Source organism: Microtus pennsylvanicus, chromosome 7 (assembly GCF_037038515.1).
Source record: "Microtus pennsylvanicus isolate mMicPen1 chromosome 7, mMicPen1.hap1, whole genome shotgun sequence".
Classification (NCBI taxonomy): Eukaryota; Metazoa; Chordata; class Mammalia; order Rodentia; family Cricetidae; genus Microtus; species Microtus pennsylvanicus.
Window position 1 is genome coordinate 92,209,759 of NC_134585.1, and position 72,089 is coordinate 92,281,847.

Sequence of the window (72,089 nt, forward strand, 5' to 3'; positions counted from 1 at the left end):
ATTTAATCTTAAGCCTTGCCTAAGATAGCAGAAACATCAGCAATAACAAAACCAAAGGAATTCCAAAATGAAAATTATGGAGGAAATAGTCAAATATGTTGAATTAAAGTTTAGCAACTTTAAAAAATAAAAACATTTAGTTTGTCCTATGATGAAGGCATAAAATTAAGAATGAAATAAAAAAGATAGAAAAAAGTAATCTTAGAGATGACTTGTTTGTTCTTTTGTTACAAAGAACACCAGTCTCTTAAAGCTTTGGTTTCAGTGCTAGCATTCAAGTATGCTCTGCATATTTTGTATTTGCCACTTAAAATCCCAACGTCTGAAATCCTCTAAAATCTGGAATTTGAAAATGTTGAATTGACACCAAAGTGTGATAGATCAATATACAAATATTTGATTATATATATAATTATTCAATTAGTATATATAGTTACTTTACAGCCATATAAGATATATATGAAATAAATTAATTTCATGTTTCTACTTGAATTCCATCCACAAGACATCTAACTATTTTATCCAAATATTTCTAAATCTGATAAAAACCTAAATTTTGAAACACTTCTGATCTTAGGTATTTTAGATGAGAGATGCTTAGTTTATGGTCTAAAACAAACTTATGATCTTCAAACTTGCAAATATATTTGCCTTTCCTGTCAATGGCAATATGCCATTTCCCAGCACCTACCTACTGTGCCCACTCCCTGTGGAGCCTGTGCTTGTTCTTCTTTTATTTAGTACATCTTGAGTCTATATACTTTTCTGTCTTCCTAGTGTTACTCTCTGCTTTCAATGATTAAGTAAATATTCTGAAGACTTCTTCTCTTGCTTATGCTCCTGTTGCATTATAATTAATCTACTCTCTGCATAATAGGTATAGCAATTATTCTGAAACAAAACTCTGCTGTCATAAATTTAATTATTTTGGATTGTACTGAGAACAAAATAATAAACAAATCCTTTAAGCCCTCCCATTTCTGGCCTCTTCCATCATATGTGGAACTATTTCTCTTCTTCCATTGATCCAGCCTTAAATTTAAATGATTCTGCTCTCTCAGAGCTCTTCTTGAAATAGCTCCTCTGCCTCAATCAATTTTTCATATTCTCTTTTCAACTTTTTGTGTTATATCTCAGATCGGTTATCACTGCCTCCTAGAAGCATCATTTAAACTTTCTGATGCAGTGACATTCCACTGTGCTCTAATGCCCATAAGACAGTCTGTCATCACATTCTTATTTTTGTAATTAGCACCTCTTTCCTTCCATGATAAACCACTAGTGTCACAGGAGCAAGGATTTAGAAACCATTTTATACCACGCCATCTCAGAATCTGACACTAAATTTGAGATCTAGAAACATCTTCTAGACTGAATACAGGACTCAAGGCTGTTTGAACTCTGCAACACTTTTACCTTTTCCTCACTTGCTGACTAAACACTTTAAGCCTTAATTAAGATGGAAGGAGCATAGGGACTCTAATTTCAGATTTTAGAAACTATAATGACATTGACCATTTCCTATGAGGAACTATTTGCTACTGGGGAGACGTAGTCATTTATCTTCAGTGGTCTAGTCACCGATAAGTTGCCCACACTAATAACCCCCAACTCATGTTCAAGCAAACAACTAATTAAATTTAGTGGGTCATAAAAAGGACAGTAAAGTAGGAAGGGAACTTACTGAGAAGTAGATGGCATTTACGTAGAGAGGGAGGGGAGTGATAGTAAAGGGTGTGGATATGATAAAAATATACTATATACATATAAAATTAAAGATATTAAAAAGGTAAATGAATGATATTGAAAATGAAAAGTGAGGCCAATTGAATTTGTATGAGTCTCAGAACCAAACCATATAAAGGAAACAGAACTAATCACTGGGAAAATGAAGGAACTGATGAGATCAACAGATACTAAGGGTTTGTATGTGTTCTCTACTAGTCCAGGGAAGACATCAGGTTAGGCAAAGACCGAAGTCACAAAAACCAGCTTTTACATCACTACTTCGGGAGGCATGGGGGAAAAAATGGTCAAAATGGTGGCTTCTTATTAAGTTCTAAGACATAACTCAGAAACTTGTCACTTTGCTTTCACTAGTCCTGAAGCTATACAATAGTTCCTCTTATTCACTCTGATCTTAGCACTTTTTACCAAAAAAGGTTAGCTTAACGTAAGAGTAGAGAATGTCAATACCTGACACATTATCAGAGTCAGATGTTGGCTGCAAAGTAATTTCCTGTGATTCATACTAAGATTCTTTTAAATATGCTAAACTCTTGGCCATTGCTCTTACATATCATGATTTTTTTGAGACAATAAAAAGACCTTCCTTGAAAATGATAAGTGTACAGAATTCTGTTCTCCCCTATGGAAGAAACAAATAAGAAAGGCTGCCAATGTGACATAGAAGCATTTGGAAAGAATAAGCCCAATGCCTGCTTGCCCCACAGAGCTGGGAAGGGGTGTGCTGTGTTAACTTCTGGGGGAGGACTGCTCTTTCAGTTCCTACTAGTAGACTTGCTTAGATTACAGCTGATTGTGAAAGGTCTTATTAGGGACAGCCATACTAACAAGTCATTGCTGTCACATAATTTCTTAAACTAGAAACAACATTCTAAGTAAAAATCAGAAATTTGAAAGAGAATTTTCCTCTGTTCATACATTGTATAAAAAATTGCATGTGACATTTGTCCAGCAAGTTTGAGCAATATTTGGTAAAATAAAAGTCAGTAACAATTGTAGTAAGTTATTCATACAGTTTTTAAATTAATATAAAAGTGAGGATCAATTCAGTATTTCACAAGTTGCTGTGAAGATTTAGAGATTACTTAATGTATTTATACTACATACATCTACCTATCATCTATACCCGAAATACTTATATGTCTTGTATTACTACTACTGAGCAATTAGATAAAATTATAAGGAAAACTAGAGAATGGTGCTGTTAAAAAGAATTTAAGCACATAAAAATGAACAGAAACTCACTCTTCAAGTTCCTCTTCGGTTTTGTTGAGGTACCTATGCCTAGCTTTCAAAGGTCCACTTGGTTTTCAATTATTTTAGTTGATTGTGTCATCTGTAGGAGCTCTTTGACTAATGTATTAGGGAACCAAGCCTTGAATTCTCTGCCCTTACCTCCTCAATACCAATTAGTGTGGAAGAGTCTGCATCCTGTCTTTGAGAAAAGATTGCTGGAGCCACAAGTATTATACAGTAAATGTATAGCTGGCCGATTGTTAGACAGAACCATTAAACCTCTCATGGTTCAGAAAGATTCACAGGCAAAAATCTTACAAATAGCATGTGAGGGTAAAAATGAAATAATTTAAATAGCATATGTTGCCTCTTCATGTTCTTTATTCTTTGGGTGAAGAAGCAGAGAAAAGAAGGGGTGATCTCCACCAAGTTCTTAGTTTTTGCAAACATTGTTTAAAAAATTCCATAGTCAAAAACAATGATATCAACATGTATTTCAGAATCATGGAAAAAAAAGAGAGAGAGAGAACTTGACAAAGCAAAGCTGCAGGAAAAGATGACACCACCCAGGAAGGGCCAGCATCCAAGGGGAAATACCTGACATTCCAACCCATTAGATAAAATTACTAAATGTCCCTGAATCCTAGATTCACCCATTCCTCTCACCCCAATCTCCACTGTGATAATCAGTTTTAGAGACATCTAGACCTGTATGTCAGTAAGGGCACTGTCTTCCTATCTTTTTGAAATTCCTACATGGTCTGTTAGCAAAGGTAATTTTGGGGGATTGACTTTATGTAGATTTGACTGTGAAAAAAAAAAGTGAATGTTATCTGTCTAAGGCCACATGGAAGGCCATTCTATTGCCTATACAGGAGGAAGTGACAATGCTGAGGAATTTTGGGAATAAATCCCATTTTGAAGGGAACAAATCCATAATTTCACAAGATTTTTTACAGAATTGACAGCAATAATCCAAAAGAGAAGTGTTCCTGAAGTTCTACAATCAGGTTCCCCATAAGTAGTATCCCATAAGTTGTGTACTTGTGGGTCTGTCTAACAATCTGTCAAGAGTGTATTTGCTGTATAATACTTGTGACTCCAACAAAAGACAGCAGATAGGATGTAATATGTGTGATTTTTATAATGGGGAAATGTCTATGGTGTTTGTAATGGTCTTCTCTGTTCTTTTAGAGACAAACCAAGCCCACCCCTTCCCCCTCTACTTAGTCTGCCGAGGCAAGCTTATCTTCAGCTTCCAGCCTGAGTTCTTCCTCCCTCACCTCTAAGAAACAGCTTCGGTCTCTTCCTTCTCCCCACTTCTCCCCGCCCCCTGTGCCTCTCTCTCTCTTTCTCTCTGCTCTTTTCCCCTTATCCTCTTTACCCTTCATAACCCACTAAATAAATATCCAACTCCACTCTTCATGGTGTACCTATTGATATCTCTGTCTCTCACCTGCTGTGTGGCACCCTGCCCTGGACCAGTCATTTTTGGAGACCTGCAGCATGGCCTTATGGTCATGTCTATCCATCTGTCTCTCCTCATGGGACTGGCTGCCCCCTTGAGGTCTCTCACCCACCCTGTGGCTCCCCGCCTGGGACTCGTGGCCTGCTGCAGTCACTTGGGGAATTGTGCTATCCCTGCCTGGAACTGGCTGCTCCCAGGACCTGAAGCCTGATGCCTGCCACTACTCTGGGACCTGCAGGATTTTACTTTTACCATTAAAGTGTTGAGAAATAAAAATGTAAAGCAAACAAGAACTTGACTCTACTGGTTTGTAAAGGAACCTTAAGCAAAGCACTGAATACAAGTTCAGAATGAATAAAATATATGACAAACTGCCAAAAGACTTTTATCTTGTTAACTTTTCTAAAGACAAATGTAAGATTTATAAAATTTATTTACTAAGTTATGCAGAATCCTCTAACATGGCATAGACTCCAAATAAAACAAGAGAACCATGTTGCTTGCCTTTCTAAGACTTAAATTGGTTATGAAATTAGCCTGTTTTTTGCTAACAAGATTCATATTTGATAGCTTCCTTGTGTAGCATTAAACCTTGGAACCTTCCCTTTAACCTATTCTTGGAATTAACAAAAGAAAAAAAATCTGAAAATGGGTCATAATTTAGAAAATATTAGTTTCTTTTTAATAACACCTTGCTTAATTGAAGTCATCCTGGTATAGTGTTTTACAGATGATAAACACAATTGGCTGGATGAATAAATCAGGGAAACAGAAGTTCACACAGGGAAAATGTCATTTTCAATGAGCATTTTTAAAAGTTAGGCCCATTTTTCTAGTTTCTTGTCTGCCTGGCCCTCTGGGTTCAATGATATGAATGTATCTTGGTTCATTTCCTGCTACTTACAACTCTTTCCTGGCATAAAGCTAGCATAGATTGCCCTCCCAGAGGTAGTCAGTCTTCTTTCTATTCCTTGGACTGATTCCAGAATCTGCTGTGATCAAACAGCAGATTTATTCCTTGACAAACCATCACATTAATCTCTTTTATACCTTATATAAAAATCTACTCAGATGTAACATTAATTTGTGTGTGTGTGTATGTTTCACTTTAAGGGTAAATTTTTAAAGTATTTCATTGACTTACAGGGAAACCACAATTGATGGCACTGGCTAAGAGGATTCTAACAATGTGTGAGCATTATAGAAACATTAATTTCAGCATCATAAACAAATCTACAGTACTACAGTCTGGGCTTTCTCTTTATACATGCCAGTAAACCCTTAATTAGTTCAAAGGATATCCTTATTATATCTCATTTATAACTGTTGTATACCTATGGGAAAGAATATGGTCACTACCATCTTTAGCAAAATATATATAGAAACGCTTAACTTTTGTGTTTTAAGTCCATCTGACTTAAGATTTACTCAGTGACCTAAAATCTTTAGGAATTGTGATGGTATATTTGACATGAAACACGTAAACAACAACATAATTTATAGTTTTTTTTTTTTACCGTGTGTTTTGTCTACATGTATATATGTTTACCGTGTAAATACCTAGTGCCAACAGAAGTCAGAAGCATGTGTTGAATCCCCTGGGAACTGGAGTTATGGGTGGTTGTTAAATGTTACATAGATACTAGGAACTGAATCCAGATCCTTTACAAGACCAGCAAGAGGTCTTAACCTCTCGAGTTAGCTCTCTAACCCCAAATTTTAATTATTCTACCCATCTTAGTTTTATTTTAAAAAATGAACACTTGATTTGATACTATAAAGCAGTGAGGAAGCATAAGAAAGAAATGATGTCTTTGAATCATGGTTCTAGTTGCAATACAGTGATAAAATATCTTCTCATATCATGAAAATACTTGCTTGACTTTCATTAGAAAATGTTATACAGACTATTTAGTTGAAAATCTGATCTCTTTGTACCAACAATGGAATTGTGTAGATTTCTTTTCCTTACCAATCATTACCAAAGAGCAGCGGGTACAGGTCTGTTCCTTTCTTTCATGCCAGCATGCAGGTGCTCATAGACCATGAACTCATGGACATAGTTTTGGTCCTTAAGCCTGAGGAAAAAATTCTTTCTCCTACTCCTTGTAGACTTAAAATGAATGAACTATTGAATTTACACAGTTGGACTCTAATTTGAAGTCTGGGGAAAATGATGGAGTTGGCAAAATATTGAGGACAACAAGTCCTTTACTTCATTTTTCATATAAATGGCATGTGGAGTGCCCTGAGCACATTGCAGTGCATGGATCTATAGACTGTGTCACTAATTTTAACAATTTCGGCTTGATTTCAAGAGTGGGATACTTCATGATAGAGAAATGGGTGATTATCAAAGCTGGTTCAATTATAACATAGTTCTGGTGGCTTTTATATTTTTCAGAATCTCTCTGGTAATTAAAAAAAATGGTCTTTGCAATAGATAAAGTATACACCTGAACTCAGAAAGAGCAATGTTTAATTTTGTTGTTTTATTTTTTCTCATTACTAGTCAGGAAAATTGTATCTGATTTATAGAGCACTGTGGATTTTTCAAACACAAAACACTAATAAAAACTGTCACTCAAGGAGCACTTTAAAACTCAATTAATTTGGTGTAATCATCACATATCAAAACACATAATATATAGAACCTTTTTATTTGTAATTTATCCTGTGATAGTTGGAGAGAAAATAAAGAGAAAATCAGTAAACAGATTATAAGTCTATAATGTAAGATGAACAACTTCATCCTAGAGAGACTTGCCAGCTAGGACTATAGAAGAATTGAGAGGCTGAAGGTTATGAAATAAAGCAATAGTGCACGAGGAAGTGAATGGCAACTGAAAGCAAGGGGATCCATGCATAGTGGGCAGCATGGATAATGAGGTCAGAAAGATGGAGAGAGAATCAAGCTGGCAAATAATGTTGAAGAATAGATTAGAGAGAAAACACACCAAGATCTCATTGAGAACATTCCAGCTCTGGATCAGGAATCAAAGTAGAGCCTGGAAAACAGGCTTGATCTTGAGGTGATACCTGCAGAAAAGTATCAGCACCTGTGGATGTGCAGGACACTGAGAACTAAATTACTCTTGTTCTGATACTGCTGGAAGTAGGGCACAAACAGGCAGTGGGTTTGCGTGAATGTGGAACAGATTGAGTCCATGTCATGATGGCAGAAGCAATGACGGCTCTTTACACTTGGGTTTTATTCTGTGGATAAAAAGTGTTCCATAGAAATTCTTGTTCAAACCGGGCAGTGGTGGCGCACGCCTTTAATCCCAGCACTTGGGAGGCAGAGGCAGAGGCAGGCGGATCTCTGTGAGTCAGAGACCAACCTGGTCTACAAGAACTAGTTCCAGGAAAGGCACCAAAACCACAGAGAAACCCTGTCTCGAAAACAACAACAAAAAAAAAAAAAAGAAAAGAAATTCTTGTTCAAGTTTATGAAGAATATAGGGCAATACTTTTTATCATGTGATTAAAATATAATAGCATATTTCTTCTAACTTATAAAGAAGATGTTCCTCCTAACTGAAAACTGAAGGCTAGGTGGGGTTTGGAGAGAGAATGGAAAATTCTTCCTGTGTCCCTGTGATTGGTAGGAAAGGATGACAGGGTCATATCTTCAAGAAAATTATAAGCATATTATTTGCTTTATGTTGTTGAGTATTGAGTTTTGAATGTGTAGCAGTATCATTTATATAAGATTTATTCTTTATTCAAATATTGTTTACTCAAAATGTTTAGCAAAGCCATGCAAATGTCATGTCAAATGGGAAAAAATGAAGCTTTGAAACTAAAATCAGGAAAAGACAAATTGTCCACTCTCTCAACCATGTTCAACACAGTGTTTGAAGTCTTCCCTGGACTTCCTGAAGCAAAGGAGGTAGAAGAGATAAAATATGAAAGGAAGAAGTCTAAGTATCTTTATTTGAAGATGATATGATTCTATACATAAGTATGTTAAATTCCCACCAGAAATCTAAACCTAATAAATATAATCAGTAATGTAGAAGGTAAAAAACTAACATATAAAAGTCAGTAGTCTTTTATATACACGTGACAAACATACCAAGGAAGAAATCTGGAAATGAAACAATTTAAAATAGGATAAAAATTCTCAGAATTCCTCTGATTAGAAAGAGGAAGAGTTGTACAATGAAAATATTATGACACAAAAGAAAGTAATGAAAGGAGACAGCAGCTGAAATTTTCCATGCCCAGAGTTTGGTAGGGTTAGTACTGTGAAAATAGTTATTTTGCCATTCAATGAAGTCACCCCCAAATTGTAATACAATTATTCACAGAAATTGAGAGTTTAATTTTAAAATTTGTAAGAAAGCATAAAAGACTCTGACTCTGGATAATCAAAATATATATAAATAAATAAAATAGCAAAACAAAATCCTCAAACACTAAAAGTCTGCCAGGAGCATGACCAAACCTGATTTAAAGTCCTACTACAGAGCCATATAGTAAAGAGAACATGGGCCTGGCACAAAACCAGACATCTTGGTCAATGGAATGGAATCAAAGATCCATGTATAACTCCACATACCAACGGCCACCTGAATTTTAACAAAGATGCCAAAAATAGACATTGGAGAAAAGACAGCACCTTTAATAAATGCTGTTATTTATTCCTGTCCATGGGGATGTCCCCAGCTTGGTCCTTGGGCAGCAGAGTAGAGGGTGCCTGAACTGGCCTTGCCCCACTATCACACTGATGATTATCTTGAATATCACCATAGAATCTTCGTCCGGCTACGGATGGAGATAGAGACAAATTCCCTCATCAGAGCAATGGGCTGAGCCCCCAAGGTCCAGTTGAAGAGCAAAAGGAAGGAGAAGATGAGCAAGGAGTCAGGACCGCGAGGGGTTGGTCTACCAACTGAGATAGTGTGCCTGTTCTAATGGGAGTTCACCAAATCCAGCTGGAATTGGTCTGAATGAGCATGCAATCAAAGATGACTCTCTGAATGTGGCTGAAAATGGGGGCTGACTGAGAAGCCATTGATAAAGGCACTGGGACTTGTTTCTACTGCATGTACTGGCTTTTTGGGACCCTAGTCTATTTGGATGCAAAGCTTCTTAGGCCTGGATGTAGGGGGAAGGGCCTTGGACTTCCCACAGGGTAGGGTTCCCTGCCCTCTCTTAAGGAGAGAGGGGGAAAGAGGATTTCTAACTAGTCTCTTGGGCTAGTATTGCATTTGTCATATTGTCTAAAGCCTATCAGAAATTCTTGAAGACACAGCTTCCCTTCATCTGAAATTTAGTCCTAGACCTCTTCTTAGTAAAAGTTTATCACAATTGTTCCTTTCACCCCAAAGACCACATTGTTGTCTTCATTCATTTATACTAGCTTCACTAAACTCTTGTTAACTTTGTGAGTAAAGCTGCCTTGCCTGTGCCAGCTGGGAGAAACCATGAGAATGTGTTACCAATAGATTAGTTGCACAATATTAAGGAATTTCCTGCATTTTCCTGTGTTCTGAACAATAGAAAAAATTATAAGTCAGTATGTATGCTTTTTGAGTTAAGAATAACCTTCTCAAAGTTCACGTTTGCATACTGGGTTCAGTGCCAACCCTGTACTCAGTACATTGTAGGAAAAGAACATCCAACATTTCATAGACTTGCCAATAAAACTGCTACAAATAAATTGGCTTGCTGAGTACTTTTTAGAATAAAGAAAATATGTGTTATAAGTGTAATAAGACCTAGCCAGTATATAGCTCTTCTACTTTTCCTTTCAACCAGCAATTTAACTGTTCAGAATCAATTGGTTTTGAACAGCCTTGTGCCACAAGGAGCCTGACAGCTGACAGTACTTAAGGGGAGCAAAAACCCCAGCAAGCCGGAGGAAGCATATAATGAAAGCCCATGGGGACCTCATGCCCAGGATGCAGGGTCTGCTCAGAAAGTCTCCAACATCTCAATATCCCCTTTCTTCTAAGCACACAAAAAATGAAGAGATAATTGATTGGATGAAAAAGTCACAAATGTCCTAATTATCACATTTGAAACTAATTTTCTTTTTGAAGTACCATGTGCCTTAATGTAGTATTGTTATATAGTATTATATGATCATGAAAGGAAATGTTAATGCTAATACCTCCTCAATGTCACTCATTTGGAAAACTATAATACGTTATAGATAGCATCCATATAGATTAGTAAGAGGGATTAACAAAAATATCCTATTAGGTGGTATTGAAAGGAACAATAAAATCGTTTCACAGATTTTAAATTTGAAAAAGCTGTAATCAAATGAGGAAACAGACCCAAGCATCTCAGATATAGAGTATTGTGAAATATTATTCTTACCCAGAATAATTAAACACAAATGAAAATTACAGAAACTGGAGTATGTCATTTTAGTCATAGCTTTCAATATGTTTCCCTAACATTTTTTTATTGCATCTAAATACTTTTACATAGGAACGAAATAATTCTTAGGCCTATGCCTAAGCAGTATTTAGGAAAGCCTGGGTATTCCAGCCGCTGAATTGTTTATAAAATAGAGAAAAATGAAATAAGAGAAAGGATAAGCAGAAATAAAGACATCTGTGTGGTCTAATAAAATAATGTGATGGAGTTGAAGGGAGATTATTACAGACTCAAGGAACTGCAGAAACTCCTGAGAAGAGCCCAGTCTAAATAAAACAAAGACTTTCCCCCAGTGGATTTAGTTGTTTTTTTTTAAACTTAATTGAATGGCTTATGATATATTCAAATATCTGGTTCATGTTAGAAAGAAAAATAGCTTTGAAACATCTGTAGCTATGAAGTTGCTGCCATGGAAACCACACTCCACTTCCCTTCTAAATACTAGGATTGCTTTGGTCTTTGCTTAGTGAAGCCCTTTCAGCCATTTCCTAGATGGGAAAGAAAACCCTGAAGTCCAAAGCCAGATGGATGAAGTCTTGTGATGAACACATGCTCGGTTCCCCTACGAGCAAAACTTTGAATCCTTGTGAACACATAATGGAAGCCTGGAAACTGAAAATTAAAAGTATTTTGGACCTAAAACTGATGTTGATCTGCATGATGATGGCTGCTCTGCCTGGCTGAAAGGAGCAAGCTTCTTGCTGGAAGTTAAGACTGTTCTAGCTCCTGCTGCAGAAAGTGCATGCCTATGTAACAACTGTGATAAGAACGTAATGTCAGGAAGATATTCTACTCTCCCTGGTTCTTAGAAAAATTCAATGAGGTTACAAGGAATTCTTGTGGAGTCAAAGTGCCAGATGTAGGGAAAACAATGAATTAGGGGAAATATCCTCATTGACTAAGCTATTTCAATACCATGTAATAGGTGATGGGCGATGGCCTTATTATGACCAACCTGGTGTATAGTCCGGTGCTGCCAAGTGCCTGCTTTTTAATTCTACTGTGTGATTTCAGGAGCCCTTGGCCATGCTGTTGTCTCAGCTCAGGGAAAGTATTGTCCAAGACCTTGATTGTCTTCATTTCTCACCAGTACATCTTCCATTTTATTGACTGGGCCAGGTTTAGGAAGTGGGCAGCCAGAAAAGAAAGTTCAGGCTTTTAGCAGAGAACTTTGCCTTTCCATGTCAAGGAAAATTCAGAAACATAGGCAGGGAGGACAGGGAGGAAGAAGGAGTTTCTGTACCAGAGGTAGAAGCTGCCATAGGGCCATCATAGAATCTGTCAATCAATGGAATAGTAACCTGGATCTATAGTTAGACTATCTTCCAAAGAAACCCGTGAGTGGTAAGCTTGAGTCTATCTCTTCTACTTTGAGAGAGCTGAGAAGTATCTTATTGTCTGGAAAAGATAACCTAGATTTACAAAATGTTGATGATATTAGAGGAAGATCAGTCAAACTGACTTTCTGACACCACAGTTGTGTGCTGTGTATAACTTTTAATATAATCTGAAAAAAGGAGGAGGAGGAGGAAGAACAGGTGGGGAAGGAAGAAGAAGAAGAGCTGGAGGGGACATAAAAAACTTGTGAATTTCAAACCAAATTTCCTCTTGAAACTTTTTGCTTTGTTGGCTCTCATTAGTTAAATTTATTCAGTGACAATTTCACACATGTGGATACTGCACTGTAATTACTCGCCCACCCTTCCCTGTTTCCTTCCCATCTCATCACCCAGGCTTCCACACAAGTCCATTTTCAAGTTTTAACAAACACACCAAGAGTTTTTGCAGCCACATCATTTACAGTGACTGTTGGGGTGATATAAAAGCATTTCTCTGTCACAGACATTAACTTCAGCCCGTGCTGAAAGAAGCAAGTGGAGCAATATCATCCTGGGGGTCTTCTGGATTTTCTCCACCTAAGGGGGGACGTCCAAAACATTTTCTAAAGTAGCACCCAATCTACATGAAGTTCATCTCTGTTTTAAACCATTTTGATACTATGCCACACTAATTTTCATAACTGGAGATTTAGCACAACTAGCAAGGTCATGGCTTGCTTATCACTGAAATTCTGGCCAGCACAATGTCTGTATATATAATAGTTCCCACTACATATTTGTGAAACACAGATGAATAAGTGACTAAAAAGAGATCACTTCAGAAAGATTTCTAATGAAAAGATAATGACAAATTAGGACAGACTTCAATTTTGGGTCAAAGTTTAGCCAAAGCAACCATTTGGGTTAGTTGCTTTCCAAGTTAAGATTATAATATGCTGAATTTCATAGCATTCTATATGGACTTAGATTCTTTTACATTTTATCCAGAGAGTAAAATTTCTTGTTTCCTGTTATTTTTCCTTGCCTTGAGCCAATTTCCTATCCTTGACGCATGCTCCCCTAACCCATAATCATGTTACTAGGATTTACTTCAGTTTTTGATGTGAATCATTCTAGTGGTGTTTGGAAATTTAAATAGCTTAGACGGGCAGATTCTGTTTATTCTTTTAAACCATGAATATTTTCCTACTCAATGAGAGTTTTATTTAAATGATTGATAATTCCACTTTTAATTTATCCCTGGACTTTAAAGCAAAAAAAAATTGGAAGATGTTCATGAAAGATTTTATAGCTATCAATCCTTTCCAGAAAAAAAATGTTGTGCTTTCTAACTTTTTATTTAAATATAATTTTAATAAACATATGTAGGACCTGAATAAAGAGAGCAATAATGGTCTTCTTTCCACATCAAAAAACATAAAATTACCAGCAGGACAAAGGCCTGATAACCCGAAGGAGTGCTCAATTTCTGTCCTGTTCTTCTGTCAGTACAGTGTGATTTGATTTGAAATTCATATAATACAATAAAATAAATGTGTTTTTATGTCCCTAGATTCTTTCTTATGACCTAAAAATTTATACATGTCATGAGTAGCAATTTTTCACTCTCTCTCTCTGCTACAGTTTTTGTTGCTCTGGAGAGTTTGCAGTTTATCTATCCATTTTACTATTGGTGGGAGTTGGGCTTGCTTTCAGTCTTGGACTCATGCATAATGCTGCTATAAAAATCCTTCTGTATGTTCCTTGAGATATCTATGCAAGGATCTCCAATGGGAATTACCTTCATAGCAGAATTGCAATGTTATAAGGCATATACATATTGAGAATTATGGAGTACTACCTGTTAAATTTCCAAATTCATTATAGTTGTTTAATTGTTAACCAACAGTTTATAAGAGTTCCAGTTACTGCAGACCCTTGGTTTTTTGGGGGGGGTACTGAAAGTTTTTTTTAATTTTAGCACTTTAGTGGGTACACAGTGGTATCTTGCTGAAGTCGTTACCTGATTTTCTTGATGCCTAACATTTTTATGTACCTTATCATGTTTCTTGGCTGTGATAGCCAGTCGATACTATTAATCTGAATGGATTTGAGTCCCATTGGATACATATATCTGGCTTATGTCTGTGACACTGTTTTCTGAGATGTTTCACTGATCAGGGAATGCTTGCTCTGTTTCGGGTAGCACCATGTTATGGGCTGGCATCTCAGGCTGATGAGAAAGTGAGCTGAATAACATCAATTCTCTCTCTCTCTCTCTCTCTCTCTCTCTCTCTCTCTCTCTCTCTCCTCTCTCTCCTTCGTAACTATGCGCTATGGAAGCAGTGTCAGCAACTCCTTCAAAAGTTCCTCACAGGACATATTCTATGCCATGGTGGACAATCACTTCTCAAAGCATAAGCCAAAATAATGCCTGCTTGCTTGCCTTCCTTCCTTCCATTGCTTTTGTCAGGTATTTTATAATTTTTCTTTTTCTTTTTTCAATGTCCTTTCTTTGTCTTCTTTGTCCATCCAGGATTTTGTTTATCCTATGATACAGCAAGTCTCTTTTCTGGTCTTGTCTATGTGTGTTGTTTTTTTCCTTATATTATTTTGCTCAAAATATTTTCTGTGCCTTTCACTTGTTTTCTTCTTGTTCTTCTATACCTATTTCATAGATTTGTTCTTTTATAGTGTATCACAATTCCTGCATGCTCTGCTCCTGGTTTTTAAATTTAACATTTTCTTTAACAGATTCATTTCATCTACCTTGTCCTTAAGACCGGATATTCTCTCTTCTACTTGATTCAATCTATTGATGAGGTTTGCCTTTGAGGTTTTTTTTTTTTTTCCTGAGTTTTTTTACTTCAAGTTTTGTTTTGTTTTGGCTTTTCTTCAGATAGTCTAACTCTTCAAAGGATTCCATTTGTATATCCGGAGTTCTTTTTATTATTTTATTACATATATATTTGTTTATAGTATTCACTGGGGCATTAATTAATATATTCACTGAGTTTCTTGAACACATCCATAATTGATGCTGTGAAATCCTTGTCTTATACATCAGCTAATGTCTTTTCTCAGAGAATAATATAGATGGCATGGAAATTTCTTGAGGTGATATATTGTCCTGATTATTTATGTTGTTCTTGTCTTTAGTGGGACCCAGAAATACGAAGTTAGGATGCTGGTAGTATTTCTTTATATGGGTATATGATACCCTTCCTTGTTGAGTAGATGTTATGTCTTTGTTGTTACTCTAATTCATCAGGTAGTGAACTAGCAAAATGGTGTTTAGTGTGTAGGCCTTGATTCTGACTTTCAGAAGTCTGGGTCGGGGAGTTCCAGGTTCTACTGGTGGTCCTTGTTTGGCAAGGAGTAGGATCATAGTGAGAGAAGGCAGTGTTCCATATGGGTAGAGGACCGGGTGTCACGTTATCCTTGAGTGGAGATGAGTAGGGTGGAGATGAGGCTAGATATCCTTATGCTGGGAACTGAACCTGGATCTTTTGTAACATAAACAACCACTCTTAGCCCTGAACCAATTATATAGTACCCCCTCCCTTTATCTTTTAAGATAGTGTCACTCTCTGTCCTGGATCTCACCTCATAGGTTAGTCCAGCTGCTACTAATCCACAGGCACTGGCTTGTGTCTGCCTTCCCAGTGCTGGGATTACAAGCCCTTGCCAGCATTCCTGACATTTTTTACATGAATTCTGGTGATCAAATCTAGTTTTTCATTCTTTCAAGGGAGGTCCACCGTAGACTGAACCATTTCTTAGGTCTTATTGTATAAAATTTGATGTGATTCTCTATCTCAGGATATTTTGTTCTTTAAGAAAATAGGAAGTTCTGCTCGATAATACATGTTAAGAACCAGAGTGGAAGAAGCCAGCTGGCAAAAATGTTGTATGAGAAAGATATTTGGTTGGAAGCTTATACGTTACACAGAAATATTTATACAAGAAGTGTTCAATTTTTGCATTCATGGTGGCAGGCAATTGATTTCTTGGCTAATGTCAAATTCATGTTTTAGAATTGGAAGCTAAACATTTGGCATTTGAAAAGGATGGTAAAAACGCAGCGTATAGATGAACCTATTTAAACAGAACTGAGGACACTGTGTGAACGACTAAGACATCTGTGCTAGAGTACCCCACAGCTGGGCTCTGGCGTCAGTGTTTGCCCACCACTAGTGCGCTTCTGTAGAAGACTAATTTAAAGGAAAGCATTGAAGAGTCATTACTGTGTGGAGGGCATTATATTAAGTGATTTCTTAAACTGCTTTCCCAAATGTATTTGTGTGTGTGTGTGTGGGGGGGGTGTATGCATATGGGTGCATGTCAATGAGCACACCTATATGCATGTGGATGCCAGAGAAGTTCATGTGTCATGTGCTTAGCCATCTACACAGCCTGATTTCTACAACTTAATACTTTTAAGTCTCAACAACAAAAATGTTTGTTGAAGAAAGATTAAGTAATGGAAAAAATTCATCTTGTGGCCTGGGACTATTCTGGGCTTTTTGATTATTATTACCCAGTATCTTCTACCTCTGATATTTCTTTAAATCATTTGCTTGCTTATTACATACATTACATCAGGCTAAGTTCTTTAATTTAATTAAATTATTTACACTCTGGGATATACTTTTATATTTACATATCAGAAGGAGCTGGTATCAATTAGGTAACTGCAATGTGTGTCTTGATTGTTTTTTAATCTTTTTCTCCAATTTTATACTTTTGGGTGGTATTTAGAAATAATGTACTAAAATCCCATATCATCTACCTAGACTCTCCATGTAATTACTTATTAACTGGAAAAATCTGTAAATAATAAATTGGCTTGAATTCCAAATATTTAAAGAAATTAAAGTAGTATTTCTTTAATTTTATCCTTTGAACAGAGATTCCATCCCTCTGACTTAGCCTGACGCACACTGCATTCTAAAGAATGCAGAGAATGTGCCATTCCAGAAGAAAATACCAAAGACCACAAGACTCCCCATGGTTTGTGATTTTTATGTCAGAGTTTAACAATAAAATGAAAACTTAAAGGCAGCATCTTAAATCTCAGAGCATTCATTTCTTCTCACATTGCTTGGGAACAGAATAAAAAAAAAGAATAAGAAAAATACTATGAGAAACATCTGGATAAATTTTGCTAGCCCCTTGTGTTTTCAGCTCTTTTGTTTTCCTTATTTGAATGGATAATATTTAGTGGGATAATTGTTACCGTTCATAACTCTGATCTTTAAAAAGAGAACATTGCCTTGTTTTTGGAACCTTCCTGATGTGGGGAATGCCTCTTTGTCTTTAATTAGCTTGCTCATTTTTGGTGAACATTGCTTACCCCAGGAGAAGTGGTGTGTTTCACAGACAGATTTTTCTCTTTTTGGCTTTCAATGACTCAAACTCAACTTACTCATGCTAGCATGATGTGTCTGTTGACTATAGAACGCTTGTGACAGTGACAGACTCCTTCGACCTTCAACAAAGGATTTTGAACAGAGATGAAAGAATTGTTAAAAAACCAATAAACAAGCACACATATACAGCAAAACCCCTCAGGTTTTGGTTGTATCAGTGTGTGCTTCCTCTTGCAGGAATTACATTACACTTTAGTGATATTAAGATATACCTTTATGTGGAAGGGGATTTGCATGTTTTCTTTCATTACACAAAGTTTACATCATAAAATGTGGTGCAGAAAAATTAAATTTTGTCTATTAACAGTTCTTACATATCTGCCTTCCATCTCTTCCCCCCTGCAAACTTTAGAGAGGATAATGCTTCCCATGAGAGGTCACCAAAGTTAGCACATAGCTTTGAGGCAGGACCTAGGCCCTCCCTACTCTATCTTGACTAAGCAAGGTATGACCCCAAAGAGAATGAATTCCAAAAAGTACAAGCAGTAGTGATAATTCCTGGTCTCACTGCCTGTGGCCAACTCTCTGCTTTTTGTGTGTATTCACAGCAGGCAGATTGGCCCATACGTCTTTGTTATTGTTAATCCTTTATCTAATTTGAGTATCAGATAACACTGGTTTCATAAATAGAATCTGGAAATGTTCTCTTTTTTTTTCCATTACACAGGATAACTGTGGAGTACTGGTGTTAGTTCTCCTTGGAGGTCAGGTGCCATTCTGTGCTGAATCCCTCTGAAGGCTTTTGTTACTGGGAGATCTTGAATTTCTACCTTTATCTGATTGGTTGTTATGTATCTGCGCAAATAATTTACTTACCATGATTTAACTTTGTTAATCATTGTAATATGGAAATTTATCCATTTCTTTTAGATTTTACAACTGACAGGGATATCCACATTCAAGCATGTCCTTATGATTCTTTGAATTCTTTCAGAGTCTGTTACACTACCCCCTCTTCCTCTCTCATTTTCTTAATTTTGTTCCTCTTTCTCTTTAGATAATTTAGCTAGAAGTTTTTTATTCTTTTTAACCTTTTCAAAGAACCAGCTTGTCCCAAGTACTTTTTATTCTTGTTTTACCAACTCATTCAAATGTATTATTAAGTTATTAATTTGAGATATCTCAAATGCTTTTTATTTATGTACTTAGAGCTATGAACTTTCCTCTTAGAACTGCCTTCATTTTGGCCCTGAAATTGTAGTATGTTATGATTTTATTTTCATTCAAGACTAGAAAATTTTAATTTCTTTCTTGTGTCTTCCTCAACCTAATATTCATTTGATAGTATGCTGTTTAATTTCCATAAGTTTGTGTATTTCTTGAGTGTCTATTTCTATTGATATCCAGTTTATTCTATGTGATCATATAGAATTCAGGATAGCATGTAATAATTATTTGTAGTAACAGAAATTATAATTAGTACAGAAGTAATACCCCACTCCACACAGAGTCTTTCTGTAGTATATAAATAATTCCAAATAAGCAAGGTGATTTATAGAAATCAATATCTAATGTGATCCTTGAGCAATAAAAAGATTTTCCCTTTTCCTCATTCAATAGCTCAAAAACAAAGTGCAGCTCTTAGTGACAATTAGAATAGTTTTGGCACAGTTTTCCTGATAACTCACTGTAATAAGGGAGTGAGTGTCAAGGATGTCTCACATGTCATGTTTCACTGGGCAAGATTACTGTATGGACCCAGCACTCACTGCATTTCTCAGTTTGATTTTTATGGGTTGTTTAGGGCCTGCTGGAAAGTGAAGATGTCACAGAGACCCATGAATTGAAAACAAGGGCCAAGAATAGGGAGTGAAGCTTGTATTTACTTAACTCACATATGTACTTTGTCTGATTCTCTCACAAAGGGAACTCCACAATTTACTTTGCAGCTAATTTGATATTTAGAAACCCTCTTAACCAAGGCATTTATTCCTTAAAATAATAACCAATACATGAAAACATGAAATTTTTATTTACCTTGTACTTCTATGTACATATCTTTATCCTAAAGGCTCATTGGAACTTACTCTTCTGTAAGTGCTTGGTCATTTGTTCTGAAGAATTGAAGAACTGTCATGCTTAGAAGAACTGTCATGCTTGCTAAACACTGTGAATTTTAATTTTGGTTTTGTGTTTAATTGATTACATACACTTCTTTTCCCCAAGTTAATAAAAGACAAATTCATTTTTGTCAATTAATAATTCTATTAAGTTCAGAATGATTATATTTAAGGACAGAAGACAAATTACATCACTCTTTCTGTTTGTTTTATAGTTTTGTTTCCAAGGAAAGGGTGCTTATTCACTCACGTAGAATATGCCAAAAGGGAAGGGTGGTTCCATTTGTGACAAAGTGGTAATATGGGCTGTTCCTGGATGGAGGGCTGATAAGTAAATGAAGATAAATTTGTATAGCACTTACAAACACTGTGTAATCTAGATTTTACAGGTGGTTACATTTAACTCTGTTTTAACTCTTTGCAGATGGTAGAGCAGTCATTTTATGAGTCGAAACATAAAAATTCTACTAAGCAAAGAATAAAAAAGCTGCACTATACCAATTTTGTATGTTTTCTTTCTCTTGTTCCTTTTGTTTTCAAGGGAGAAGACGTGCACCAGCTGTTTGTATATTTATCAGTTTAGTATCGGTGAGTTTAATGACTTTAATGATTTTAAAACAGCTTTGCACAGATACAGATGAAATTGTTACTTTTACATTCATGGCTTTCTAAATATGTCATATTCTAAGAGATCAGCTAAGAGAATTGGGAGCCTTGTCACTAATTCACCTAACTTGTTTTCTCTGTGACTTACTTAAGGTGACGATCACTGTGACGAAACACCATGACCAAAAGGATATCTTTAGCTCACAGTTCCATATAACAGCTCATCAAAGCAGCAAGGGCAGGAACTGATTAAGGGCAGGAGCCTGGAGGCAGGAACTGATGCAGAGACCATGGAGGAATGGTATTTACTGGTTTGCTCTCCATAGCTTTACTCAGCCTGCTTTCTTTAGACCCCAGGACCAACAGCCCAAAAGTGGCATTACCCAGAATGGGCTGGGCCCTCCCCCAAGATTCACTAATTAAGAAAATGTCCTTCAGGCATGCTTGCAGCCTCATCTTATGGAGGCACTTTCTTTTTTTTTAAATTGTTTTTTATTGAGCTATATATTTTTCTCTGCTCCCCTTCCTTCCCTCCTCTCCCTCCTTACTCTCTCCTGTGACACCCATACTCTCAGTTCACTCAGGATATCTTCTCTTTTCCTCCTTCCTATGGAGGTCCATATATGTCACCCTTAGGGTCCGACACTTATGAGAGAGTGCATATTATATTTGTCTTTCTGGGTTTGGGTTAACTCACTCAAAATGTTTTTTTTTCTAGATCCATCCATTTGCCTGAAAATTTCAAGACGTCATTATGTTTTTACCACTGTGTAGTACTGAGGACCCCCTCCTCTCAGGTGAATTATGTGCCAAGTTGGTATAAAACTAGCCAGTACACTTTGTTTACAGTGTGTAGCTACATATAAACAAATATACACATGAAATTGGTTAAATATACTAATTATTAAGAAAATATGGAGAGAGTCTGAAGTCAGCCAAGAGGATGTGAGACCCTGTCTCGATTTTAAAAAGAGAAATATGAACAAGTTAAATTTCTTGATAGGAAACATAAATATTTGAAATACATTTAAATCAAAGAAAGGTTAGAAGGTCTTCATGCTTTAGCAGACAGTTCTGGTCCTCCTCTATTAAGTGAAGTGTGTTTCTATGGAAACTGCATTTAGAAAAATAGCTATTTTTGTTAAGTATTAAAATAACCACAAAATTATTAATTTAGTAAAATAATTTATTCTTTGTGATAGAAACACTCTATTGTTTAGAATGTATTGCAGATCCTAGACACAGAACACTCAGCTACTAAACTGAGTGGTAAATAATGTGCTTCCCTAAACAGTAAGACATAGTTACATATATGGTAAGCTTACATGTATACTTTATATTATTTTTAAAACCTTCAGCAACTAGGTATAATTTGGTAATATCTTGTAAAATAAGATCAAGTTTGTCTGTAAGATTATACCATAGAAAATATATTTCCACAAAAATTGAAGCATAATATATAAAACAAGTGTTAAGAAAATATACGTACTCAATTTCAAAATATTAGATATCACACTACTGTTTTATGCAATTGTTGTAAGAAGCTGTTTGAAATAACCACACAGAAACTGTATTAACTAAATCACTGCTTGGTCTATTAGCTCTAGCTCCTTATTGGCTATCAATTACATCTTAATTTAACACATTTCTATAAATCTGTGTAGAGCCACATGGTTCCAGCTGACTGGCAAGGTTTGTGCTCATCTGCTCCTAGCATCAGCTACATAATGTCTCCCGACTTCACCTTCTTTCTCCTAACCTTCAGTTTAGTTTTACCCACCCAGCTCTACTCTACCTTATCACAGGCCAAGGAAGTTTCTTTATTCATTAATCAATAAAAGCAACACAAGACAGAACTTCTCACACAATTTCCCCTTTTCTGTTTAAATAAAAAGGAAGGTTTTAACTTTAACATAGTAAAATTACATATAACAAAACAGGTATCAAGCAAGAATTACAGTTTACAAAATTTATAACTATTTTATCTTTTATTGTAACTAAGAAAAATTATAGTTATAACTATCTCTTCTTCAACTCCATCAAAGACTCCAGAAGGATATAATATTACCCAAGTAAACAGGAAATGCATTCATTGTAAGCAACTTCCAAAACTCTAGAACTGACAGAGACATGTTGCTACCTGGACAGTCACCCAAAGTTCTTCTGTATTGTTGTGGACACACATATTCAGCCTACTAAGTCTTAGTATCAAGCAGACTTTTCCATGAAGCAGGAAATTTAAATGACAGTTTCTCCTACATTGGCAATTTTTCAATCACTTTCTTCTGTGTCCTACAGAATGTCTTGCAGGCTCTTTCATCAAGTAGGAACCCTGACAAACCATCTCACCTTTTGGTAAATTCAGTAGTCATCTCTCTATGGTTCCTGCATGTCCAGTTCATACAGCACACCATCAAGCAGTTCAGACAAGAGCAGTTTCTTGTCCAAATAGCTCACAAACTCCATAAGGAGCCTCTTTGATGCCAATCTTCCTCTTGAAGTAATTGGTGCTGTCAGGAGCAGATGTGTCTCATTGTCATGAAAAGTCCTAACTTCTTAAAACATTTTAAATGCTGTATTCTGAAGGTTTCTGAAAGATTTGAAGAATACCTATCTAACAGAAATATATCTCTATATATCTAGAAAACCTAATTAGCCTGGCTACAAGCTTCACTATTATAGATGATTATCTATTAATCTGTATTTCTTAATTATACAGTAATTTTCTTTTCTTTTCTTTTTTTTATTGATTTTTATTGAGCTCTACATTTTTCTCTGCTCTACCTGCTTCTCCCCTCCCCCCTTCAACTCTCCCCGAAGGTCCCCATGCTCCCAATTTGCTCAGAAGATCTTGTCTTTTTCTACTTCCCATGTAGATTAGATCTATGTAAGTCTCTTTTAGTGTCCATTCAAAAAAATGCAGCTAAACTTTGATTTTTTGTGTCTAGAATTCCATTCCAAGTCCTCTCAGGTTTTATGTGGGTTTATATAGCACACATTGGAGCACCAATCTGTTATAGGATGCTGCTTGTTTGTTCCTGGCTGCCCAGACCATGAAATAATCACTCAGAATTTATATTATTTAAATATAATTGCTTGGCCAATCACTTAAGTGTTCTGCTGTTTAGCTCTTATACCTACAATGTGCAATTAAATAGTACAAATTTAGACTTTCATTTAGTAAAATATTACCTGCGATACTGTAAGTCAGTGTGCCCACTAAATTTATGCAAATACATGAAAACTGTTCACTGGATTTCAGCATCTTGTGTAGTACCTAATATAACAAGTTATTTCCTTACTGACAGCACACCTTATGCCTTTGAGGGCCTGGTAAAGGCCTTGCAGAGCTGGGAAACTCTCTTACTTGCTATGACGACTGTGTACAAGCTGGCAAACTCTTTTACTTGTTATAACGGGTGTGTACAAACTCATTGGTTTGGACTGGGGCTGCATTTTGATAACCCCTTGATAAAATAAAAATATTGTAGGCCCAAATGTTTTTAATATACCCAGTAACCTAAGCAGTTTCTAGTGAATGTGTGTCATCTTTGCATCATTGTAAAGTAAACAAACAAACATAAACTATGAGGTGTTGTGGAATATCACTTTACGCTGTGTATAGATATATCATTGTGATTGGTTTAATAAAAACTAAGTGATCAATAGCTAGGCAGGAGGTATAGCAGAGGCTTCTGGACAGAGAGAGCTCTGGGAAGAAGGCAGGGTTGCCAGCCAGATGGAGAGGAAGCAGGATAGGGAGTACAGAGCAAAGAAAAACAAGCCCAATAAAAAAAAAACATAGATAGAAAAGTATGGGTTAATTTAAATTACAAGAACTAGTTAGGAACAAGTCTAAGCTAAGGCCAAGACTTTGTTATGTTTTTGTGTTCTGGCAGCCTAAAGGAAGAACCTGCTACAATGTGGGAGAGCAGTATTTACCCATTTTGCTTTGCTTTTAAAAGATAAATTCTTGCTCCTCAAGACACCATCAATTAACAAAGGAGACGCTTGCAATAGAAAAGTTCAAGCATCCTTTTTTCTTTGGGTCTTTGAACTTTTAGGGAGATGTTCCAGCCTGTGGTGTTCCAGCCTGAGATGTAAGAGGCAAATGCAGTTTTCATCCTCTGTATGTGCTTTCTACTATTTCCATTTCTCTACATTGCAATTGCTAATAATTAACAATGTTTGGACAGGAAGAGCTATTCTAAAGCCATGAAGTATTAGCCCACTTTGAACAGGACTGACGTCATGGAGTGGACTCGGTGAGGATTTTCAGTTAAAAGAAAAAACAAATCTTAACCTTGAGGTTTGAGCAAAGTGAAAGCTAGTAAGTAATGCAAGGCAGATGGCCTTGGGTCTGATCCGCAGCATTATTCCTTGATGCAGTAGTTCACAGAGGAGCACATCACTTACCAAGATGTCATGCCAAGCAACAAAGAAAAGATTTCTCAAAGGTGAATCACTTAGCTTCAAGAAACTTACATTGAGCCTGGTATGGTGGCACCCATGTACAATTCCATAATTCAGCAGGACAAGGAAGGAGGATTATTGCCTGAAATCAATATGGGTCTTATAGTGAGACCCTGCCACAAGAAATGAAAAAGAAGGAAAGAAAGAGAAAAAAGGGAAGAAAAGAAAGAAAGAAAGAAAGAAAGAAAGAAAGAAAGAAAGAAAGAAAACGGAAGATAGCCCATGTATTAAGGACTGTGCTACTGAGTGAGCTATTAGGTCTGGGGCAGGTTAGTGCAAACAACTCAATGAGATCACATCTTAGAAGGGTCTATCTCATGCTTCCTTACCTCTTTCTATCTTACATGAGACGAGCCACTGGCTCCACTGCATCTTCCTTGACACAATGCTCTGCCCTACATCAACTCCTGTCTCTAGGTTCCTGTGCTGTTTGAGTTCCTGTCCTGAATTTCTTCAATGATGAACAGTGATATGCTAGTATAAGCCAAATAAACCCTTTCCTCCCCAACTTGTTTTCAAGTCATGGTGTTTCACCGTAGCAATAGTAACCCTAACTAAGATCAAATGTTTGACTAGTTCCACAATTAGACTGTAGCATCCAGGGGAAGTAATTAAAGAGACTGGCAAACAGTGCCACTTCTCCAGGCAGGCGTGACAGTGTCTGCCAGGGCACAGGGCAAGAGGACCACAGCATGTGCTTAGTTCTGGCAGGAGATACTGGGAAGCAACCTCATCACTACAGATGTAAGCAGAAATGGCCATGGAACTTTGAAAAGTATTGAAACTCTAGGGAATGGAGGAGAGACTCAGTGAAACAGCCATTGCCTACTATACACATCATCTAGAGTTCAATCCTCTGTACCAATGAATAAAACATGAATGAATTAGCCATAGTAAAGTTCAGGCATCTGACTCTGAATTATAACTTAATAGTTTAGGGCTAATGTGAGCACTGGAAAGTTAATCATGAGACTTGATGCTCTAAATATTGACTTTTGGGTACCAAGAAGCTGGCATAGCTTTCTCACCTCAGGAATAATATATGCACTTGGATGTTCCAGGAATATTCACTGGAACACTCTGGCTACCAGATTAATGTTAATTTCTAGTCTGGTCACCCAAGAGCTAAGTTTAAAAAGTACGTTCCAGCTACAAATATATTCAAGTGTGGAGGTTTTATTTTATTTCATTGTTTCACAGAAATGAACTAAAAGTCAAGAATCGTTAAAACCAGCAGAGAACAAATTCTAATAAGTATAATTTATAAAGGAAATCTGAGAAGATTTTAAAATAAAAAGTATTCCCAGGAAAACATAGCAGATATATAGCCGTAAAATGATATGCAAAAAGACCCAACCGTTAGAGAGAACTATAAAAATTTATAAATGTGATTGTTCCAATTAAAATTTGACTAAGTAATAAGACAAATAAGTATAACTGGGTGCGGCGGCACACACCTTTTACCCCAGGGCGCAGAAGGCAGAGGCAGGTGAATCTCTGTAAGTTTTCGGTCAAGCTGGTACATAAGGAGTTCCAGGCTTGGTTGGTATGTCTCTGTCCCTTATGATGTTGAAAAGTCTGAGAAAGCTATTTAGAGATGTGGAGAGCAGATCTACAAATTCCAGTGTTTACCCTCTAAAAGAGGCTCAAAAAGAAAAGAATTACAATAACAGAAATTTTTCAAAGAAATGTGGAGAAAAATGCATCCCATGATGTAAAAAAAAAATAATATGTACTTTGAATTGACAAGTGCCTACCTAATAGCTAGAATGATTAACAAGGCCTACACATGTGTACTAATGAAGGTTCCAAATTCCTAATATATGTAGAGGATGCTGGACAGGTATGGGGGCACACCCCAGTGACCCCTGTGTTCAGCAGGCTCCATGAAAATGATCACAACATACAGGCTAGCATCAGCATGATGCTATGTGACAGAAGCCAGCCACTATTGCATAAGTAAAATAGAACCAAACACCAGTAAACGTTCTAAAATTATGGAAAAAATATAGGTAACCCACAGAAAGCTGAAAAGTATTTTACTATTTTTTAAAAAATTTTTATGAATATGTATGTGTGTGTGGGGGGGGTTGGGGTGTGAGAAGACAGTGATTGATCTCCTACAGCTATGGTTATCGGCAGGCAGAAATTGCCCAATGTGGGTGCCAGGAGCTGAACTCAAGTCTACAGCAAGAGCAGTAAGAGTCCTTAATTGCTGAGTCATCTTTCTAGCACATTAAGTTAATTAATATAAGGATCTAAAATTTTAGAGAAATAATTTTAAAGATGAAATTTTACTTCTAGGCGAAATTCAGATGATTGCAAAATATACTGTCGTATAAAGAGAAGGAATTATATATACTGAAAAAACTCATACACAGAGAGTGTAAAATTAGTTTATTGTTTATGCTTTAATATTTACTTTAAATTATAAGTCCTCTAAGGGATTAAGGAATTTGAGAAATTTAGAATTATGTCAGTTATTCTGAACATATTTCCTTGTGCTGTAATATCATTCCTGGTTAATATCTGTTTGTTGAATTCTGAAAATTGATTAATACATCTTATCTACTGACAACCCCACTGATCTTCTAGTTTCTCTACTGTTAGACAGGATTTCTGTTTAAAATCAATTTTCTGTGTAAACATACGTTCTCAAGATTGAAGTCCATTATCATGATCTTAAACTTAAAATCAATTCTTCTTTAGTCAGCATGCCTACATTAAACTTTATCCTATCTGTGATTGTCATCTAGCTATGATGCTCGCTCTGGTCACCTGTTCCTGTGTCTTTAGGTCTCCTATATTAGCATTTTTTCTCAGATGATGACTGTACTCTTGCAAGATACAGCTACCAGCACTTACTGTGTTGATATTTTGAGCTTGGTAATTATTTCCTGTGATAAAGATAATGTCTTCTCCTGTTTGTGAGGGATTTTACAATATAAAAAGCCCACCCAAAGAGCATGAATGAATATTTCTCTATTACTGAGCATTGTGGTGCCTTTTTCTACAGCAAAGCTACAGAGACACACTGACAGGCTGAGCTGTCTTTTGTTAGCCTGTTTTCCAGAACTGAATGTCCATTTTCTATAAACCATATATAGAAATCTCATCTATATTGTGAGACTTCCCTTTGTTGAATATGAACTGGATGAAATATACCAGGTCCTGCAAGTAAATATAATTGAGATCAAGCACCATCTGTTTTTCATTTCTCTCTGTTGACATTGGGGAAAAGTCCTTTGCAGATGCTGCTTTATGAGGTTGTTATGGAAAGTTTGACAAGGGCCGCATTAAAAGTGCTCCCTCCACAGAGGGTGTTTTCTCTGGAGAAGGTGTAGATGTTAACACCACTGCCCTATAGAGGCCTTTATAGCTGCAGCCTGTGATGAAGGTTTAATTTCATCTCCACTGTTTGGAGGAAGAACATGAGTTTATGGAGATCGAGAAGCAGAGACAGCACAGGGTATCTATGTATTTGGAATTCTTGATAAGATTGCATTTCATAAAATATAGTAAATATCTTGCTGCCTCATTTTTATAGTAATATAAAAGTAGGTGTTAGGCTGGGCCAGCACAGTAGAGGAGCACCTGCCTAGGACATGCAAGGCTCTGGGTTCCATCCTCAGCATGTACATAAGTCTCTCTCTCTCTCTCTCTCTCTCTCTCTCTCTCTCTCTCTCTCTCTCTCTCTCTCTCTCTGTGTGTGTGTGTGTGTGTGTGTGAGAGAGAGAGAGAGAGAGAGAGAGAGAGAGAGCAAGTGAGAGAGGTGTTTAACTTCAAAATATATTTAGTATGTGACCTAGTTAAATTTTATGAGTATTGAACTCATGAATTATACTTGATTTTATTTTCATGATTTAGAAAGCACTAATATAAAACAGATTTATAAACACTCCTTATATATTTGACATAGCTCTCTTGAGACTAATGTAAAAATCATAATGTGTACACAAGCAATTATTTCATCACCAAAAATCATATGAATGCTAATACCTCATGCCCAGAAAGATTAAGAATTATAAAAGTAGTTTCCTGGGGTCCTAAAACAGCAGTGGAAGATTTGCTTAGTTACCAGAGAAATTAAACCTGGCAAATACATTCAGTTTTACCATCTCCAGGAAACAGTGCTTCCTCTGCTTCATAATTTGCAAAAAAGGATCAGACACAAGTAGTGATAGGCCTCCAATGTGCTGTTACTCTTAGTATTTTATATTATTTGTGTGCTATATTAATTAAGTTTTAGCCAACATTCATTAACAATGTTAGCATTCTATATCACACAAATATGTATATCAAAAGATGTGTCTATGTGAGTATTATAAGGAAACATTACCATGAGGAAGAAAATACATTGTTATCATCCTTTTTATGGTTTTAGAAGGTTTATTAGATTTCACAATAGTAATGTGAATAGTAAAGTTTCACTGATGTTGAGCTGCTGGAGGACTTTATAAATTATCATATTACAACCAGACTCAGGAGTCAAGTGCCATTGGACATAGATAGCAATCTTCATCTTTTAAAAAGAGAAACAATTGATTTTCCTTCAAATTACTAATGATGAATGAGTGTTAATTTTTCCTTATAGGCTAGCTGGCGTTTTTTCCCTACAGTCTGTTGTTTGACTGAAAGTCAGTAATTTCTGTTGTAACCGGGTTTGTGTCTTTATGCCCCTTGAAATTACTAAGTCTCTATTCTGCTTGTTAATCTACCACCCCTTTTCCTTGTGTCTGATCCCCACTCACACATGCACTATTCCTACCACTTAATATGAACATCAGTTTCCAATGTGCTTCCCTGCACACCATATATACATATATGCATCTATACAGAGAGTTGGAAAGTTTTATTACACCATATATCCATTTATGCATCTATACAGAGAGTTGGAAAAGTTTTATTACACCATATATACATTTATGCATCTATACAGAGAGTTGGAAAAGTTTTATCATTTTTGCTCTTCCTCCAATAAACTTACGAATACATTCACTTTTTTTAAACTCAGGAAAAGAGAAGAAACAGAAGCACAGGTTGCTTGCTAGGATGAGAGGATAACCCTGGAGGTCACTCACATTTCCTGCTGTGTTGTGAGTCTTGGAGTAGATCCCTGTAAAACAAAGGCTGTAGATATGTACTTGCCCAACACTGAAGGATTCTGATCTTGAGATTCCCTAGATCCACCGTGGCCTACAATGGTAAGCACTGCTTATGGGCACATTACTTCTTTCACAAAGCTTGCCCTGTGGAGGCTGGGTCTCTGCAGTTGTGTGCCAAGAAGCTCTAGACTAGCTGTGCTGAGAGTAACAAGTACTTTTCCTCTCAAACCACAGAAAGCAAACACTTGCCAGTAAGGTATGATTTTACATCCTTCAGAGCCTTTGACATTAGTGATGAAGATGTCATGTTGAGAAAGGTGTTCGGTTTGGAAGAGGAATGACAGAACTCATATCAGCTGACTGTTGACACTGTAGAAAACCACACCTGATTAGTAGGGAAGTCAGGGTCAACTAGGAGTGAACATCCACCTAATTCACTGTGTGCTAATAAAGAGGAAACAGACCGGGTGAGTGGAAACCAGATAACATTCTGGTTGTTGCCCATTGCCCCCAGGTGGGTGGGAGTACTTCCGCACAAAATTGGTAGTCCATTTCAGTTCTGCCCTATTTTATAAATAAACTTAAAGGTTATTCCTCATTCCCTGGGAACTCGCCGACCAGGATGACATGAGAAACAGGTTGACTACAGTGGCCTTCTTTCCCTGAAAGCCAGTCTTCTAGCCTAGCATCCAGTTCTGTAGCAGACCACCTGCTCTGGCCTCCCCTTGCTTTCTGCCCATCCTGATCATTCAAGTTTTCTCCTCTCCACTCATCTTATTGTTCCAGCTCTCAACTCCAGCAGGTGTTCTCAGGGAACCTGCTAGCAAACCTAGCTGACAGATACGCAAGGAGGCTGGCGAGTGAGACACATGGACCCAATTCAGATTTTCGCTCCTCATCCTCTCCTCCAAATCTATCCCCATTCTCATCTGGAGATGTATAACAGACTGCCTGTTGTGGTCTCTCCTTACTCTCTGCTCCTCTCCCTAGGAGATCAACCTGATTCTGGTGGAAGAACCTGTTTTCCTTCCTCCCATTCTGATGGAAGAACCTGCTTTTTTTCCTCACCAACCCCCTTCTAGTCTATCCCCATTCCCACATATCAGTTCCCAATACTTAGAAACACATCGTACCCAGAACCCCCATTGGTCACACCTGGAAAGATCACAGAAGCATCCCCCTACCAGGTAACAGCCACTACAGCATCCTAAGAACCAGAGAGAACAAGAGAAGATAAGGAATAGTACACCCACCCAACAAAGACAAATTCAGTAACTAGAACTTCTATCAGCAACTAGAGTCACAATCATCCCAAAACAGATGCCTGGATGTCAGACTAAAATTATAATCAATAACAGCCAGGACAATACATCTCCACTACAGCCCAGCCACCATACTTCAGTAGGTCTTGAAAAATGCAACTACTGATAATAATCATGACAAGTAGATTCTAAAGAGCAGAATTAAAACTTTGGAATTCTGAGCTGGCCTTTTTCTTTTTCTTTCTTTCTTTCTTTCTTTCTTTCTTTCTTTCTTTCTTTCTTCTTTTTTTCTGCTATCAGGCTTCTTCCTTTCCTTTAACTTCAACCACAGGTGATCTGCTTTATAGACATTCTAGGTGTCACTTGGTCTAAAAAAGGGTCTAGTGAATTGAAACTGATTAATGGTCCAGTCATCTAGGTTCTCTGGGTGGGTAGCCGGGTCCTTTATCTTAAAAATAATAAGCACTCAGTTGAATATACCAGCAGCCTGGGTTCTGCAGAGACTTTGAAGACAAAAGCCCAAGTAGAACACAGCAAACCTTTGTAAGTTTAACAGAGATCCTCTTACCCCTGTTATAACACATTTTTACAGATGACAATTCAAGACGTGATTGGGGAATGATTGAGGATGGTAAAGTCATAGCTAATAGAATGAAATGTATCCATTTTTTGACAATGGAGGAGGATCTTGAGCACAGGAAATTAATTTCTCAGATCCTTACGGTTCAGGAAGTAAAATGAAGTTTTTCTCCCATTCAGTGTGGACCTGGGAACTTTTTGTGGGGGAGGGTTTGAGACAGGGTTTCTCTGTAGCTTTGGAGGCTGTCCTGGAACTAGCTCTTGTAGACCAGCCTGGCCTTGAACTCACAGAGATCCGCGTGCCTCTGCCTCTCGAGTGCTGGGATTAAAGGCGTGCTCCACCACTGCCCGGCTGACCTGGGAACCTTTCTACTGAAAGAGAAACAGTATGCTGTGGCATTTCCAGGTTGTCTCCATTAAACTCAACAGAGTTCTGGATTTACTACCTTTGGCTTGGATTTTTGACTCTTTGTTGATTATCTCTCCTAACCCATACTCAGGAGCCTTTTATGAAAAGCATCTGTCACTGCCCCCAGATACATACATGACTCCATCTCTGCAGGCATGTCTCAGTTAGACCATGGATGCCCATCTGCTGTTACAGGTAACATGTCTTTGTGAAGTCACTGCCCTAACGCATTCCCTTCAGATACACAGGAATAACTGAACTGGGAATCTCAAAATGCATCAACCAAATATGAGGCCACAGACTCAATTAACCTATTTTCACAATGATGTGCTGTACATTTGTCAACCTCATTTTCCAAGGGTCCAGCTTGTATCTTTCTATTCATTTGTTTCCTTCCTGAAAATGGAGCTTTTGTACCATTGAGGTTTTTTGCATGAGACCATTAGCATTTAACAAAATCTATCTGCAGATCATGTCCTCACACGACTGTAGAGTTTCTTCCAAAATCACTCTACATTGTTTACTCTGGAGAGTTTCTGAGACAGACTTTGACGCGTCATTTGCTGGCAATTCTTATAAATGTGAGTCATCCAGTTTGAAAAGAATGGTGAGAAATTTGTCCTTGGCTTTAGCTAGAGTCCTGGAAGGCATTAGGATTAACCTTAACTCTTGGACTAGGATTGCTATAAATGATAGAATGATTCTCCTAGAATAATGCATAGTCTTTTATTACTTGTTTACCCTGTTACCTGCCATAGGCCAAATAAAGGTCAAGAGAGATAGTGAAATAGAATAATACCTCATATCTAAGTTAAATTGCATCTCCTCCAAATTTGTATGCTAAAGCCCTAACCCATAGAACCTTGAAGCATGACTGCACTTGAAAATGCATTCTTTAAATAAATGATTAAGTTAAATAGGTCTCAAAGTGAGCCACAATTCAATGTGGTTATTGTGTTTATAAAACAAAGAAATGACATAGACACACAAACAGAAAAGGTACCATGTGAAGACAGCCACCTAGAAGCAAAGGAAGGAGGCTTTTGGAAGAAATGTTACTTATGGTAATGTCAATGTCAGGCCCTATGATATGACTAAAGGTTCTTATATGAGACAGAGACACTGAGGATGCATTGCAGAAGCCTTAGGAGAAATAGAGGTTCTAGATCCTAACCTTGGTCCTGGTCTTCTAGACTCCAAGACTTGACAATCATATTTTTTGTTATTCAATCTACCCAGTCTACAGTACTTTGTTATGTCTGCTATAACAGACTAATACACATTCATTCAAAAGAAAGAACCTATTAATTTATGACATTTGTTATTTGGTTCCAGGACCTCTGGGCTTTGTTGTAAATTATTTTCATCATATGATAAGCAGCATTATTTAGATTTTGTATGTGACATCTCAAAAAAAATTGTTTGGATCCTATGTGAGTCAGATTACTAGGAATGACCAATAAAGTTGCAAAATGTCAATTTTGTTAAACAAGTGTTATCCAACTAACTGAAAATAGAGAATGTGGTCTATATACACTATAGAATATTACTCATCTGTAAAGAAAAATAAAATCATGAAATTTGTAGCTCAATGAATAGAACCAGAAAATAGTATACTGAGTGAGGTAATCCAGATCCAGAAAATTAAACTATACATTTTCTTTCTCTCATTTATGGTTCTTAGGTCCAAATCCTCAAATGTGAATGTACATACAGGAGTAACTGCAAAAGCGAGAAAAGTAAGAAAGTATCACGGGGAGATGGGAGAAGCACTAAAGAGACAGTTGGATGTGTATGATTTGAAGAGGGAAATGGGAAAAATGGAGTGAAAGGTGTAGTAATAGGAACGGCGGGGCTGCCTTCTGCCGCCCTGGCTCCCACATGGCTAGCTTATGCCCCAAAATAATTACATGGAAACTGTATTATTTTAAACACTGCTTGGCCCATTAGTTCCAGCCTCTTATTGGCTAGCTCTTACATATTGATCTAACCCATTTCTAATATTCTATGTAGCACCATGAGCTGGCTTACCAGGAAAGATCTTAACCTGCGTCCTGTCTGGAGTGGGAGAATCATGGCGACTCCTTACTCGGCTTTCTTTCTCCCAGCATTCTGTTCTGTTTACTCCACCCACCTAAGTGTTGGCCTATCAAATGGGCCTAGGCAGTTTCTTTATTAATTAACCAATGAAAGCAACAGATTAGAAAGAAATCACTCCCACATCAGAAAGGATTAAGTTGGGGAAGGAAGATTAATTCTGAAGGAAAGGAAGGAAGGAGGTCAAATAATACTAAGGATGTCTGAAAAAAAACATAAGCAATCATACTATTTTTATTCACCTAAATTATATAAAATGTGTATAAGTGTGTGTATTTACAAATAAATATATAATTAAAGTAAAGTGATCCCACTTATCTGAAAATGCTCCCCCATGAAAACCATGGGCTATCTAACAAAAATTCCTGTACCAGCCATTAGAAACACTCTTTCCAATTGTTTAGAAGGAATTTCTAAAATAACATAAACTATGAATTGATTGGCTCAGAGGCTGAAGGTAAGTGGCTATTGCGGAAAACAGTGTGCACTTTGGACATACCACTCAGTGGATCTGAGCTGGGTGTGACCCAACACCCTCCTCCCTGACGACTTTCATATGGGAAGGCACTATGCAAGTTTCTAAAGAGGTAAGCAGCCAATAGTTCTACATAGCTATAAAGTCTGCAAATCAAAACAACCATTAGGGCAGGTTATCAATAGATGGCAATAGCAGCACTCATATCTTGGTGGTAACCAACAGTTGTCTAATTGGATTTAAGGATTCAATGGGAGAGAAACCAAGCACTGAAAATCTAGCCAGCTATCTCACACTGTTAAGTGACAGATCTTAGGGGAGAATCTACTACTTCCACTTTACTAAACCAGTATAAGTGTGAACTGCATTCTAGATAGTCCTCCTTATGTCCACAGATGATTGTAACTCTCACCGCTTATCATAGAAATTTGCCTTACAACAGATGGAGACCATTACAGAAAGTAACTGGTCACAATGAAGAGAGGAGCTGATCGTGGGGTGCTCAGCCCCAGCTGGTAATTCTACAAAACAACTCTTGCATCTAAGGCTTGAGGAATATTTTGAAAGATGGTGCTGTGAAACACACACACATATATACACACACTTGTAACAATAACAACAAAAAGTGGCCACAAACTTGAGAGTGAACAGGGGTATGGGAGGAATTGGAAGGAGGAAAGGGATGGAGTATACTACACAATTATATTTCAATTAAAAAGTAAGAGTGAACAAGAGAAACTCTCTAGATGCCAAGACTGTGGAAAGTGAAGGGTTGGTCACATCATTACTTCAGTGTTGTTTTATTTTTCTTTTCTTTTTTTTTTAATTTATTTTTCTTGAAACCTCTTGTGGCACAGACTGGCCAATGTTCTAAGAGCATCTTCCACCAGTGTTTGTGTTAGAATAGACTTACAGGATGGAGTCTCTGGAGCAAAAGGCAACCATACTTATCTGCCAAAAGTCAAAGATTTGAGTTCCTTGAGCTCAGCATTCTCTCCTGTGCTGTCACTTGAAATGGATGCAGGTTAATTCATGCCAGTCCCAGGCTGTTTTAAGTACTGTAGCTGTGTAGTAGAGTTTGAAGTCAGGGATTATGATGCCTCCAGAAGTTCTTTTATTGTAAAGGATTGTTTTGCCTATTCTGGGATTTTTGCTTTTCCATATGAAGTTGAGTATTGTTCTTTCTAGGGCTGTGAAAAATTTTGCTGAGATTTTTACGGACATCCAATTGAATCTGTAGATTGCTTTTGGTAAGATTGCCATTTCTACTATGTTAATTCTACCTACCCAAGATCATGGGAGAGCTTATGGAACTGAATCTAAGACCCAGATATTAATCCACACACCTTCAAACACCTAATTTTGACAAAGAAGCAAAAAATATAAAATGGAAAAAAGAAAGCATATTTAACAAATGGTGCTAGCATAACTGGATATCAACATGTAGAAGAATGAAAATAGACCCATATCTATCACCATGCACAAAACTCAAGTCTAAATGGATCAAAGACCTTAACATAAAGTCAACCACACTGTACCTCATAGAAGATAAAGTGGGAAATACACTTGAACTCATTAGAATAGGAGACCTCTTCCTAAATATAACCCCAGCCACACAGATACTTAGAGAAACAATTAATAAAAACAATTAATAAAAATGGACATAGTCAATAAGACAAAACAGCAGCTTACACAATGGGAAAAGATCTTCATCAACCCCACATCAGACAAAGGACTGATCTCCAAAATATACAAAGAACTCAAGAAATTAGTCATCAAAAGAACAAATAATCAAATAAAAAACTGGAGAACAGACCTAAATAGAGAACTTTAAACAGAGGAATCTAAAATGTCTGGAAGATACTTAAGGAAATGTTCAACATCCTTAGCCATCAGAGAAATGCAAATCAAAACAACTCTGAAATTACATCTTTCACCTGTAAGAATGGCCAAGATCACAAACACTGATGACAACTTCACATATGTCTACTGTGTATTCCTCTCCCCGTCTTGGGAGAACTGAATTACTTGTAATTTGGGCTTGCATGAAATGGCTCTGCAGCTTTCCACTGTTCTCATTTCTCCTTGTTTGGCTTTCATCTTGGCTAGTTTCTGTGACTATATTGTAAGTAACTAGTCATTTCTTCAGCGTTGATATTCTGTAGTCACTTGTGTTAAGTTTTCCCTCACATGCTATTCTCCGCTGCACCAGTTTGAATGGACCGTTCAAAACATTTTCCCGTGGCTGTACTGAACATGCAATATTGAGAAACTGACAGTCATTGTATTTTTAAAACAATATTTCCCTGTGAAGCATTCGTTTTTGTTTTTTCATTTACACAAAATAATTATACATAATTGTAAGTTATGGCAAGATGCTTCCATAATGCACACAATGCATGCTAGTGAAATAACAATTAATTTTTCTTCTTATCATTCCTTTATATATAAAGCCTTCTGGCTCCTCAACTCTAGTTCTTCATGGAATACATAAAGGGAGACTGTGAGCAGCAGTGAGCCTACTGTGCTGCAGGACACTGGGATGTTATCCCGCAGACTGGTGGAGGTCTGTTACTTCCCTCATCTCGGCCTTGTCTTTTGTAGTTACTTTTCATATATTCTGCACTGAGATCAGTATTTTAGCTTTTGATTATGAAAAAAGCTACATGATCTTTGCTTTTCAATTTCTTTTTACTTTTTAAACATAATATTTTGCTGTGAGTGACAGAATTTTATTCTTTTTTATTGTTGAAGCATATATCAGCTTTTCAAAACTAAGCCATCAGTTCATGCAAGATAAACCGATTTGTTCTCTCAGCCAGTGTGAATAAACATGGGGAGTAGATAAGTCTTTAGCATGCTGGTTTAATTTTCTTTGTATGTATTCTCAGAGATGGGATAGCTGAATCATGCAGTAGATCAAATTTAGTTTTATTAAGAGGACTTCATAATGGAAATGTCAGATTTAATTTATTATCTTGATGCCTTCTTGTTCTTTCTTGTCCTTTTGGTTTCCTCATGAGAACATGCCCATGAGAGGGTCCTTGCAGCTCTCTCTGGTGTAGACTAACCCACATTGCCTAGAATTTTCTAATATATAAGAGGCAAAATGAAAATGTGCCTCTTCTTTAGGTTCATGCATGTGTATCTGTCTATTACAATAATACTCTGATATAATCAAAAGCACAACACTGATTGTAATCTAACATCAGATGATAATAAAACATGTGGCTTGGTTCTATCTCCTTCTGACTTACAGGAACTGACAAGGGTGTAGAAAGAAGAAAATAGGCAAGAGAAATAACTAGATTTTAAATTCATTGTGTGGTTTCTTTGTTAATTCAGTTGTGGCGTCCATCATCCAATCTCCTGTCCAACAAACTCAGAAGTCCCTGGAACAGAACACTAATGGGTAGACATTTGCAAGCTCTTAATTTCTTTTTAATGTTTTAGAGAAAACAACTATACTCTGAGATGATAATTAATAATATTTGAAGTTACTAGTAATAACTAATTTGTATAAGTGTAAAAAAATCTCATATTCTATTTTTCTCACTTAACAAAATTATATAAATTATAGCCATCAACATTACTTTTAAGAAACTTTGTACCAGAGTCAATATAAAGGTCACTCATTTTTTCTTTTTATTCTTACTAATTAAAAGACTCTTCTGACTCCTCAGTGTCAGAGACTATTCAAGATTCATAGCTTTTGCTTTCTTTCCTTGAGATGCAAATAATCTTTGCTCACCCCAGATAAGACACAAATAACAGGCTGAAGCAGTGATTGTACTTATGGTTAGCTTCATGAACTAATTAGTCTCTTGGGGATTCTTACAGAATGGTGGATGAGAGGTTATTCACAGATGCAGAAGAGACTCACATTCAACTACATCATGCCAAAGCCCACCTGGTCATGTATGGTGACATATGAAAGCCTCATTTGAGAGTTTACTTCCACCTTGTAGGTAGCCCCAGCAAAGACAGTTCTCCTCCCCACTCAAACACTTGTTCACAATTCATACAATCTTGAAAAGAAGCCCTGTAAGTCATAACTTTCTGAACTTCTTTTATTGTAAAAGCCTCACTAGATTCTTGAGTTTTATAAATCGCCCTCTTCCTTTTAGGATGGAATGCTTCAGACTGGAAGAAACAGCTACACACCCCTTGTCAACTAAGAAGTTGGCAGCTTATTAAGACTTATTAAGTATAGGGTGCTTAACATAGGTTCTCCCACTTAGCTCTCATGAAATTGAGTAAAATAAACCTGAGTATCTCTGTTTTACAAAAAAGAAATCAATACTAATAAGGTTAACTGCATTTTACTAGATTGTACAGCTTGGAGAATCAAGGCCAGTATTTCCAGAATCACTAAATAAAATGTCTTTCTTTTAGGGTCATTCAATGATTTTTAAAGGGCACAACATTTTAGATACAAGATAAATACATTTTGAATTTTATTGTCCAATAATATGGTAACTGAAATTAATACAAAATTATTAAATATGCAATTTCAAACATAGGAAATTTCAAATATTATTAAGCTATCCCTTTCCCAAAAGAAACAAACAAACAAAACTTATGTTTAATAAATGGCCTTTTCTTATCCACGCTTACACATTTTCCTCCAGAAATACTGGCAACAAACAAATTTGCATATGAGAATGATAGCAAACTAGTTCTTTTTTCACAGTTAATACTAAACTTTCCCTCCCAAATCTTGAAAGAATTGATTTGCCAGGTTTCTCTTATGAGAGCTGAAAGGGGAACAGGAAGCATAATTAATGACATAAGAGAAGAGGTTTATTCTAAAGTGAAACAGCATTTTACAATGATACTAAAAGCTAGGAAATGGGACTCCTAAGTCCCTTGTTCAATGAGTTCACTGAGGCAGGTGCTTTGAAGAAATATCTATAATGTCTCCCAGAGAGCATCCCCCTTTTCCAGGCAGTGTCTTTTATCTGCATCTTTCCGTTTTTTGCTCTTTCCTGACGGCTCTCTCAAGGCTCCTTCCGGCATTTGCCCATTATTGTGTAGCTGAGAGCAAGCTCAGTGCATCCTGAAGTCATCTCCAGTCTTTTAGCAGTGCTGCAGTGATTTCTTTTCATCACTTTATAAATGAGCTAACAAGAGTGGGAGAGGAAAAAAAAAGTAGGTCTAGCAAGAAATGTAATTCCTTTTCTACAGAGATCTAAATTCCAGTGACTATTATTCATTTTGTGATGAAGCACTTGCTCTAGATTGTGCTATGTAATATTTTATTCATTTAATCCACTAGATTGCCCCTAGTTTTCATATTTTCTGTATGTTTTTAGATGAATCCTGCTAATGTTTTTTCTTTATTTTTTTGTCTGTCTCTAGTGTTCTGCTTTCATTTTCACCTTTCATTAGTAGTTAATTTTAAAATACAATGAGAGACGAACCCATTGAGGATAGCAGGCAATAATTGACTCCTTTGTGTTCAATCCTGGGGAAGATGGGTGAGCATGGGAGTACACATCAAAACCGAGTGTGCAAGGAAGAGCTATCTAGCTAAATTATTGGGCGTTTTATAATTAGTGAATTATTTCTTATGCATAGCTTATTAGATAAATTATTTTCCTACATTTGTCTTTTATATAGCTTTAGTGATAATAACAGTGTTAAATGTGGGTTTGTTGCTTTTGTTTTTCTTAAATCTGCAGATTCTTTAAAAATAGAAATAAAGTTCTAAGTACTTTAAGCTAAAATAACTTTATTTTAATCTGCATCAAAGGGCTGGTTTTGCATTACATATGAATACTTAGGACATTCTGCAAAGTCCGAGAGTGAGAGGAAAACACTTCCCTTAAATTGCTGCAAACGTGATAAAACAGAGTCATTTATGGTTGGGATGCTCTGGACTATCCAAGCATGTAAAAGTGTAGCAGCTTCTCATAAACCCATGAGTTTTTAAAGACGAATTATACAGATGAGAAATGAAAAGAGATAATTTCAACGCACATAAAATAAACATGCTGTATTTATGAACGAATAAAATAGCATTCCTGAGAAACAGCGGATGGCTTTATTAGCAATAAAATGACTTAAAATCAGATGTGTTTTGTTTCTTAAAAGTCAATCAGGTGTTTTATTAACAAGATGTATCTCAGTATATAATGATTTTGTCACTCAAGCTCGATTAGAGTTTGGCTCCTGGAACCCAGGTAAAGCAGCCTACAGAATGGGAAAGGATCTTCACCAACCCCGACATCAGACAGAAGACTTACCTCCAAAATATACAAATAACTCAAGAAACTTGACATCAAAAGAACAAATAATATAATAAAAAAATGGGGTATAGACCTAAACAGAGAACTCTCAACAGAGGAATCTAAAATGGCTGAAAGACACTTAAGGAAATGCTTCACATTTTTTTTAGCCATCAGAGAAATGCAAATCATAACAACTCTGAGATTCCATCTTACACATATCAGAATGGCCAAGATCAAAAACACTGATGAAGCCTATGCTCCAGAGGATGTAGGTTAAGGGGAACACTCCCCCATTGTTCATGGGAGTGCAAACTTGCTCAGTCCCTTTAGATATCAGTATGGCAATTTCTCAGAAAATTAGGAAACAAGCTACCTTAAGAACCAGTAATACCACTTTTGAATATATACCCAAAGGAGGGTCAATCATACCACAAGGAGATGCGTTCAACTATGTTCACAGCAGACTTATTCATAATAGCCAGACCCTGAAAACAGTCTAGATGCTCCTAAACCAAAGAATGGATAAAGAAAATGTGGTACATTTACACAACAGAGTACTATACAATGGAAAAAAATTAATGCCATCTTTAAATCTGTAGGCAAATGGATCTACCTAGAAAAAAATCATATTGAGTGAGGTAACCCAGACCCAGAAAGACAAATATAATATGCAATCACTCATAAGTGGCTTTTAGACATAAAGCAAAGAAAAACCAGCTTACAGTTTGCAACTCGAGAGAACCTAGACAAGAGGATCCTAAGAGAGACATACAAAGATCTACATAGGAAGGAGAAAAAGACAAGATATCCTGAGTAAATTGGGAGTGTGGGGGTCATGAGAGAGGGCAGAAGGGGAGAGGGGGAAAGGAGGGCAGTGGAGAAAAATGTATAGCTCAATAAAAACAATAAAAAATTTCTCCATCATCAATTTTCATTTATGAAAAGATGATAATTTTGTACTAGTTATTTACTTATTGCTTTAGTTTTATGTTCTCCCCACCCCTTCTCTTTCTTTAATGTTTTTTCGACAGTGGATGTATACTGTGGGTCAGCAACTATGGTACCCCACCTGTTATTTTATTGACTGTCCTCATTTTTCACAACAAGGTCCAATACCCACAAGGGAATGAGAAACAAACAAGTAATGAAACATGTATGATCATAAGAAAATAAGCCAGAACATGTATTTTAGATTGGAAATGTGTTGTGAACAGGAAAGGAGATTTAGCTTTCTTCAAGGAAAAAAATCAAGGCAATATTTTCACAGAAAACAAAACAGAGACTCGGGTTTTATAGATTTAAATCATTTTGCTTTCTCTGTGGTTTTAAAGCAATAAACTAAGAGGCCATTCAATGTTGCTTTACAAAGCTGAAAAAGAATTGACACAGGCCTTTGGCATTTGATGACTGGTACCCTCCCTACTCTTAACTTCCTTTCTCTCAGAAGAATGTACCTCTCTATATGGAATCTAAGCCAAGCAAACATATGGCAACAGATAGCATTCAGATGAGGTAATTCTGAAATATGATTTCTCAGAGAATTGCTCTCCCTGAAGACTTTTATAAGAAGATCTTTAAGCTCTAGCCATAAAAAGAGGAAAGAAAAAAAAACTGGAGAAAATGACCCTCTAAAAATCTAAGAATATGCTCAATTCCGCTCTCTGAAATTAATTCTGGGAAGATATCCATATTATTTTAGAATAGCAAACAGATTTCTCTGGTGGACTTGTGCCAGGGTCTCTGATGGACCTATGCCAGGAAAGCAGTAATGTAGACGTGTTATTCTCTGTTGCAGAAGCATGAAGCATCCTCTGATGACTCTGGAGTGGATGATGAGGCACCTCTCTCTTGCCAGGCTGAAGGTAATTCACCATGCTCCTGGTCAGCCTCACTGTCTACAAACCCACACGGGCTCAAATGTGTTACCACCAAACATAATGGTTAGACTCTCATTTGGAAAATAAAAGAAAGCAAAGTAAGTCAGCATTATATTAAACAAAATATCTATTTTAAACATTATAACAATGTAACCAAAAATCCCATATTAATACAATATGTTGATTGGTTGAACAAATAAGATTTTGTTATGATGACTTAATGCTCTATCGATTTAATAGCCAGGTTTTAATGTCATAAAATAGCCATGGCATTAACAGCAATAGCAGATTGGTCCTTAAAAAAATAGATAACTGTGACACTGATTTTATAGTTTTGCATGATAAACCTTGCTTCTATGATCCCATTTAATCTTTGAAATAATACCATTATTATTTTTTCACACAAGGACTCTGAAGTAAAGAGATGTTAAACAATGACTACAAAGTCATACAGTTAAGATTTTGTGGAGTTAGGATTTAAAGTCAGGTATACTTTTATTAATTAAATAAATCAGTAATTATTTTTTGAGGCATGGTCTCACTATGTGGGTAACTGTAGTTCACCTGTAACTTACTTTATAGACCAGATTAGTGTTGAACTCAGAGGTTTGCCTTCTTTTATTGCCTAAGTCCTGGAATTAAAGGAGTACACCAGCGTGGCAGCTCCATTTTACATAGAAAAGAGCAATAAAAATCTCTTGAAGGAAGTAGCACATAAACTATGCTTTGAAAACTAGTCATGGTTTGATCCATCGCTGATATGTCTTCAAGAAGTGACACCACGGATGCGGATGTGCAGAAAGCGCTTGTAGGTGGACAGCAGGCACAGACAGACTTTAAAGTATTCAGAGAAAGAAACCCTACAGCACTCACTGATAAAAAGACTGACCGCAGGAGGACAATATGTACTCACTCATAATTGGTTTCTAGCCATAAATAGGGTTCACGGAGTCTACAATAGGCGAATCTAAAGAAGCTAAGTAAGAAGGTGAACCCAAGGAAAAACATATAGTTATCCTCTTGGATAAGGGAAGTAGACAAAATTGCCGGGGGGAAAAGTGGGATCTTGGGGGTGGGGTGGGAAGGGGGTTAGGGGAGATGGGGAGAGAAAAGGTAGAAGGGAAGGAGGGTGGACTTGGGGAAACAGGAGGATCGGGATAAAGGAAGGTTGGATAGGGGAGCACGGAACCACAATTCTTAGGTAAGGGACCCACTTTAGGGTGGGCAGGAGACTTGACCCTAGAGGGGCTCCCAGGTGCCCAAGCTGAGGTCCCCAGTTAGTTCCCTGGGCAGCTGAGGATAGGGAACCTGAAATGACCCTACCCTAGAGCAATACTGACGAATATATTGCATATCATCCTAGAACTTGCATCTGGCGATGGATGGAGATAGAGACAAAGACCCACACTGGAGCACTGGACTGAGCTCCCAAGGTCCCAATGAGGAGCAGAAGGAGTGAGAACATGAGCAAAGATGTCGGGACCACGAGGAGTGCACCCACCCACTGAGACAGTGGAGATGATCTACTGGGAGCTCACCAAGGCCAGCTGGACTGTTACCAGAAAAAGCATGGGATAAAACTGGACTCTCGGAACATGGCGAACAATGAGGGCTGATGAGACGACAAGGACAATGGCACGCGGTTTTGATCCTACGCAATGTGCTGGCTTGGTGGGAGCCTAGCCAGTCTGGATGTTCACCTTCCTAGATATGGATGGAGGGGGGAGGACCTAGGACGTACCACAGGGCAGGGAACCCTGACAGCTCTTTGGACTGGAAAGGGAGGGGGAGAGGAGTGGGGGGAAGGGGAGAGGGGTGGGAGGAGGGGGAGAAGAGTGGGAGGAGGGGGAGAAGAGTGGGAGGAGGGGGAGGGAAATGGGAGGCTGGTGGGAGGAGGTGGAAATTCGTTTTTTTTCTTTTCTTTATCCTCCTTTTATCAATAAAAAAATTTAAAAAAATTTAAAAAAAAAAACAGTCCAGAAAGTAGTCCTAGCGTTGAGGAGTAAATAGTATTCCTTGAAGAAAATGACTATATTATTGGGAGCCAGCCAGAGATGACCACTCTGACACCGTTTGCAGTCAGGTGAAACTCTTAATTCCAGCTTGCTGAGACCATCAGGTACTTACAACATAAGTGTAGTCTGAGCATTTAGTGCAAGAGGCTTTTAAAAGCAAAATTTATGTTCTCGTATCTTGCTCTGCAGCTGCAGAGGGAGGTTTGCACAAGCAGTCAGTTGAACAGAAGCAAAGAGAAGCTATCTGCTGGAAGGGAGGTTTACACAAGCAGGCAAAGCAACAGCAACTAAGATAAGTAGCTAGGGCATCTTGACCTTAGGTTCCAACGAAAGTTGGGTAATGTTTCACAGGATTCTCCATCAGGGAGATCAAATTGTCTTTAAACCTGAAATGGCCTCAGGAAGAATATAGGATGGAGGAACCTTTGTATTGCCTTGCCATGTCATAATTGCCACGGTTCTATGGCCATGAGTCAAATCGCCGATTTGTCCTGTTTTAGGAAGCGTAAGAATCAGTAGCTTAGCTGGCCACATGCAGTCAAGGATGCAGAGTTCCAGTGTTAGCCAAGGAGGATAAGAATCAACAGTCTGGCTAATGCTGCCAGTGAAGCTGTCAACCACAGAGATTGGGAAAACAGACTGATAGTAATTATCTGACCTATGGTTCCTTTCTTCTCTTTCTTTAAAGTTTGATCTGACCCTAGGAAGGTTTTTCTTACTTACCAGATTGCTTGGCATAGAAACAGCAGTTTCTCCTAAAGCTATGCAAAGTCCTCCTTATTTTATATAAAGGAAGTCTAGCCTCCTTCAGTTCTGTGGGACTACTTCTGCTACTCAGAATTCTCCAAATGACCTAGTTCTACGTCTATCTGGGAATTAAGTTCCCTAATAATTGGGAATTAATTACTTGGTTTCCAGTAATCAAGGCTGAGGTGCAAAGGGCATTTCCTGCCCTCGTACTGAGATCAGCACCAGAACTGGGGCCCATTTGACCTTCATTAACATTGAGTCAAGGCCAATATGAGCTTTTCCCTCTATCCCATTCTAGATATGTACCACAGGGGAAACATAGACCAGTGTGCACAGAGTTGGGGTGTGACTTTCCAGTGAGTCAGAGGAAGCACATTTAGTCAAATCACTAGTAAGAACAATCAGTGATTTGAGGACATGAGGCAGGTACCTTGTCTTTGGCAGGATACTCACCATGGGCATATCATCCCTGAAGTCTTTTTCCTAGCCAGGCCACTCTACAATCTGATTTACTGGCCCCATCTACTTCTCCCTAGACCTATATTGTTCCTCCTCTGTAAGGGACATAAGAGAGCAGAGGTCCACCTGAAAGATACTTTTCCATCCTCGGTTTTTCTGAATTCTCAAGTCCAGGTTTGGGGCTGATGAGGATTGTGTATTCCAGGTGGTAAGCTCAGTTCAGTCCTATCTTTTAAGGAGTCTGAGGACCAAGACATATTTTATCCAACTAGGGCATGCTTCCAAAAATCTACACAGCTTCCAAAAAGAGCACCACCAGCGTGGACTCAACCATTCAAGCACACATTTTCTTTCATGGGAACCATTTCATAGTGTTCATATTCGCTTCATATCCAAGTCACAGTGTTCTGACCCTGGCCTTCATCAGTAGTTCCTCAGGCTGTCACATCAAGAAAAACATACTCTGTGCAACCTCAAATGTTGCCATAGTGCAACACTGCTCAGCAAGTGTCTTCTGATACCCAGAGAAAAGTCTCATAACTGTGTTAGATTATTTAAGGAAGCTGTAGAGAAAGGGAAGGTGAAAAGAGAGGTTTGATCTGCCCTTAGGGATGTTTATTCATGACAAGGGGACACTTTTGTCACCCACATTGCAGATGGCCAAACTGTCTACAGAAGATGAGATGCAGCCCCTTATGGGGGAGAAATGACTTCCATAGTCCGTATCAGAAACTGGGAAGTGTAGTCTTTCACCAGCAAACTGGCATTCCTAACTCTGAGAGGCTATAAGAAATGCAGGGCAGAGGTGTTTCAGCTGTTTTCTGCTGAGGAAAATCTTTGTCGGAGGGGACAGTTCTGAGTCTTTAAAAGGGGGGTCCTCTGGTCATGGAGTGAGAGAGTCTACGTTTGATTGGTTGCAATGGACCATGTGCTTGTCATCCTGCGGTCTTGAGGGGACTTGTAAAATAATCATTAGAGGGCTGTGAGCAGCAGATTTGGTTACAGAGTAAAACAGAGATTTTTCTGAGAAGGCCAGGGATCAGGAGGATTGAGGTGTGAGAGACAGAAGGGGGCAGTGAGAGAAAATGGACAAAGTGTTGATTGAAGGTAACAGTGACTGGTCCCGTTGTTAAGACTGTTGTTAAGACTGTTGCACCAAAATGAGCTAGCAGAAGTAGCAGGGATCTACTGAACATCAAAGGAAATGAACAGAGGGAAATACAGGACCAAGGTAAAAAAGTACATCGAGCCTTGGCTAAAGGGAATGAACCCTTCCCAGAGCATCTAAAAGGTCTTTTTGTGGATGTATTGGGGACAAATAGAGTATTGTAGGGTAAGAATCATTGGGAAAGCTTTCATGGAGAGTTTTGTTTGGGTAAAGGGTGTAGTTTAGCAAGTAAAACGTTAAAAAGATAGAGTAAACACATAAGTATAAGGATAATAAAGAGGAAAGGGGTGGTTCAGTGGAGAGGCCAGAGCAGGAGGAAACCTGAAGCCCATGATTGGAAGAGGCTTGTGGTTGAGGTTTTCTACCCTGTCTCTAGTTCCCATTTAATTCAGGTAGGATTTGTTGGTCTGGAAGTAGCATGTTTGTGGGGGAGAGCACAAATTTCACCCCAATAGTCAGATCTAGTCCTTTTTAGTTTTAGAGTATTGCAGCCTTCAAGGAGTTGAGCTAGTGCTGAAGGATGTGAAACTGATCTGAGCTGGTGAGGTAGAAAGGTTAATTGGTGCTAAGGAGGCTTCAGCCTAGCTGTTTTAGTTCTAAGTACCAAAAGCAATGTCCATGGTGGGAAGAAGACGAATGAGTTGAATAGCCCATGGCCCATTAGTCCCCTTTTCAAAGGTCACTCAAACTGCTTTCAGGGGTCTCTGGTGTTGATCTTTTCTGTAACAGCTTCATGGCTGACAAAAGGGCATGAGAGAGCAGTTAGAAAGGGAGCACAATAAAAAAACAACAACAGTTGGCAAAGATCCAGAACATACCAGGAGTTAATTGTGCAATTTTGTAGGGAACATTAAGAAACAAAGTAGCAAGAGAAAAACTTTTACATTAAGGGTAACAGGAATCAATATAACATATGGTTAAATATAAAGATAGCGGAAGGTTAAATCAACTGGCAAAAATGGCTGGAGAATGAGCCAGAGTTCTGTCGAAGGATGAGGCAACTGTAACTAACTGCTTGTGTACATCAGCCTCTTGAGTAAGGAACAAGCACCCAGTATCTGTGTGAGTTAAAGTCCGTATCAAAAGAATGAATTTGAACAGGAAGGGTCTCAATGGTATTCTTTGCTTTCCCCGAGGATGAGCTTTGTATATCTTTGTTTCAAATATTAACAAAACCATTAGTTATTTCATGAGCAAAAATAGATTGCCTCAAGTAAACTGCCATTTTTGTTAGAAACAATTTGATAAAGTAAAAATTTAAAAATTGGGACTTTTACCCTAAGAACCATATCTAGTATTTGAGAACATGTTTTAATACATCATTTTGTTAGCATCAAACTATTATACCTAAATACAATAAATATATTTTTATAATGTCATCTATGTAGAGACAATTTAATTCTAAGTTGTCTTCTTCTTCCCCAAAAAAAAGATTTTTAATTTTCAATTGAAAAATACTCCCAGAGACAGTGCCTGCCTTGTTTTCTCTTCAGCAGTCCCCTTTCTAAAACACGCAGAAATACATGTTACTTTCCTGAGTCAGTGACTATCATATCAAGAGTAAATGACTTACTTGATAGTTTTTAAAAATTAACTATATTAACAGAAACTTTTGAAAATTCTCCAAAACAATTTCATTTAATATTCTCAACCAGTAGATAAAAGATGAAATCAGTCATTAATGTCAAATTTGCAATAAATAATTTTCATGTGACATAGACTGAATTGACAAAGATGGCGAAAGCCAACTCTCTACTCTTTTCTGTCAATGGACAAATCTCTAGGTTGACATATGCATGTACTGACAGCAGGAAGTGTATTATTTAACATCATTCCATTTAAAAATATATTGGTAGTTTTAGAGGCATCACTTATAATCAAGATAACCAAATTAAATGAACTTTAACAAATATTGGCTTTTGGAATTTTCTTAGGAAACATCTACAAGAATCACTGCCAAAGCCTGTGTATCCCTTGTAGGCATCAAGATGAGAGCTCAGGCATGGCCCTGGAGCTTTCTCACTGGGTAAGACTAAATTATGTTTTCAAAGCACCATAGGTGAGCCCAGCCGGAGAGAACCCCTTTCATCTAAGTCACCTCCTCAGGAAGACTCTAATAGGAAGCATGGGATGCCACATAATAGAACCCTTTGTTGACTCTTTAGATAAAAGACTGTCAAAGACACTGTTTGGATACGGTGAATGACTTTCCAAAGCTGTAAGTTTGATGACACCCTATCTGACATCCTTCTTTAGTGAGGGAGCATCAGTAGTTTGAGTGTAGAATTGTTTTTGCTAAGAGAATCAACTGAAAGCCAGGGTAAAGGTCAGGGTTGTCATGCAAGTCCCATACGAGTCAGGTGGTTTCCCTATTCACAGCATCTTTCTGTCAGTTTGGGAGACACCGAGGACAGAGTAATTGCTGATCGCCTCTCTGTTGTTTGAGTTATTCAGGATGCGGTATAAATTCTGAGCTCCTCCACTCAGAGGCAACAGAACCCATCACCCTGTCACATGAGACATGAGGAATAATTCATCTTTACATAGAAGGAGGTTTTTCTGATTTCTCCTATGTAACTGGAACTGGTCAGACTTATACATCCAGAGGTGGTCAGACCTATGCATCCAGAGGCAGAAGCATCAGACTTTTGCCAGGATGTTTTCCCCATTCATCATTGTCCTGTAATGAGGCTAGCATGTAACTTACTCTGGTGGGATGGGCTCAATCCCAAGGGAACTATTTGAGCCAGAGGGTTCCTGGCATGTAGGTATATTCTACTATTTTACTCAAGTATTTAATCTTTCATAGCCATTTTTATATACCTGATTTGAATATTATTTTACATTAAACAAACTTGTTGCCTCCAGAGACAACAAGCAAATACAACAAAACAAGAAGCAAAAAGACAAGGCAAAGGTCCCCATATTGAGGCTAGACAAGGCAAGCTGATAGGAAGAAAAGAGTCACCGGAGCAGGAAAAATAGAAACACACCTCCTTCCACTCTTAGGAGATAGAAGAAAGCTCCAGTAAACTCGCAGACTAACTAGGGGACCTCTGAGTTGGGTCCAATAGATTACCTTGCCCTGCATTTTGCTATGGTGGATGCCTGGCCTCCCCACCTAGAAGGACAGACTGGGTCAAAGCTCGGCTGTACGTTGAGAAAGGTCAGAAACAGAGAGACACAGGTAGCCCTTTTGGCCTGGGACTAGAGAGTATGAGAGCCATGGAGGTTTGTCCGAGGGTGTGCTTGAGCAGCTGATTTCAGTATCCCGGGATAGCTGCACCATTACGTTAGTTATAGAAAGCAGCTCTAGAGAGACAGAACGCAAAAAGAAAGAGAGGCTTGACTGACCTTAGGCTGTACCATGCTTATTCATGATGAGGGGACACTGTCACCATTTGTGAAGATGGCCAAAATGTTATGGAAAGAAGCTGGGAGGCAGCTTCCTATAGGAGCAGAAATGGCATCCATTGTCTGCAAGGGAAGCTGGGAAATGTAGTCTTTCAGCAGGAAACAATCAGTAAAACCCTGTAAAATGAAAATATAAGTGAGAGTCTTCCAATGGGTGGGTTAGAGTAAACATTCTCATTCCAAATGGGAGTACAATAAAGAAATATTAGGCCAAGGCAAGACTGAAACCAACCAGCAAAACAGAAAATCCAGAAGCACTTTGTAAATCACCGTGGGATTATTTGCTATCAGTATACTTGAGTAGCTCTATTGTGAGAGCTAGTCATATTTTAAGTTTTTTACTATGCCTAGGAAACCCATGAAACAAAAATGTCTCTGATCTGCAAACCTCTTGCTCAAGAACAGATAGTTCCTGAAATGTCAGAGGCTATTGTTTACGGGAGACAACAAGTCACAGGTTTTTCATTCCCCTAAACAACTTTGTTTGACCCATCTGCACCCATGTGCTTGATCTCATAGAGGTAGGAGGTTCACAGGATGGGCCTACGCCTGAAGGTAGGCTTGCCCCTGATTGGACCTAATGGGAAATACAATGAATTGTGGGTTTTTCTTCTTAACCCGCTGCAAACCATGACTTCGAACATTTCCTGGGAACTTGGGTATACAGAACCCATCCACCTGGCAAGTATTTATTTAAAACTTGCTTCAAATTTGGCTTTAAACCATGGAAGTGGTCTTATTCTCTATTGGCAGGATTAACACCTATGACACATGGCATCTTTCTTGGGCCAGACCCACTTGGTGCTTGGAGTTTTCCTTGAATGTCCAATATCTTGATATCTCTAATATCCAGGGGTCTTCATGATGACTTTAGTTTCACCTTCATGGCCGAGGAAGCTTATTGTCTGCAAGGGAAGCTAGGAAGTGTAGTCTTCCCACATTGCCCACATAGACAGTAGACACTGACAATCAGACTTTGCCACGAAATGTCTGGGCTCTGGGGCTCTCTGAAACTTTAGAGCAAGCTTCTGAAATAAACACACTCTAGCTGCAAAACCAGCAACAGGCAGACCATGCCAAAGTCTGCTGCAGCTCAAGATGTAGACTGATCCCCTTCTATTCCATATACACAGCCTTAGTGGTGTCGGTACCTTCTCGGATGGACCTGGGAGAGCGCTTCTCTAAGGAGCTATTTTCAATGGGGTATACCAAAGCCTTTCCTTTACATGGGGCTCTCCTTCAAGTGGGTTTATATTGGTATACTTTGGAGCTCTAATAGATGGTGATTTTGCAATCAAGGTACTCTTCTATCATTTCAGCGCAGAGTTTGCCATTTCTCCGTAATGGTAATTGTCTCTAGCAATTCTAGACATTTTCCCCCTCAGTTTTAACCAGGTTCAAACTTCTTTCCTCATTAAACCGTCCATTTCTGTCGATAGATTTAACAGCACGCATAGACCTTTCCTTGTCAAACTGAGCAGTGTTTGTATTGTTTTGCCTTTTTGCTCTCTTTCCCATCCAGACCATATCAAGGATAAATTGTGGGTAGGAGCAACACACTGGAGATTAAATATTGCCCCATGGAATTTTAAAGGGTGAACACATGCCTGGCATAGAGGAATTTCCATTCTAAAATTCGTTGCTCTCTCAGTCACTCTTATTCTGTGTCCTTAACATTGACCTTCATATTCCGAACTGTGAGAAATAACCATTCTCACCCCCTTTTCTCTGCAGAAACCTCATTACAGTGACTGGCTAGCCACTTGAAGTTATGATATCTATGTTAGAATCACTCATAATAAACCGTGTGATGCTGTAGGAAATTCAGTTTTGTAGATAATATGGGAGTACTTTGGGCCAGTTTAAGGTTGACTGATTTCTGGAGTTGATGGCATCATTGAGTAGCAAGCAGAGCATTATGGCGATGACTCGGTAGAATTGCAAACACTATTCTCTTTGTTAATGGCTTGGAAAAGTCGGTGCCGACACGTGAATGTGAATCACACAGCCTTTAGACACAGTCTCCTCACTGTGTCGGCGTGTTCATAATTCGGCCTGTGGAGTTTTAGTCTGAGAAAGAAAAAAGAATCCCACTATACACAGTAGATGTAAAGGAACACAGTGCGTACGCTTGTGGTTGGAATCTACCACAGAAAAGATTCCAAGGCTACTACATAGACAATCATCAAAGCCTTTAGCACCCAAGCTCGCAAAGGGAATCAAATGGTAAAAACGTAGCCCAACTATACCACTTATCATACCATCTTAAACACTTTCCTAACCCTTTACTCCTTTATTTAAAAAAAATACCCCAAATGTAGTAATTACAGGAAATGTCTCAGTCTCCTGGCAAAAACTCAGTAGAATTTGGCTCACTGAAAACCTTACTGCACAGAGGCAGAGTGAAAGGGCTACTCTGTAGTTACAAGGTAAGTAAGACCTACTGGCTTTGGTTCAGTTTTTAAGTGACTCTAAGGGAAATTTCCTACCAGGTTTTATTGACTGAATTGCTATTTCTGTTTAACAAGAACACATGATTTTGTAATATATAATGCTGAAGAATATATACTAACCATAATTCAACTGCAAAAAAAATGTGTGGCCATGTGCTCACCTAACATGGAGGAAAATAATGGAACATGTTTTGATCAAGAAAAAATATTTTAATGAAGTTTAACCTATGAAAAATTGTTACTCAGAAAGCAATAGTATGTGATGCTTAATATTTAAAATTTTTTGCAATAATAATTCTCAGCTGCTAGTCATCGTTTATAAAATCATAAAAGTACCTTGTGATTCAAAAGCTATCAGGTCTGGGTACTTTATGTTTGTGTAAGGTAGCAGAAGGAAACACATACATATATAGCTATGAGTTGTAGTGTATGATACAGTACTAGCATTTAGGAGGAGAAGGAAGCAGAGAAGTTAGGAGGAAGGCAAGCAGGTTTATATAATAAGACTCTGTCAGAAAGAAAGAAAGAAAGAAAGAAAGAAAGAAAGAAGAAAGAAAAAGGTGTACTTTTATGAAAAACTATAAATCAAAGGTTAAAATTATTAGATTTCCTATAGCTCTTTAAAATTTTAAACTCCTTCATATTGAAAGCATTACTATTTATTTATTGTTATTAAAGTATTTATTTAAGAAACCTTTTTAGCGTAGTATATAGCTAGCATTATATTAACTCTGAGAATTTATACAGACATACAACATATAATACAACATATCATCCCCAACTCCTCATCCTCTCCCAGATCAATTTGCCACTCATTTCCCTTACCCACCTCAATTTGGGGGTACTTTTTAAAAATAGCTCACCGAGTTCCTTTGTACTCATAGGTGTGTGGCCATCCAGTAATGGGTGGGTGACTGGTTAGGAACCATCCCCTTTAAGAAAACTAAATCTCATCTCCAAAGCCAATAATGGTCAAGAACTCCTCAACGAAAGAGAGAGCTCCTGAACCCCTTCCTATTCATGTGTTGGTTGGGTTGATTGTGAAAGCAACCACAGTTCTGAATGCAATGCGCAGAAGGCCCTCTCTGATATCTAACTCCCACTTATTGTAGTAATAGGAGCGGCTGGGCTGCATCCCCGGCACCCTGGCCGCCTGCTAGCTTATGCCCCGAAATAACAAGACACAAATTGTTTCATTTAAACACTGCTTGGCTCTTTAGCTCTAGCCCTTACTGGCTAATTCTAATATCCCGATCAACCCACCTCTAATAATCTGTGAGCACCGGTCTTAGTGAGCACCAGTCTTACCGGGAAGATTCTAGCCTATGTCCATCCTGGGTCGGAGCTTCATTGCGTATGTCTGCCTGCCCGGGCATGGCGTCTCTTCTGAGGCGTCTGCTCCCGAGAGGAGAGCTCTTGAGTCTGAGCTCACTTCCTCTTCCTCCCAGCATTCTGTTCTGCTTACTCCACCCACCTATGTTCTAACCTATGAGGGCCAGCCAAGCAGTTTCTTTTATTTTTTAACCAATGACCTTCCTCCATCAACTTATTACCTTTCCATTATCTCTCCCATGCTAGTCTCAGAGTCTCAGGGAGGAATGTGACAGAGATGTCCTATTTGTGGCTGAACACTCCATGGATACTCTTTCTCTTTACTCAGACCTGTTGTGAGTTTTGGTCCTAACCACCATCCACCACAGAAAAAAAACTTCTCTGATAAGGTCGAGAGCTGCACTAGTCTATCCACAGCTATAAAGATCCAAATTTAGGGTGTAGTTTGATAGTATGTTTACTTAAGTAAATATTAGTTGTAGGTTCACCCCCGGACATATTTATAAGCTCCTCGTCCCTGTATTCCTGGCCTTCCTGTTCTTCCTGTTGAGTGGGCTTGAAATCCAATCAGAAAGTGAATAGTCACTCCCAGGGTGCTTGTGCCCCTATTTCACCCTTGGGCTTATCTGGCCATGTTGGTCACTACTGTAGCAAGAGCTTTCTGCTTCCTGACCACTGAAGTGACCAGATGTCTATCACTAGTGTTGCTACAAGCTGTCCCTGCAGTCAACCCTTTATCACACTTAAAGCACCAGTGTATTTTTTTAAAACAGAAGCAGAAAAGAGAACCTTCCTTCCGATTGTTTCCATCAAATATGTGGTTGCAGTAAAATAAGAATAATTCTAGGCAGAAGGACCTTCATGATGATAGTGGATATATTGAGCCTCTAATATACTCCAACCCCAGGCACACTGTTTTTAATGTGCACTTTGCATACTCTTCCTCCAAAATAAAATGGAATGAAATACAATTCAAGATGTTAACCTTATCTCCTGTAGGCGAATAATCAGTAATCTTACATTTTAGAATGCAGTTCATTTCCTGAAGTTTCAAATATCTATACAATCAAGAAAAGCTGTTTGTGATTTTTATTTTTTTACTTTTTTATTTTTTTTGAAACTTTAAGCAAGGTGATTTTATTTTTTTTTATTTTTTTTATTGAGAAAATGAGAAAAAAAAACCCTTTCCACCTCCTCCCAGCCTCCCATTTCCCTCCCCCTCCTCCCACCCTTCTCCCCCTCCTCCCACCCTTCTCCCCCTCCCCCCACTCCTTTTCCCCTCCCTTTCCAGTCCAAAGAGCAGTCAGGGTTCCCTGCCCTGTGGGAAGTCCTAGGTCCTCCCCCCTCTGTCCATATCTAGGAAGGTGAACATCCAAACTGGCTAGGCTCCCACAAAGCCAGCACATTACGTAGGATCAAAACCCCTTGCCATTGTCCTTGGCGTCTCATCAGCTCTCATTGTTCGCCATGTTCAGAGAGTCCAGTTTTATCCCATGCTTTTTCAGTCACAGTCCAGCTGGCCTTGGTGAGCTCCACTGTCTCAGTGGGTGGGTGCACCCCTCGTGGTCCCGACTTCTTTGCTCTTGTTCTCCCTCCTTCTGCTCCTCATTGGGACCTTGGGAGCTCAGTCCAGTGCTCCAGTGTGGGTCTCTGTCTCTATCTCCATCCATCACCAGATGAAGGTTCTATGATGATATGCAAGATATTCGTCAGTATTGCTCTAGGATAGGGTCATTTCAGGTTCCCTATCCCCAGCTGCCCAAGGAATTAACTGGGGACCTCAGCTTGGGCACCTGGGAGCCATTCTAGGTTCAAATCTCTTGCCAACCCTAAGGTGGCTCCCTTAACTAAGAATTGTGCTTCCGTGCTCCCCTATCCAACCTTCCTTTATCCCAATCCTCCTTTTCCCCCAAGTTCCCCCCTTCCTCCCCTTCTCCCTTTTCTCTCCCCATCTCCCCATACCCCCATCCCACCCCACCCCCAAGATCTCAATTTTTTCCCTGGCAACTTTGTCTACTTCCCATAGCCAAGAGGATAACTATATGTTTTTCCTTTGGTTCACCTTCTTACTTAGCTTCTTTAGGATCACCAATTGTAGGCTTCGTGTCCCTTATTTATGGCTAGAAACCAATTATGAGTGAGTACATCCCATATTCATCTTTTTGGGTCTGGGTTACCTCACTCAGGATAGTATTTTCTATTTCCATCCATTTGCATGCAAAATTTGAGAAGTCATTGTTTTTTACCGCAGCATAGTACTCTAATGTGTATGTATTCCACACTTTCTTCATCCATTCTTCCATTGAAGGGCATCTAGGTTGTTTCCAGGTTCTGGCTATTACAAATAATACTGCTATGAACATAGTTGAACAAATGCTCTTGTCATATGATAGGGCATCTCTTGGGTATATTCCCAGGAGTGGTATTGCTGGGTCCAGGGGTAGGTTGATCCCGAATTTCCTGAGAAACCGAAACACTGATTTCCAAAGTGGTTGCACAAGATTGCATTCCCACCAGCAATGGATGAGGGTACTCCTTCCTCCACAGCCTCTCCAGCAAAGGCTATTTTAACCCACAAACCTATGAACACCTCATTTTTGATAAAGGAGCCAAAAGTATACAATGGAAGAAAGAAAGCATCTTCAACAAATGGTGCTGGCATAACTGGATGTCAACCTGTAGAAGAATGAAAATAGACCCATATCTATCTCCATGCACAAAACTCAAGTCCAAATGGATTAAAGACCTTACTATCAGTCAGAACACATTGAACCTGATAGAAGAGAAAATGGGAAGTACCCTATATCAGATGGGCACAGGAGATCGCTTCCTATGTGTAACCCCAACAGCTCAGACATTAAGGGCAACATTGAATAAATGGGACCTACTAAAACTGAGAAGCTTCTGTAAAGCAAAGGACACTGTCACCAAGACAAAAAGGCAACCTACTGACTGGGAGAAGATCTTCACCAACCCCACAACAGACAAAGGTCTGATCTCCAAAATATATAGAGAACTCAGGAAACTAGACTTTAAAATGCTAATTATCCCAATTAAAAAATGGGGCACTGAACTGAACAGAGAATTCTCAGCAGAGGAAGTTCAAATGGCCAAAAGACACTTAAGGTCATGCTCAACCTCCTTAGAGATCAGGGAAATGCAAATCAAAACAACTTTGAGATATCATCTTACACCTGTCAGAATGGCTAAAATAAAAAACTCCAATGTTTGTGATTTTTAAAGTGGAACATCTAAAATGCTGATAACTTCTCCAATAAAATGAAAACCCCGGAGGCAAAGGACTTTATTTTTGCCTTTGTACAACAAATATTTTGCTTTGATTCTCCTAGTTTCTGATGCATCTAAGAAAATGGTTTTAAGATCCAAACTACAGAGTTGTTTTTATTTTGTTAAAATTTATATAATTACATTTTAACGTTAGAAACATAAAGAAAGAAATTCTGGTATTACATATAGGGAAAAGGCAAATAATATATGCTATATATTTAATATATTTATGTGTATGTATGTTCACATTTGGGCATGTGGCCCACGGAGATCAGAAGAGAGCATCAGATCCCCTAGAGCTGGAATTAAAGGCAGTTTTCGAGCATCTCAAAAATGTGGGTATTTGGAGAAAACTTGAATCCTCTGGAAGAGCAACAAGCATTCTTAACAAATGTGTCATCTCTCCAGTGTCCACATTTATAGTGTGTGTGTATGTGTGTGTGTGTGTGTGTGTGTGTGTGTGTGTATTTGTGTAATTCCAACATGGAAGCAATGACCAGATAGATAAATTTTAACATTTTCTGTCATTTAAGCAGGAGACATCAAAAGTGTTTCCAACTTTTTTGTAGCAGAGATAGACACCACACTATTTAATCATATTAAACCTAGAGAAAAGCAAGAGTAAAATTCAGTATGTGTTGGAGCATATATTAACCATAAAGGTCAATGATGGTCTGGACTCTTAATTTCTACGAGGTTGTAGATCTCAAGTTACAGAGAGTGATATGTGTTATATAGTGGCATTTCCTATTAGATAGTCTTCTGTGCTACCCTTCTTCTCACCTGTCTAAAGCATGGATCTTGGCAACTTTTTGCCCCGTCCCTGTCATTACCATAGCTCTAGCTAATCTGCTCTTGCCCAAATGTAAAGAACCATACTGCTCCCAGGTTATGGAACACTCTCTCCAAAATATCGCCATTTTTGCTTCTAGGAACTAAATTGAAATTATGTCACCTTTCAGGGTTTTGTGCATATTGGAATTAGAGCCCCCTTCTGAATGGGCCAGCCATGAGAGCTGAAAGGCTGCACTGTACACATGCTTCTTGCAGTTGGTAAGTACAACCTCAGATGCAGAAGTTGGTAAAAGGAATGCAAGCCAGATTTTAGCCTTATTTGCCAAGACTCTTCTATCAAAATATATTCCCTTCCTCTGAATATGCATATGCATGTGCACATATGAAGTTGCTTAGCACACAGCTGTTCAGGCAGCTGTTTGAGCAGCTGTCAGTACATTCAGTGGCATAATCATCTCATTTATTTTTCCCAGTTAAATCCAAAGGCAACTGACAGATTTTTGCTAAGAGTCTTAGTGATGCCAAAAGCCAGAGTTTCTTTTAAATGATTTTTATCTCAAAATCTACTTTTTTGTTTTTTGTCTGAAATTTTTTTATGTTTCATTGGTACGCCGTGGCAATGCATTATGATAAAAATATCTCTGACAATCTAAGAAGCTGGGGCTTTGTCGGAATCTCACAGTCACAGTTAATAATACAGCTTGAAGTCACGTAAGACTTCAGACTGCTATCCTACTATGAACCCAACCTGATTGTTTAAGCTGTTTTGAAGAGCTGACTGTAACAATCAACCTTGCTTGCTTTGGATTTGCCATATAATCAACCTAAGCTAATGACTAGCAGTAGTCATATGAGTGATCTATGCAGAACTTATGTGTCTGACATATTACCCTTAATGGAATGTCCTCCAGGTCCCACCACAGCACAGGTGCCTCTTCAACAAACTGATTCATTCCTTCAGATTCGTGCCCTAGAATAATATATATAATAATAATATACATATATTAGTTCTTCTAATCTTTTCTGAACTCTCCATGCAACTTTCTATAGCACTTATGCCACTTTTTAAATTACAGATAGAGGTTTGCTAATTTCATATAGCTTTGCAGTTCTAAAGCCATTTTCACCTTATGTATGCTCCCTCTTTACTTGAAAGACAGTACTCTTTGTTTTGCAATAGTCTTTTGTTTTTATGCATTCCCATTGATCTATGATGGGTATCAATGCGCGCCTGAGAGCCCTGTGCCAACGAGTTCAAGTGTATTCTCTATTGTCTCTTTTATTATAATGATACTGGGTCTTAAATTGAGGTTCTTGATCCACATGTATATGAGTTTTGTACTGTAGCAATCTAATTTGGTCAGGGCTCCTTGATGAAGATGCTGTCTTTTTTCATCTAGGTATTCTGGATTGCTAAATCTTTTGTCAAAATTCAGATGCCTGTAAGAGTGTGGGTTACTATGGGGGTCCCCAGTGTATGCCATCAATCAATGGGTCTGTTTTTATAATATTACTGTGCTGTTTTATTACGGTAGCTCTGTACCATATTTGAAATCTGAGATAGTGATACTGCCAACAGTTATTGTATTATTTGGTTATTTTTCTCTTCAGGATTCTTTTTGCTATTTTGGATGTTTTGTTTTATATAAAATTCAAGTTTTTAAAAAATTTCTCTGAAGAATTTCTTTGGGATATTGACTAGGATTGATTTATTTCTGCATATTACTTTTGGTAGTATGGCCAATTCAAAGTATTAGTCCTTCCAGTCCATGAGCAAGCAATGTCTTTACAACTTTTAATATATCCTCAATTAGTTTCCTCAGCTTTTTACATTTTCATGTAAACTTTCAATTCCTTAGTTAGATTTATTCCTAGATTTTTAAAATTGTTTTATTGTGAATGGTATCCTATGTTGATTTCTTTCTTAGTGTTTGTTGTGTGTATACAAGAAGGCTATTGATTTTTGTGTGTTAATGTTTTTGTAAACTGATACTTTTCCGGCTGTCTATCACATGTAGTATATTTTGGGAGGAGTCTTTAGTGATGGAAAAGGAGACATTACCTTAAACACCGAGGAACTCCAGGGAATGGAAAATCTCTAAATACTTTAATATATATATATATATATATATATATATATATATATATATATATGTATGTATGTATATACCTATATTTCACTAAGTGGAAGATCTGAAATCAATGAAAGAATATATAAAATAATATTATATTTTACATGTATTATGATTTACATATATAATAAATATATCATATGTTCATGGCATACTGAAGTAAAATCAAAATTAAATTATTTAAATAATCCATAACATCCAATGATAGAGAAGCAGCAATTAAACTCTCCTAACTGAAAAATGCCCAGGGGCAGATGTATGCGATGCAGAATTCTACTGGACTGTAAAAGAGTTCTAATACTAGTATTCTCCAAATAATTCCATACCATAAAAATGAAGCGACAAAGTCCAGCTTCAGCAGTTAGAGAAACCGGAGATGAGCTGTAGTCAGCGGTACTAAACACACAGGAGACTTATCTGAAGGGGTAAGACTTAATTCCTCTTCTGTCTTGATTTTTCTGTTATTCCTTTTATACCATCTAAGACAAAAATTTCCGTGCAAGAAAAAATTACTTCACAGCCACAGTTATACATTTTCCAGAAAGGAATTAAAATCTTTCTATAAACCAGGTGGTGATGGTGCATGCCTTTAATCCCAGCACCTGGAAGGCAGAGGTAGGTGGACATCTGTGGGTTTGAGGCCAGCCTGGGCTACAGTGTGAGTACCAGGACAAGGTTCCAAAGGTACACAGAAAAATCCTGTCTCAGAAAAAAAAAGAAAGAAAAAAATTCTTTGCACAAGATGAAATTCTATTATGACCACGGGTTACAAGTTTTTCTTAGGAGCCCACAGGTTAAACGTTTTCATTATATTGTTTCTCCCACTGTAATATTTTCACCCCAAAGGAATGACTTTTTTATTATTGATTAATGAAGTTTTATGCAAGCCACGTGTATTTCAACTAGTTCCTTTGTGCTGACAGGCAGCTTTTTGCAAATTCAGTGTATCTGATTCCTATCCTATTGCTACTCAAAAACACTTTACTCAAGTGGTCTAGCCTACCATCCATCTTTCTGTTTCCTTCCACAGCTTTGTATTTTCAAGGTACATATAGAAACCTGGGATTAATTCTGTAAGCTACATGACTGCGGAACTCAGGCCTAGCCTTAGGTTACAGGTACCTAATTGCTTCCTTTAGCCATCGGCCTGTTTTTCCACAAGCAGAACTCATGGATCTTTAGTGTATGAAACTTCTTTCTTTCATATTCCACCCATGGCAAATCTCACATCTAGCAAAGGGGGGGGGGGCAACTTCAAATCTTATTTCTGTTCTTTTATAAATCTCTCATTGGAGCAATTGGCAGAGAAGCCTAAACTATTTCCCTAATCATTTTCACTGTGTTAAGCGCCTGTATCTTTTTTTTTTTTTTTTTTTTTTTTTTTTTTTTTTTTTTTTTTGTGGTTTTTCGAGACAGGGTTTCTCTGTGGCTTTGGAGCCTGTCCTGGAACTAGCTCTTGTAGACCAGGCTGGTCTCGAACTCACAGAGATCCGCCTGACTCTGCCTCCCGAGTGCTGGGATTAAAGGCGTGCGCCACCACCGCCCGGCCCAAGCGCCTGTATCTTTAAATCATTGCTTGAACTAAGTATCATTGCTCTTATTAAAAACAAAAAAAATCCTCTCCATTATGATCTGCAGTGAGGTGTAGGAAATTTCCCAGAAACAATCACACTGTACTAGACACAGTGGGATTCTTTCACGTAATAATCACGTCATGCCAAACACAGTAAGAACATGATAGCAGCGAACAGGAGAAAGCACAGAAGGAGCAAGGGGCATTCTGGAGACAGTCCCCTCAGGGCCTTGCCTCTCCACGGTGTCATAGCTTTGCTACCTGGTGAGGTGTACTGCTAAGCTCTATTGCTGTCTACAGCTCCTCTACATGGCCACCACCAATGAAGGAAAGTTCCCAAAATTTTTCACAAACAGTATCCACTCATAACAAACCAAACAAAGACCCAACAATGAAAATGCAATGATAGAATAAAATCCTTGATGAAATAAATACTTGCAAACCAAATACAAGCAAATATCAAAAAAAAAAATTACCCGCCATCATCAACTAGGCTTCATATAATAAAGATGCATGGATGCTTCTACGTATGCAAATCTGTGGGTCTCCCTTTCCTTGGGGCCACTGGCCACTAGCCCAAGAGGGATGAGGAAGCAGAAGCAGCAAGCAGAGTTGGGATGGCGTGAGTATGATGGAGAGAACTTCTGGGAGTCAGCTTCAGAGAAACAGCTCATTTCATTGTTTCAGGGATAAGGTATATGACGGTTCTTAGGGTTATGGGCAGGAATTGCTGATTGGTCTTAACACCGCACCTCATTATCATAAGGGTGAGAGGAAAGAACAAGACTTGTGAGCTGAGTCATACAGCCTTGCAGGAAGAACTGTGTAGGGTCGTCCTTCAAATAAGGTCAGGCATCTGAATTTAGAGGAACTCCGTTAGACAGAGAAGAGCAAGCTCCTCTGAGAAAAAGAGTCTTCTATTTTGTGCCGAGCTCAAAGAGCTATCCAGACGTGGTGGACAATGACTTTAATAGCAGGGTTCTCCCACACAAATCAATAGTTGTTATCTATCATATGAAGAGATTCGAGAGCAAAAATCACAGGATTATCTCATTAGATGCAAAAGTAGTCATTTGATAGAATTGAATAGGATTTAATGAAAGTCCTAGAGAATTTATGAAAATAAAAGACATATCTCAATAAGGGCAATATACAGCCAGCCCACAGAGACCATCTTGGGGGAAAAAAAGCCTCAATGCATTTAGACTAACGTCAGAAACAAGACACAGATAGCTCACCAACAGTTTTTAATGCTTCCAATTTTATAGTTTATCACTTATTTTTCAATTCCTATTAGCCATTCTAATTGATTTTTATTTGCATTTCTCTGGTGGTTGATACTTCCAAATGGTTTTCACAATTCTGTTGTCATTTGTACACCTCCCGTTTTACGGTGTTTATTCAGGTCTCCATCCATTTTTTTAATGGAGAGTTTTGGTTGTTTCAATTTCCTGTTGGGTTTTGTGTTCCTTACACATTCTATAAATTAATTGCTTGTCAGATGTATAATTTTATGTGATCACCACTGTACTTTTCTGCTTTTGACTGTTGTGGTGGTGGCTTGTTTGTTTGTTTGTTTTTAGGGTTTTTTTTTTTGGATATTGGAATTTTTTTTCTTTTTCTTTTTAGGGTCATATCCCAAATATTTTTCCATAGATGAATGTCCTGTTATATCTCCTTTATATTTTTCTAATGTTTTAATAATTTGGCATCTTATACCTAAACCTTTAATAGAGGTTGGATTGATATTTGTAATTACTGTGAGATAGCAATCTAAATTTGTTCTATATGTGTATATTCCATTTTCCGAACATCATTTGTTTAAAAGATTTTCTTTTTAATGCATGTTCCTAATACCCTCATGAAAAACAAGTTGACTGTAGTTGTTATGGGCTTAGTTCTGGTTACCACGCTTTGCTGTATTGGTCTTAGTTTCTGTTTTCAAGACAATACCACATTATTTTGATTACTACAGCTTTGTAGTATATTTTGAAGTCAGATAGAATACTAATATAAAGGATTTTGTTTATTGCAGTCCAACTAAAGAAAAACACAAGATGCAAACAAATTATATAGCTGCTAATGGGTGAATAGATATGCAGCTGTGTTATAGCTCTGTGATGATTCTATGCAGCAATAAAAATAATTATTGAAACAATACAACATGGATAGAATAAAAATAATTTTGGTGAATGAGACCTGTCAGGAAGGTAGGGAGCTGAGAGGGGTGGCAGAGAGATAAGAGAGAGTAGGGGGTGGTAGTAACGAGGTTTCATTTTTATATAAGTGTATGTCATCAAAATTAAAATCATAATTAAAAATTAAATGATTTCAAACTAGAAATCTAATTATGCTGAATCAAGAAGTTAGACAGAAAAGAAAATATTTATGCAAAAGTCCTAGAAATTGTATGTCATCTAGTTGTAGTGACATAACGACACCTAGATGGGTTTGGATGGATGCCAGAAAACGACAGTTATGCAATATTATGACAGAATAAAAGGACTCTAGAGAATTTCGGGGGTTAACGGATCTATTCATTATCTTAATTGTAGGAGGAATTGTATGTGCATATGACTGTGGTGGTTTCAGGAATATATGTGAGTGTGCTGCGAATTTTATCAAACTGTACAAATGAAGCATGTTCAAGTTACTCTGTTAATTATGAATCAACAGAACTGCCAATTTTTTTTTTAAAAAGGAAGAATGAAAGAAAATTCAAAGATCATTTTTCCTCCATAAAGCTTTGGCTTAATGTACCTCCATTCCAAACTTGTAGTTCATTTCACACAGATTCAAGTAGTTTAGTGCCTCATTACCTCGACCTGTAAAGCCTCTAATTGTTATTTCAGGGTGGATTTCAAACACGGGTGGAATAACTCATCTGAGCCCTTTGCCATAAGTCTTGGCTTATGTCTTGGAAAATAGCTAAATGTTCACTCAAAAACCTGATGAACGTTGAGAAGCCATTTTTAAATTTGTGTTTAATTTAAATCAATTATTTGCCTATTTGCTTTCTAAGTAAAAAAGCATGCTGAATAGGATTTGATAATATTACTCTCCAGCAAATGCTTCGAAAACAGGCCTTCAAAATAAATGAAAAGAGAAGACAGGGGTAAAATAGTAACATTACTAAAAATTGCAGATGATTTGTCCATGTTAGCTGTAAGTATTAGCAGCAAGCAACGGTGAAAAATTTACATGTAATCATTCTGGAGCCCCTTGGTTCTAAGTTGGCACCTGTGTCTGATGATGCCTACTTGAGATTTAAGCTTTCTAAAGTGAGTGATATTGCCTGACTGAACAGTTAAGTAATTACACTTGCTCTCCTGGCATCAGGAACTGCAAATTATGTCTTTCTAGTAAAGTTGTAGGAAGGCCCCGGAGCTTCGTTGGCTGTGGAACATAAACACCCTCTGAGATTAGAGTACAATACAGATTCCTATGTTCCAGTTCTGAAACCTCAGTCTGATCTATGGTAGCACCTCTTTGCCTTGTTCTGTTTTGCTCTATTTATTATTGATGAAGACATCAGATATTAGCAAATCTACAAGGCGTTCACAGTCTTGTTCGCCCCTTTGTCACCTTCTATAGCTACAACAGAGTATAAAGGATGCTACAAGGCATATCCTTTTCTAAGTAGAGCTACCCAACTATATGCCAGATTTAATTAATGCTGCTTTTGTTTTACTAACAAAATCACCTATTGAAATATATTGATATGTATAGCAGCATCAAAGAAATATATAAAGTGAATATTCTCAACTTAGGATGTGATTGCTTTATTCTGTAATCTTAAACTCGTCAATGGACAGGCTTCTGAAAAGATTACTTTTTTGATAGGAACTCCAAAATGTTCAGGAGAGGGTTTTACATAATTAAAATATTGGCTGCTAGTTCTAAAACAAGATGTTCCTTATCATTTCCCTGGACCTTTTCTCTAAATAATACTAAACACTCTGGAGATCATTCAACAAGGATAAAAGACCCAGGAAGCCTGAAGGAAGACTTGGACTTCATTGTTGGCTCCTTATGAATTAAGAAAAAAATGTGTCTTCCTATGGTCTTCATTATGTCTCCAAACGCTATGGGAGAAAGTTGACTTCTGGAACAGGTAAGTATAGATAAAACAAACAGGCAGAAACTCAAACCAGGAAAATATAGCCAAGAAACAAACCCCTATGATTTCTGGTCAAAGAACTGAGAAAGGGAAAATTGTCAATGAGCCCGTGGAGATAGCAAGTCCGTCTCATAGGCTAGTTCACTGGGCTGGCCAACTCTCTGACAACAGAGCAATAGACTCGGGCCACACACACCCTGTTTCCCAAATAAACACCACTAAAGAGCAGTCAGGGTTCCCTGCCCTGTGGTAAGTCCTAGGTCCTCCCCCCTCCGTCCATATCTAGGAAGGTGAGGGGAGAGGGGTGGGAGGAGGGGGAGAAGAGTGGCAGGAGGGGGAGAAGAGTGGGAGGAGGGGGAGGGAAAGGGGAGGCTGGGAGGAGGTGGAAATTTGTTTTTTTTTCTTTATTCTTCTTTTATCAATAAAAAAAATGTTTAAAAAAAAAACACCACTAAAGATTGTCAGTCTGCTGGCTGTCATGGGAGGCAATGAAAGCAGCAAGCTGAATGTCTCCCAACCCTTTTCCTACTTCCTGATAGACATCCCAGACCCAAATATGTCTTCTTCCCAGTTTCCCAGCACCACAATCGTACAGGGCTGCCCCTTTCACTTGTACAAAGAGCACCAATGGAGATTGAATTGGAACTCAAAGACATGTAGAAGGAGAAAGTAGATGAAAATTCTATTATAAAGGTGAAAGCTAAGCTGTCGTTGAGCCAAACTGAAAAGACACCAGGCAGACTATAAGCCCTATGTAACAAGCCTAAGTAACAGAAGATGTGAATAGATAGAATGAAGGTGTAGAATAAAACTTTTTAAAAATCATTTTTTGTAGAAAAGGCATTCAGGGTGTAATTTAGAAGAGACAAAACCATAAGCAGACACCTATAACGAGCTGAACGAGGCATATGATTAGCTATTGATGAGTATGAATAAGTGCTGCCGTAAAAATGTCTCAGTGGTTCATTATAAACAGCTTGGCCAAAACCTACAGAAAAAGTAGCCAAGTGAATCAAACAGGGATTGTGGAATTAAAGGAAAATTACAAAAATAAAGATGTTAGCAGGTGGGTTCAACTGTGGAAAGAGAATGACCAAGAGTGAGACTATTGAACTTGAACTCAGTGTGAGCAATAGAGATAAAAGACTGAAAATCAGCTATAATAGCCTTGGAAATCTACACAACAGTGATGCAAGCTATAGTGTCTATATCCCCAGAATCCTGGGAGAGAAGGAAGAAAGCATCCAAGGAAAGAATGGAAGCTTCCAAAATTGATGAAAGGCATGGACCAAACATAAACCTTACTTCAATATTATTTCTAAAAACTTTAGTAAGTATAGCCTTATGGAATTATCACCAAGATAGAGCACAATTAAACTTCTAAAAGTAACTATGGAGAAAAACATCCTGAACCTAGTCAGGGGGAAATGAAATGTTACACGGAAGACAGCAGCATTTGTATCTGAAATCATGGAGGTCAGAAAAAGTGGGACGTTTTTCAAGAGCTGGAAGAAGACAGTTGTTAACCTTTATTCTCATGTCTGGCATAAGATTCTTTTAAGGAAAAGAGAAAATGCAGACATCCTCTAATTAAAAAAAAAAAGACCGTGGCAGCAGGAGGCTGCACTCCTTAGCAGAAATGAACAGAAGCTTGTAAAACAAACTACACTCCAACTTCTGAGGTTAGAGGTGAAGCAAAAATGATATCAACTGAAGTGATGCTCATCCTGTGTGAAAAAGAAATGCTTAAAGAAAGTATGTTAAAAATTCTGAAGAGTAAAGTACCCAAATAAAGTAAAATCCCTATTTCATTCAAAGTGGTAAAATAGTAATACCATTAGGCGCTGATGGTGTGTGTGTGTGTCCGTGTGTGTTGCTGATATTTAAAGCAATAATTAAGGATTTTTTTCTAGGGGGCAGACAGATGGCTCAGCACATAAAAGCACTTTCCACACAAGCTTTAAGATTGGATCAACTCCTGAAAGTGGTCCCCTGACCTCTATGTGCATGCCACGTACATACTCAGTCTCTCTCTCACACACAGAGACATAGTCACACACACACACACACACACACACACACACACACACACGGACACACAGACAGCCACACCCAGACATTATACCATTCACAAATAATAATTAGGCACTTGCTACTTAAATACTTATTTTTAAAAGAATAAAAGAAAACTAGATGAGGTAAATAAATAACAGCAGAACTTAAAAGAAAAGCAAATCAAGTAGACCATAAGAGTGAATTAAAAAAAGAGAGAATGAATCAAATTAAAGTTTAAACAATCAGATAAATAAAATGATTCTACTCTCTGCTGCCTTCATAAAATACACTTTAAACTCAGGTGAAAATGATTTGCACACATTAATTTTTAAAATGCAAGTGATAAAGAAATTTATCACATAACATGGATCTGCAGAGTCAACAAATTCATGTTGGAAAAAAAGAGACACTGTGAAATATGTAAATGGTATATTTACCTAAAAGATGTTATAGTTAGAAAATACATAAAGCAAAGGCCATAAAACCTGAAAACAGTAACTGACAATTATGGGTGGAAAAGTAAGAAAATTACTAGATAATAAATTGACAGGAAAAGAAAGGAATTGAAAATGCTAGTAGTTACTAGAACATTATTAACATTTGTAGCACGATTTAACATAAGCAGACTGTACATCCTTTTGAAGGGCTCATGCTGTATTTACTGTGACAGGTCACATTTTACAGAGCAGCAGACCTAATAGATCAAAAAGAATAGAAACATTGTAGAATGTGAGCTCTGATAGAATAGAATAAAGTTATAACTCTCTGAATCTTGGCCAGTTGTGGGTCTCGGTGTAAATCACCATCTACTGCAAGTAGAAGCTTTTCTGATGAGGGTTGAAAGATACATTAATCTATAAATGTATAGGTAAGTCTGAAGGAGTTGTTTAATGTGGTGTCTATTTAGTAGAATAACAATAGTAACTCCTCCACAACTGTCAATGAAATGTACAGTCATATTCTTAGATCTATGGTTCCTAATGATGGCCTCCCTTAATGATGCCAGGTGTGGGTTTCATCTTGTGCTGTGGTACATAAATCCAATCAGAAAGTCATTAGTCACACCCATGGTATTTATGCCATTATTGTACTAGTGGATCTGTCTTGCCACATTAGCCATTATGTAGCTCAGAAGGCTTATGGCAGGGCAAGATTAATGATTCCTTCACCTGTATAGCACCTCCCAGCACTGTGAAAGTTCACCAGTCGGGAGGACACTTGGGAGTCAGAAGCAGCTTGATTTCTCTATGTTCTGTGACTCAAGTGTATGATGTCTTCTTCAGCAGTAGGAATTTTACCATTCAGTTCAGGAAGGTGACCAGCAGGACAATAATCTGTAATCCTTGGGGATCATTAACCAACAAACCCAAAAACAGTTAACCTGTTTCTAACATTGCACGTTCTATCTGTTCACCAAGAGTGTACAGAAGGGGTATTGTTGTCCCAGTGTAGGACAATTCAACTTTAACTCTTCTTATGCATGTGTATAAGACATATTTTAGGGATTTTTCTACAATAGGTTTCTATATGACTGTTTCTATTTATCCCCGATACTATTCCCTTCTCTACCTCCCCTCCCCTAGTTTAACGCTTTTAGTTGCAACATTTCTTTTTAACATTTAATATCACCGCCTTCTCTCTCTCCAGTCCCCTGAAAGCCCCTCCGCATATCTGGAGATTGAAACCTAACATTCACAAATGAAAGAAAACACTCAATATCTCCCATTCTGGGTCTCAGTTATTTTTCTCAGAATGGTTGTTAGATATATTTTAAAAAGGGAAGAGATATCAAATCAGGAAGTTTTTACCATAGCCAAAAAGGCAGTGCTATGTTAACTCAAAATATTGAAGAGGAACTATGTTAAGAGATTATGATAGAAACAACATTGAAAATAGGAAAGTAGAGAATAGACAGGAAATTAAAAGCTAGACACTAGAAAAGTTAGTACAATTGATGATAAACCTCTACCAAGATTGACAAACAAAATGGAAGTCTTCAAATATATATGTTCATTTATTTTCACCTTAGTGTGCACATGATCTCTTTATCAGAGATAAATTTTATATTATCTTGCAGCAAACAGCATATGCTTCAAGTCCTGCTCCTTGGTTCCACTCCATGGTCCAAGTCCCTACTGTTTAGCAGTGTGATAAAGGTCAGAAAGCTTCTCTTTTTTTACCAATTGTATGGTTCATAGACAAGAGACAAAGAAAAATTCGTTTCATGTCTCAATAAATGGGAAGTTGAATTTCCCTTTTATTTGGAAGTCCTTTGTAATAAATCTCTTTGGATTATAAATTAAATTCTTGTGGAGACTGTATGGATCCACCGCTTTCTGACCTATAGATGTCTCCACGTATGGTCTGTCAGGGACCAGCCTGGACATAAATCATTTCTTGTGCCACAGTAGATGTGTGGGAATAAATGAGGCACAGTTCATTCTACAGTATTGGGAAGGAGTTTCGGGGATCATTCAAATCCTAAAACTCATGAAATCACCCATGTTTAGTTTTCAAACAGCTTTTATATTAAGGTAAACTGAAGGGGGGTGGCAGGTAACACAAACTTTCTTAGCATTGTTTCCCAGGTAGTGGAGGAATGACTTAGGCCACATCCTGTACATTCCTATTTTGTCACATAGACTGAATATACCTCTTCCCCAAGTGACCTTCTAATTTACAATAGAAGGAGAAGAATGAGATTATCATATCCTGATCACTTGTTATGATGGCTTCAGGTTGTTTTACTATCAAAGAGCTAGGCGACCACCTCCTGTGTGGAAGGTGCAAATTGCACCTGGACAGTTACTCGGCTTCTCTGACAATGATTAATATGGGCCTGCATAATTCAGCCCCACAATGTTCTCCTTTGTCCTTGAAAAGAGATTAGTCAGACCAGCCTGGTCGACAGAGCTAGTTCCAGGACAGGCTCCAAAGCCACAGAGAAACCCTGTCTCGAAAACCAAAAAAAAAAAAAAAAAAAAAAAAAAAAAAAGAAAAGAGATTAGTCTGAGAAAATGGTATGTCGGAATTACTGACGTTCTGAAGGTTAATCACCGAGTCTAGTCTAAAACAATAGTAATTGACTCTATCATTCTTGAACACTATAATTAATAAGGCAAATGGATTTGGACATCACTTTATATGTAAATTATCAAGTAATAAAGCCTTTACTTTTTGGTAACATTGAAGTCTAGGTAAGACTTTTTTCTTCTTACAAAATGGGAAGGGTCATGAGTAGGTGAGGTAAAGATTTAGACAGAAGACTCAGAAATCAGAAACTCTGCAATCATCTAAATGAGCACAGAGAACTGTGAAAATTAACTTCATGCTTGTGTATTTGAACAGGTGAGATGACAGAAACCAATTATTTTTGATCGGTGGGAGTTTGAGACAGGGTTTCTCTGTATAGCCCTGCCTGCCCTAAACCTCACACTATAGGCAAGGCGTGGCTCAAATTTAGAGATCTGTGTTCTTCTTCCTTGCAAGTGATGGGATTAAAGGTGTGCACCAAGCCTGGCAAAAGAAGCCAATTCTACAAAAACACAAACTAAATTAACGCTATTGAAAATAATACCAATTTGTCTGATGTCCATCTAATTTCAACAGTAGGTTTTATCAATAACACAAAGAATTAACAAAGAGTACTATACAATATCTTCTAGAAATATAAATGATGGGACACTTTCTGGCAATAAATTTAATGCGTTCACCATTTGTCTTGCAAAAATTCTAGCAAAGAAGAGAGGGGATTGTGGGTGA